Source organism: Nelumbo lutea, chromosome 1, assembly GCF_056320005.1.
Source record: "Nelumbo lutea isolate HS-2025 chromosome 1, American lotus-T2T, whole genome shotgun sequence".
NCBI classification, from domain to species: domain Eukaryota; kingdom Viridiplantae; phylum Streptophyta; class Magnoliopsida; order Proteales; family Nelumbonaceae; genus Nelumbo; species Nelumbo lutea.
Window position 1 is genome coordinate 40,968,346 of NC_142684.1, and position 72,089 is coordinate 41,040,434.

Consider the following 72,089-nt stretch of genomic DNA (forward strand, 5'->3'; position numbering starts at 1 on the left):
AATTCTTCTTCTGGGGGTTTTATATTTTTAAATTGTTTTTGTTGTATAAACCAATTCCAAAAAGGAATATTTTCCTTAGCTTCTATCATATCTTCATACCAGAGTTCTCTAGTATGATCTCTCTTAAATTTAGAGAAATTTTCAAACAACCATTTCTTTCTTATTGGTTGGGAATTAAAGTCTAACCTAATAAGGTCTTTATCTATTTGGAATTCTTCCCCAATTTCTAAAATAATAACTTCAAATTCTGCCTTTGTTGGTTCGTAGGACTTTATAGAGGGGCCTTGAATCTGGGTTGTGTGATAAGCTGAGGATGATGATTCAACTATTGGTGTTTCATATGTGGCATATATTATACCTAGAGGGGGCAATGTGATTCTATTAGATCCATCGACCTTTTAGAATAAGAAGATCTCACTTCTAATGGTTCTATATATGAATGTCTTGATGAAGTCGAGGCTCTTCTAAATCATAACTCTATAGATCCGTCTTGCTCATTGAATACCGAAGCTAATTCAGTGGATTCCATGGGTCTGGGAGGCTCTGAAGGGATGAGAGATCCATCATATGGATGGCCGAACCCTATAGGTAGGTTGGGCAAAATTTCAAAATTTTCTCTCTCTCCCATCTGGGAATCACATTCCCTATTTTAAAAAATCTACATTTTCAATGATCAATCTTGAACCTAAACTGAACCAGATCTAAAACCAAAAGGTAGGAGAGGGATATACCTGATACGGAGTAGCAGTAACTCCCAACGAATGTGTTCACACCCAAGGAAAACTCCAAAGACTTCCCACTGAAGATGACACAGCGTAGGGCAGAGCAGAATCAGTAGGTGGTTCTTCACAAGAACCGAAACATTTAGCAAGAATTCGATGGAGGGTATATGAGCACAACTTCATATCAGTTTTTCTCCGAAAACTGATATCAAGAACCCTTCTTGATCGTTCCTACAGTGGAGAACGAACTAGCAACGGCGGCAGCAAGAGGAGGGCACAAGAGCAGAAAATGGCGCAGTCTTACTGTTGTTGTCTTCTCTCTTTCTGTGATCTGAGATTTGATTGAGTTGTTGTGTCTGGAGGTTCGCCCTCCTCCTCCTTTTATAACCTTAAAGAGATCAACTCCTAATCCCATTAGGAGTTTCCTAATTCAAATCCTTATTTGAATCTGGACTCTCTTTAAGAGATAAGAATAAGCCCTTATCTTATATGTAGATTAGATCAGCCCTCCTAATCTTATTAGGAGTTTCCAAATCCAAATCTATATTTGGATCTGAACTCTCTGAGTGGATAAAAATAATCCCTTATCCTATTTGCTTATTCAAATCTCAGATATGCCCCTCTTTAATTAATCTAATTAAACCAGTTTGAATTGGGCTTTAGGCCCATTAAGTCCAAGTGCTCACTAACCTTCCAAACTGCTACCCAATTGGTTTTCCTTGTATGGTGTGGGACCCAAACATTGATCTACACATCAGTCACATGGGTTCAGCCTAGCCTATATTACAAAGCCTAGCCGAATTCACTGTAATGATAGTGAACCCCTGAGCCCATCATCATGGGCTCTTAATGGGCCCAACACTTACACTAAGTGGTCCCTGGGCCAAACCACCTTATAAAAACCCAGGGACTGTGGGTAGTGGCAAGATTAGCCCATCAGGTATTACCCTCAATGGTCTTACACTTAACCTCTCAGCCCATAATGATCAAACATTGTCCAACAAGAGAGGACCTCTCCCTCGATTGCAAGGAACAGTGATGCACTCTCTACTCACATGGATCCCAGGAATTAAAACCTTTTGCAAACAATTTGAAACCATAATATATATATATATATATATATATATATATATATATATATATATATATAATACATAAATATATTTTGCAAAAATAAATTTCAACGATTGATATCAACTGCCAGCAATTTTGGTTTCCATCAGAGAGAGTGCATCCCCGATCATTAATTTTGTCCGACAAAGGGGCTGATCCGGTCACTATGATCACCCACTTAGATGAATTCTCGAACTATCCCAACATACCCAAGTTTTGACCCCCTCTAAGGATATCACTGATTAGCATATCAAAGACAACCCAATCCGACACCTAATGCAGTATCATAATCGAGTCTAGGGGTCAGGTGTAACATTCCAGTTTTGCCCATCTATCTCCAAGGTCCAGGGCAATAATGGAATTCTGGTCCGGTTCAAGGTTTCAAGAAAACACACACTGCATGTACCTCAAGTCTCACCCTAGCAGCTGAGACAAGCTACCCCAACCAACTTGGCGGCACATCAGTATCAGCCTTGGCAGGATAAATCTCCCCAGATCTATCCAACGGCTGTGAAGATTCTAAACTAACACGAGTCTCATATGTGTCCAGTTTAAGGGTATTATACAGAAACACACCATAATAACATGAATCAAATATGTACTTTATTAATTTACAATAAATGTCATAATGTACATCATTCTGATTGGAGCTAAGGGCATACACTGTCTAACAGGCTCAGCATTGGCTATTAGCCACCTGTCTAGTAATGTTACATCTTTCCACATAATTTGTTCAGGGATTGTGATGTTATTTCTAGCATTTGTTTGGAACAAAGTTGTCATTCCCCTTGTTCCTGTTATCCTAGTATTAGGACAAATGGTATTCAAGGTCTTGAAGTAAATTTTATAAACTAATACCACATTTCCTGATCCTGATTTCATTTCGAAACCTTGGGTTTGAAGCCTCAAGATTAAGGCTTTCCATATCCCTGGGTCCATTAGAGACATAATGAAATTAGGGAAGACATTGAAATATATGGATCCTTAATTAAGTCTACCCTCAATTACTCCTATTAAGGAATTGTTGGATTTATTATGTTTAGAATCTCTTAGCATACTAAAGTAGTTGTTTGAAGTCGTAAGCATGTCAAGGGTTTGATGACTACTTGTACTAGGCCAAAATGAATGAAATGACATTCAACTTTTCTCTCATAATTCTCTATTGTTTTTCAGTCTATAAGGTGGAAGTCTTCTGATTCATGGCCTAGTGCTATAGTTCTTTCTATGGTTCTAATATTGAAGTTTGCTTTTTAGACTAAAAACTCCCTTTCTATAGATATCTGAAGGTGCTATCTTGGATATGGTTGATGAGACCAAAAAGAACCCTATTTTTATCTTCTAATATTCACTCTTTTATATTTATTTATCACTTAAATGAACTCATTACTCTTGTCTTTCGATCTAGGGCAATAAAGAAGGCAATTGGAAGAAAACAGGGCAAATCGGGTGATTTTGCACAGTTTCGGCGACAGTCAGTAATCTGGGCCTAACTCTCAATTCCAGACACCGAATTGGAAATTCAAGAAGCATTAGAAAGATGAAAGGAAGGCCCACAACTTTTATGTTTTGGGTTTTGACAGATTCAGTCCGCATCGAGTACGAAAGTGAGCCCAAAGTCGGAGCAAGTTCATAGCCAGGCCCATTTCACAACTTAAGCCCAACTCGCAGAAGTACCTTAAAGCAGCCCAACTCGAATTCAAGAGTTAAGAGTTCGAATTTCAAATGTAATCTCCAAAGAGAGAGTTTTATCAGATCTAAAGTCTTGAATGTAATCCTAGAGAGATAAGAAGATTGAGATTAGAGCATTAGATAAGAGATAGGATAGGATTAGTTCAAGATAAGATCAAAACTCCCTAAGGATAAGATGATCTCCTAGAAGGATTTGGAAAACAGCCCTCTCCTTTGGCTATATAAAGAGGGGGGCGAACCAGCTCTAAAAATCACTCATTCCAAGATCCAAGAGATCATCAAGAAGACCAAGAAGCAAGAAGGTAGTTCGGCTATGGAGAAGAAGAGCATGGAAATTGCGCAGATCATGAGTAGCTAAGCTTCTTTTTCTGGTACAAGGGGGGAGGTTCGATTGTGTCATTGTGAGGTTCTGTAGTTACTTTATTTTCTTTCTTTTTAATTCAAGTATTCATTGGTTCTTGTGCACATTTTTATTGGATGTTAATGTTAATTAGTCTGACAAACTGAATTAATGTTGATTTTCCTACTGCTATCCATGATTTCGGTGATCCGTAATTGTCACGAATAATAGTACAAGTAGCAATTAGGTTGATATCTTTTTTGGGTCAATTGTTCGTGACAGCCTTTGACCAATGTTTTAACATGGTTCAACCTAAAAGAATCGATGAAACAAAATTCAGTAATTGTAGCTATCTCAATTATTGTTATTTTGGTTTAACTGTTTTCACAAATCTTAATGCTATCATTGTTTAACATGGAACGCTATCGTACCCAGTTGAGTGGTGATAAGTATTGATCGAATGCTGGGTTTGGTCAACTGAATTAGGAAAACACAAGATTTATTATGGCTATCCTAATAAATCTAAGGTTAAATGCTTGAATTGCAAGAATGCTGAATTGTACCTATGATCGATGGCCAATCGATTCAACCTGAACCCTTGAACCAGAATTCGGTAAGACTGATTTTCTCTTGTTTGCTTAGTTTGTTATTCTTTCAATTTTAGTTATTTAATTTTCCCACACAATTACTTTACCCATTCGGCTAAGAGATTACTGATTTGCTCCCTATGGGATTCGAACTAGAACCACTTTTACTGCAAATATTTTATTGTGGGACTAGTAATAATTTTGAGGGCTTCGACAAACCCGTCAATGGTCCAATTCTGAAGGGATTTTTCTATATTGCTAAAGTTTATCTCTTCCATATCTTTTATGGACAAGGACTTGGTTAGGGAAGAACTGGTGCTACATTCTTCAAAACTATCTTCTGAGTTAGATACTGACCTAAACAAATCACCTCATCTTATCTTGCCACTTCACTTTCAACAGTCAGTCAACTTCAGTGGCATTTCAACAATTCTTCATGGCCTAACGTGACTTTGACTTTGGTTCAAGGGTCCTAGCCTTGGTAGCACTAGTAGATGTCTAGTCTATCCAACTTGGGTTCTAGCCAAGTGATTTCTCTAAGGAAATTGTGGGTTCTAGCCAAAGCCTCTAGGTAGTATTTAGTCAAAAGATATCTCTAAAGGTTATAGGTTCAAACTCTAGGCCTATTGTGTTGGGACATAAAAGATTATGGAAGAAATATGGACCAAGATCTCAAGAACAATAAGTCATGGCAATGGCTTAATGGCTTAATGGCTCAATGGCTCTGATACCAAATGGAGTAGGGAGTGAGTAATAAAATTGGGCAATATACCAAATGGAGTGGGGAGTGAGCAATAAAATTGGGCAACAATTGCAATTGACTAAGGGTTATGATAGAGAGTAGTATAATAACATAGATTAAACTAAGGGAAGCAATATGTTATGCATGAAAACAACAAAGTGGTATAATTCGATTTAAAGAAAGAACATATTACAAAAGAGGTTTACAGAAATAGTCAACTTACAAAATGAAACCACACTAGAAGCACGTTGGAAACACAACTTAACAATTACACTCGACAATCCTCACAAAAACTTTTGGATTAAATACACTTAGAAAAGAAAATGCTCACAAACATTCAGAACAAGAAGACTAAGAAAGAAAACACTCTTAGACGTAATTCTCAGCCATGATCTAGAATGAGAAGGCAATCCTTATTTATAGGTAGGAAAGTAGCTTCAAGAAATCTCTTTTCAGATTCGATCTTAGGGGCATCTTTAATTGAGATGCTTGACTTTTCTGCTTTTGTCTTTTTAGATAGGGATATGATCTAGAGATGCTTCTTTATCTTTTTACTATGGGAAGATGCTCCTTTGTTTTCGACTTTCGAGGTGGCAAATCTTACTATTGAAGATAAGGTCAAACCTTTTTAAAGTGGACAAATATCAATCAATAGTTAGATTCCTTCTTAATCGATACCCTTAGTGGGGACTGAGAGACCGAACACTTTATGTCTCGATATCTTTAGAGATTCCTTTGATTTTCTCTTTCATCTTTTCTACGAACTGAAGGGACATCTCTTCGAGCTCAATGGGATCCAAGTCAGGAAACTTGCTTTTTAGTTTTTCCATATATGACTCAAACAGGGTCTGAAAAACTTTGTCTTCTTCTACTAACTTAAGAGCTGGCGCGAGATCAAACTTATCCCACCACTTAATTTCAATGATTCTATCAATGAATGAAGGCATCCATAAAACATCTAGATGATAACTCCATTTCAAGATCCAAGGGAGGCAATATGTTTTAAAGAATTCAAATTGTTTTACATGTTTAAACTCTAAGTAGCTTCTTCCTTGCCCAAAATTTGAATATTTATCTAATAATTATTTTTTAGGGAAGATATCGTCTGATGCTCCCCACATAGTCCACCAAACATAGATCCAATCTAGATATGGGCCCTGAAACACTTTAGAGAATCAGATGAACCATGGTTGTTTGAATATAGAATTTTGAACCAAAAATACCTTATACTAAGCACCTTGATAATCCCAGTAATTGAACATTCTATGTCTCCTATCTATTGACTTGGTGATGAATCTTGGTTTATTGGAGTCACCCCATGATGCCTTCAACATAAATTTAACTATTACTAGCTTTGAGTAAGTTGTTTCTGATTTACTAGGGTCCTTGTAGTAGTGTTGAATTCTAGCAAAACCCATATGAAGGAGAATTTCTTCATAGTAGTTTTGGACTTTATTCATATTACACACTGTGAAATGATTACCATCAAGGTATTCTAAGGCGAGACATTGAAGGGCACCTTCTAGATTTACATGAGAGGAAACCACAGTCGCTTCTTCATGAGATATTGTTACCACAATGTCTGAAGAGTTGGTTATGTACTAGCTGAAATTAGCTTCATCAATTGTTAGAAAGGTCTCTCTAATTAAGGGAGAAGTAGTGGGGGACTGATAAGTCCTAGAAGAGCTTGACTCAAACTGATAAGTTTGAGGGCTAGACTAATTAGTCCTTCTTTGATGCCTTTGATTAGGACTTGGAGGGAGATCTTGTCTCTTGTTAGCCATTTTTAATTAGATGTCCTTGGAGGAATTCCCTAGTCAAGAAGTCTGGCAAAGCATTATCAGATCCTTTAATATACTTAATTTTAAAATTGAAAAATAATAAAATAGCTTGCCATCTGGCAAAAATCTGTTATGAAACCAATTTTTTAACACCTTTTTCAAGAATTTCTTTTACAGATTTACAATCAATTTGCAAAGTAAAATGTTGATTTATCAAACCTCTTTGAAATTTTGAAATGTACAATTTAATGCTTAGCATCTCCTTTTTGACAGTAAAATATTTTTTTTGGGTTTCATTCCAGGTACCAGAGGTGAAACAGATGATTTCATCTATTTCCATTCCTGTGTTGCTTTAGGATTCCTCCATATCCAATTTCATTAACATCAGTTTCTATGATCTTGGGGATCTCTGGATGAGGGATATTGAGACATGGAAGGGTTTTTACCCTCTACTTTATTCTTCTCATTGTTTGAGTGAACTAATCATTCTACTCCAAAGGACTTTTCTTTAGTCTTTTTTTGGAGTAGTTTCTAGTCTCTAGCTATGTCTTTGTAGTAGTATACTACAAAGTTAAGACTACCTAAAAATCTTTGGAGTTGGGTTCTATCCTTAATTTTATCGGGAAATTTATCTACAAATTCTATCACTCTCTGAATAGGGGCTATTTTTGCTTTGGATATTTGATATCCCAAAAATCTTACTTTTATTTGAAATAGTTTCATCTTCTTAGCTGATGCAGATAAGCCATTTTCTCTCATGATGTTTAGAAATATATTCAAATGTTTCCAATGGGATTTCAAAGATTGAGAGTATACTAATACTTTGTCTATATAGACTATGATGAATTGAGTATAAGGAATAAAAATCTCATTCATAATTCTCTAGAATTTAAAGGATCATTTTTTCATTTGGAGGGCATAACATTCAATTCGTAGTGCCCAAAAGGAACTGTGAAAGTTGTTTTATATATGTCCTTTTCATTTATTTGGATTTGTTGATAACCTGATTTTAGGTCGAATTTGGAAAATGTTTCTACATCATATAACCTGTTTATTAGGTCTTTCTTATTAGGAATGGGATATCTAATCCATCTCAAAGCTTTATTGAGTGGCTTATAATTAATCACTAGCCTTGGTACCCATCTTTCTATCTACTGTGTTTCCACATAGAATGTTGGGTAGCTCCAAGGGACTGACTTGGTCTAATTAGACCTTTTGCTAATAATTCTTGAATTACTTTTTTGCAAATCTCTAATAATCTACTATTCATTTGGTTTGGTCTGACTTTAATGGGAATTTTTGTTTCATTAAACTCTTTCTCATAAGGAAGGCTTACTACATGCCTTTTCATATGCCAAAATGCACTGGGAATCTCAGGGCATATTTCTTTTTCCAATTTTGTTTGGAACTTTGCTATTTCCAGTTGAGTTTTTGGATCTTCCAAGGATTTAACCAGTTGCTTTTCTTTTATTTCTAACTGAAATTTAGAAATAAATTTGACTTTATTTTCCAAACCTTCCCTTAAGATTGCATTTAGAAACGATGCAAATGGAGTGTAAATAATGGTTCAGGGTAAATTTTCACTTTGGTTCACTTTTGCCTGTGCTTGGCAACATTACATTTATGCATTGACAAATGACAGACCAATGCATATTTACATTGATAATAAGATGTAAAAGTACATCAATAAAAAAGAAGTAAATTTGCATTCAAGTGGGCTTTTGATAAAAAAAGGCATATGCTTTATTGGAATTCATGTTTACATCCATTACATCTAAAAGTCTATTTGGTAAGAAGGTAAAATTGCCAGTGCAAAACTAACCCAATTTTGCAATTTATATGAACCATTTTACACTCTACATATTTGCATTCACACTTATTTGCATCATTTCCAAATGCAATCTAAATTATTTATAGTTGTTGTTTTTGGCTTTTGGCAGAACTTATAGTTGATGGTTATTTCACCTATAGTGGTAGTAATTCATTGGTGCATCATAGATTTCTAATATAAGACCAATGTTAAATCTCTAATTTCTTGTATCGATTTTTCAATTTCTTCATTGGAGTTGCATTTTTTGCTATTACAACTTAAAAAAAAAAACACAAAAATGAGAAAACTCAAAATCAAAATGGAAAAACTAAAAACCCTAACTAATTTTGGCCATTGGGTATAACCAAACAAGATAATGAAATATGAAAGCTTTTTTTCATTTTTTTTAATTTTTATTTTAAAATAAATAAAAATTTGGAATTAGTTTGAAAGCAACCCATGAACCGTTAACTAGGTTGAACATTTTAACAGTTAAATTGTCTAGGTCATCCATTCTTTGACCATTTCAATAGTTTTTTTTGGTGAATTAACGGTTCAAGGCCAAAATGGAACCGATTACCTGATTAGTTCCCAGGTTAAATGGTTCAATTGTTTGGTCTAGTCTGGTTTTTAAAATAGTGACTAAAATACTCATTTTTGAATTTAGTCCCTATTTAATTCTAAGGTTTATCAGATCAGATAGGTGTAGATTCATATTTAATCCAATTATAAATGGATCAAATTCAGAACACTCTTAATAGGACCAAATTCGAATTCAGATAATTGGATACTATTTGCAGCCCTAAATAGGGAGAGTTGCAAGGAATAATGATTCTTACTTAGAACCTTAAGGCTATGTCTGGTTTGAAGGAAAAGTTATGAAAAGGAAGGGAAAGAGAAGGAAACCTATACAAGGTTTGTAAAGGTTTCGCTACCTTTCCCTTCCTTTCCCTACATTTTCCTTCAAATTAAACATAGCCTAAGTGTATGTATCATTTTATAAAGATCGTTATTGTTTGTTTCTTTGTGGTGTAAACTTATAGTGATACGTGGATGAATTAATTCTAAGTCAATTACCTACCCAAGAAAAGAAATAAAAGCTTATGATTTTGTAATTATCAAGGAGTAAATGGTACAACCGAGATATGAGTCCATAGGATGTGAAAAACATTGTCACATTCCTCTTAGTTTTTGATAATTAGAAAATTGAGGGAAGCATATGTAAGTGATATTTTAATATCAATTTTAAGTTAATAGATATCTCTAAGATGGTAGGTCATTGCATAAAAGACCATCTACATGCAACACCTATAAAAAAAAAGAAGTTATATATTACAAGTTAAAGGGGCTAGAAGGGCCAGGGGAAGATGAAAGACGACATTGGCTAAAATAGTAAGAAATATTTTTAAGTGATTATAATCCAACAATAGATATGGCTCCAAATAGAATAGAATAGTAAAATAGGATTCGTGTATCTGAACCCATATAGTTGGGATAAGGCTCCAATGATGATGATGATGATGATGATATTAAATAACAAAAATAATTCTTTAAAATATAATTAAAATAGCCAATATCAAAATAATGTAAATCAAAATTAAATAAAGAATTATTATTAAAATTTTAAATTTAAATATAATTAATTGATATTATAATATCATAAATATCAAAAGTAATTAAAAATTGAGAATATAACAATGTCCATTTTGCCTCAATTATGATTAACAAAGTCAGTGCATCACAAGGTTCCCAACTAGTATATAATATAATATAGGGTAAATTACAGATAGGTACCTGAACTTTCAATTGCAACAATTGAATACCCTGAACTCTCAAAAATAGACACTTAGGTTCATATGTTAGTATTCCGTCAATTAAACATTACATAATCTAAAAAATACCATTTTCATGTATTTTTTAGATCATTCTACGAAGTAAAATCATCACTAGAGAATGTCGTTGTCAGAAAATTTGAATATGTTATTTGTTGTTCATGTGAGAATGTCATCATGGGGAGACGTTCGGTTACCTGAGAATGATCTTAAAAATACACAAGAAGGGTATTTTTGGCACTATGTAATGTTTAACTGACAGAATACTAACAGATGAATCCAAGTGTCTACTTTTGAGAGTTTAGGGTAACTATCTATCAGGGTTCATCTGACAGAATACTAATAGATGAACCCTAAACTTTCAATTCAGGGTAACTATCTATCACTACCCCAAAGTACATAGTACCTATCTATAATTTACCCTATATAAAATCTATACTACATATATAAAGCAAAACAATCCACATGTCATCCCCTTTCCATAAAAAATTGCTCCAAAATCCCCATTTTATATTTATCTTTTTTTTTATTTTTTTATTTTTTAATGCCACTTTTTTTTTCAAGTAGATCAATGAACATTTGCCAACTCAACCTCAACATGGTCCTCTCCCTTTATTAGGAACCTATCCCTTTTGTTAAGGTAAATTATCTAGAGAAAATCACAGACAATTTATCAACTCTCCCTCTCCCTTCTTAATGATTTTTTGTGAGACGTTTGTATTCTTTATCCCACTTTTATTGTTGCTTCTTCCATTAAATCCCTAATTAAGGTTTAATCCGAGTTAATACAAAAAAAGGCTAAGGAGTATGGTCACCGTGATGGTAGCATTTCCATGAGAGAAGAGAAACAACATTTCCTTTGAGGTTCTTAACATTCAATTATTCTATCTAGATGCTTTGCTCCATCTCATTGGAAGAGCTTCTACTATTGTCTCCAAAACAACATTTGCTCCAATTTAGCTTATGAAGGCCTTGGCAAAATGGTTTGATGAACTACAATCTAAAGCTAATAATGAGTAGTTGAATAGTCTTTGTGAGTTCAATTATGGATTGGTTTTTGCTTGATAAATAAAAAAAAAAAAATTATTTGTTAAGAGGATTGTCATCATGGACCAAAGCTAAGACTTGAAATAATTTGGGGGAGGAGTGAAAAGACAAAACAATTTGTGAATGAAGCCGGAACTTGAACTAATAAGGCTCCTTTTGCTTCAATTTTGTTTAACAAAATCCATGCATCGCATAAATACTGACTAGATTCTATAATAATAAAGTAGGAGGCTAAGAGAAAAGCACACAATCACTTTTGAGTTTTTTTTTTTTTCAAATTCTTTTTAGTATGATTAGAATAGGTTCAAGCTAGGCACAAGATAATCCCAATCAAGGGTATTTGAGTTGTGAAGGGGCCCATGCCATATAAACATCAAAGGCCTAATTATGGGAGATTAAGAAAAGAAAAGGCAACTTAAACATTAAAGAATAAGGTGATAATTGATTCTAGCAATTTTATGTCCATAGTTCAATTTGAAACATGATGATGATGATGATGATGATGATGATGATGACGACGGCAACGACGACGATGATGATGATGATGATGATGACAACGACAACAACGACGGTGATGGTGATAATAACAACTACAATGACAATGATAATGACAATGGCGATGATGGTGACAACAACAACAATAATAATAATTGTGGGAGATGAATGCTATGAGAATTTCAAGTTGACATGTTAGAAGCTATCAAAATAAGAAGTTATTAGAAGTTTAAAAACTGTACTAAAATATGCTAATTAAATGGGAATGTTTTTGTGACCAGTACCCCTGGTTTGTAATTTTACATACTATGAACATAAATAAAATTAATTAAAAATTAAAAATATCCAATAAAAATTATTTATGATTACATTTATTAGTGAGTAAATGAAAAAAATTCAATAAATCAAAAGTACTAAAAACTAATTTCATTAAAAATGAAATTAAAAAAATTATTCAAATTAATTAATAGCAACAAAATCTATTCTATATTACTAAAATGCAATTATCCATATCAACAACATTCCCTCTCCATTGTTTGAAGTTTTTTTTTCTATTTTTACAATCTTTTAACATAATCTCTATCATCTCACATTCCACTATGTATTCTATTTAAATTTCAAACAAAAAATTTAAAAGGTAAGATGGAGAGGGGATATTAAAGGACAACTGTGTTTAGGTATATAGAATTTTACTAATTTAAAATCCAGCGGAATTTTATTTAAAAATAATAAAGTGATGCTTAAATTGGACTTGGATGATTCAATTCAATTGAGAAAGTCCTAGCTACTACTACTTTAATTCCTCTTAAAAAGAATCTATGCATTGCATTGATCCCAACTAGTAACATATATACACATGTATAAATTATGTACAAAATATATATTTTAAATTTATGCAGGTTGGCCAGGTCTAGTCCATGCTTAAAGTATTAGGCCCATGCACAACCTTAAAATGTGTGGACCTGATCTTGGGTTAGGGGTAATTTGGTTATAAAAGTATTTAATAACGTTGATTGGGCATTCAATGGTAGTTTGGTCATGTAAAATACTTGATGCTTTATGTGGACAATAAAACTCACTAATGGGCTCTTTGGAGGTTTTGAAAAATCATGGTGAGTTTAAGATAACACCCCATTTATTAATTATTATTTTCAAGGGTCAATGACAAAGACACTACCACCCACTATCTAGGGCTGGTGACAATTAGCTCTCTAACTTTGTTTTTTTTTTTTTATTATTTGGATTGTTAGTAGATATGAAATTACAAACTACCCATTTCAAAATTTATGGATCAAAAGAAAAACTATCAAACATAAATGTGGGCATTGCTAATGTAAGAGGGCGACATTGCATAAATATGTGGACTTGGTTGACTCGGGGCTGAACCTGGGTCAAATCGGTGCATTAATTAAAAGCCTAGGTACTAGACAATCCAAGACAACAATAAATCAGTTAGAGAACTAAACATTATAGTAGTGAAAGTGTATCCAATTAAGTTGTGAACATTCTAGAAAGGAAATAAACATATGTTATAAATGAATAAATAAAGAACATTCCATATTAAAGGGTAAACCTGGAATTAATAATTAATAATAAAATTTTGTAATATGAAAAGTCTAGATTTCAACTCATCAAAGCTTTATAATTAGGGTTTCCATGCCCATTTTGGGAACCTTTTGGCCCACCTTTGATCCTTCATCCCTCTATTGACCCATTTCATCTCTTCTCCTCCCTTCTCATTCCCCTCCCATTTCCCCTATAATCAATATCTTTTATTTTTCTCCACTACTGGAATTCTCTCCCCATTTCTTCCCCTTCTCGTAGAAGTCATTACCCAACTCATTATTTCAGGGTATACGCCACTTCCATGTCACTACAATATCTACACCTTGTTGAAGAAAGAAACAAAATTCATCATCAAGGTTTTGAAAGTATAATAACCAAGCCCGGAAAGAGGTATTGTGATTTGATTTGCCTATTTTTGTAAATTTGATAGTTTTTTCCTCTTAGTCCATCACATTTAGGTAGAGGTGTAAATCAGGCATGTTGCTTGTGGCTTGGCATGACGGCACGTGGGCCGTGCCGGGCATGGTATGATGAGTTTGGTCATGCTGGGCTTGGGTTTCCAGGCCCATGGGCCGACATGGCACAACATGACCTAGCGGGCCGTGCCACCCGCATGCTGACCCATATATATTATATAGTAATATAAAATATAAAATATATTAATATAGATATAAAATTTTATTATACTATTTCATTTTATTATTACATATATAAACAATTGTATACATCAAGTTCATATAAAATAAAAAAATTTAAGAGTTTTTTTTTAATTTTTTTGTCTATTTTATTAATTTACTTTATTTTTTTATTATTTTTTCATTTTTTAAATAATATATACCTCTCATGACTTGGCCCAATCCATGTTCTGGCTTGGGCCATGGCATGACACAACATGGCAAGGGCCCGTGTGGGCTTTAGCCATGGGTCGTGCTAGGCTGACCCCCAAAATATCACAGTGGAGGAAAGCACGGCTCGGCTTAGCTCGCGAGCCAACACCAAATGGCCCGCCAAAAGCACACGCCATCCACGACCTGATCCAATTTACACCTTTAAGAGTAGGGGTGCTAATGGACCGGTTTTGGGTTGGACTCCATCCAAATCAAAATCCATTTGGACGGATTAGACAAACCAATAATATATATTGAATTTGGATTGATAGAATGGACCAATATGACATATTGGATTGGACCCGGTCTATCCATAATGAATTTATATTGGATTGAGCCAGTATCTAGTCCATTGATAGAAAATAAGAACATAGGTGTCAATGAACCAAGTTTGAGTTGAAACCAATCTAAATTAACAAGAATTTGAACAGATTGGACAGTCTTGGACCGGTCCAAAATATTCATTGGACTAGACCCATTTGTAATGGACTCACATTGGACTAGACCGGATTGGACCAAATCCAGTCCAATTGACACCCTTATGACTAGACCTGCTCATGGGCCAGGCCGGGCTTTCACTCTATATTAATAGAATTTTCTAAGGCCCGAGCTCGAGCTCGGCCTGATCATTGGGCCTACAACTTGGGCCCGAGCCCGACCCTCATAAAAAGCCTGAAGCCTAGGTCTGGGCCCAAGCCTGAAATTTAGCCCATACTGTTAGTGGCTGAATAGATAGATAGATAGATAGATAGATAGATAGATAGATAGAGAGAGAGATGAGAGAGAGAGAGAGAGAGAAAAAAAGAGAGAGAGAGAGAGAGAGAGAGAGAGAGAGAGATTATAAAGAAAAGAATAAAAAATGTATATATTAAATTATAAATATATATTTTAATAAATATTATATTATTTATATATTTTATATAATATATAAAATACATATTATATATTTTATAAAATATATAATGTTGAATCGGGTCGGGCCGGGCTTTTTTGACAAATCTCGAACCCGGCCCAAAACATAGTCGGGCTTACCGTGTTAGGCCCGAGTTTAAGCCCGCGGGCCTAATTACATGACCAAGCCCGACCAGAATGCGAGCCGAGCCGGGCCGATCCATTGGGCTACCCGACCCATGAACAGGTCTACCTATGACTAAGAGTAGGGATGAAGCGATAAAATCCAAAAATTTAGGGGCCTTTATGGCTAAACAATAAGGTGTCAAACTGTCATCACTCCCTAAGTAGAGAGTGGTAATCTGTAATTTATTTTTTGTTTTCAATTATTGAATTTTATAAATGTTCTCTTTTTCTTCCAAGAAGGAGGGACGAGCGAAGCCGCGCAGAGAGGAGCAAAAACTTCACTCGGAAAGAAAGACGAGAAGAGAGGGAGAGAGAGCGAGAGACCTCGAAAGGGGAGCAGTTCGTCTTAATTTGCCACGCTTTTTATTCAGGAATTTTCAGGTTAACTCTATTTTTCTTCTCATTTGTTAATTCTACATGGATCTTTGACGCAAGAGCTCTCGTTTGGAAGTTTTCTGACGAAAAGCTATGCAGATTTCAGCGAATTCTAGGTCAAAATGAGTGTCTCCTGTTGAAACATTGGATGTTTCTGTCGTTTTCTTTCTTTCTTGTTTGGAGTGGTTTCTGCATTCTTTGATGGAGTTCAAGTTTCTGTCGATTTATACTTCACAAGAGTTCTGCTCTGAATGTATAGGAGGTGAAAGTGGGGAAGTTTGTGGTGGTTGTGTAAGGGTTTAATAAGTTTTGTTCACTGGGTCTTTTATAGGCGTCTTCTCCTGATTTCTTCTGGGTGCTCGTGGAATTTGAACATCTTGTTCATGAGGTTGGATTTCAGGCGGGAAAGAATTTTTATTTTCAGTTGCGCTATTTTGATCTAGGGTTTGTTTTCCTCCACTGAATATGGGTGTTGCTGATGTGATTTTGTTCGTTTGGATTTCTTTTTTGAAAATGCAGGTTTTAATTCTAGGGGGTGATTTATTTGTATAATTCATATTTGATTAATTGGATTCTAGGGCTTCCTTCTTATGAGAAGCAGAATAAAGATTTTATTTATTTATTTGTATATGAAGCATTTCTTACAATTTCTGAATCTAAACTAGAAATTCTGTTACTAAATCTGAATGGTAGAAGCTGGAATGATTTTTTAATGGCTTTTTTCCCAAAGTTTTTTTTTTTTTCCTATGAAAAAGGATAGCGTTTTCTTGTTTCTCCTTGATTTAGAAAGTTAACAAAGTTGTTACACTCACTGGTCTTTAATATTGGAACAAAGGTTTGTCTTCTACAGTGCCATGATTGTATTGGAACTGACATTTTGTGGGTTTTACAGGAAGTACATATCCTAAATCAAGTATATCCATCCTTTTGGACTTCTTTTATTCGCAGTAGACTGAATTCCTATGCCTCTTTTCAAAAGAAAAGCTTTTCCTCTGGAGGAGCCACCCCGGGATTTGGAGCCTCACGAGATTATTTTCCAAGTTCGCTTCACAAAAGAGATATTTCGTGATTATCAGTATCCTCTATGTCTTTAGGGATAATGACATGAACTCTCAAGAAAGTTATTATTTTATGCATTTGAATTGTTACATTTTCTTTCTTATCCATAAATATTGTGACAAAGGTTTGGTCTTCCAAGTCTTGTTTACCAAGGAGAAATTGACACCGCCATTATTTTGCAACCTAAGATATCAGACCATTTTATTTATCTGGATCTTTCCTTAACCTAAATCAGAGAATATCTGAAGCGGATAAATCTATATCGTAGAAGAGTATGGACATGTAAAGTTACTGGGAAGCAAAACTTAACATATGAGGAGGCTTTGGTTTCAGAGCGTCGTGCAACTGAGAAGGTTCAACAGTTCCCTAATGAGCTAATGGCACCTGTGCTTCGTATGATCCAATTCAGTAAGGACTCATCATTAGGAAGAAGCGATATTTAAATTTGTTCACCTTGAAACATTCTCTCTCTCTCTCTTGATCTGCAACACGGAAAAAATATTTCATTAGTTAGAAGAAAATAGGATTACAACAAGAAGTTGTGAAAGAAAACCAGCTTTAGAAGCTGTCCCAAACAAATTACATTTGGGCCCAAAACATATATGTTCTATGTGCCCCTTGCTTGGCCAGGCTATCTGCCAAGCTATTGGTGGTTTTCCTCACCCATCTCACTTGAATTGACATGTCCTGTGACAGCCATTTGTAATCTCTTTTTTCTTTAATAATTTTTTTTTTTATTTACAACAAGAAGTTGTGAAAGAAAACTACCTTTATAAGCTGTTCCAAACAAATTACGTTTGGGCCCAAAACATATATGTTCTATGTACCCCTTGCTTGGCTAGGCTATCTGCCAAGCCATTGGCGGTTCTCCTCACCCATCTCACTTGGATTGACATGTCCTGTGACAGCCATTTGTAATCTCTTTTTTCTTTAATAAAATTTTTTATTTACTTATCATCTTCAAGCTTTAGTTACAATATTTTTATTGATATCAACAAAAAAAATTTCTTGAAATAAGGCAATGTGAAGATTCTCATGACTAGGGGGGCAACCTTCTAATGCTTGTTGTTTTACTTGGTTCACTCTTTAGGCTTTGCTTGTACAAAGAGTGATAGATTTTTGAAGTACATTGTTGAACTTAAGAATGCGTTTTTTTTTTCTTTTATTAAGAGGATTGCTAATGAAGGGCTGAAGGGCAATGGCTAAAGAATTACTAATGTCGATTGGTCATTGCTAGGCTCTTAAGGAAGTATTTCAAGGGTTGAAGTTGCACGGGGTGGTTGAAGATCAGCTGGACTTGTTGGGGCTATCAATGAAAAGGGTGGAAGAATTGGGTTCAGTTTGGATTTTTGAGAAGAAGTTGGTTTTGGAATTGGAAAGGATTAATGAGAAGTCTAAGGATCTCAAGGATTTTAGGAAGGCTCCTCTTGCAGTAAGAAGATTCAGAAGTCAGAGAAAGCATTGAAATGTCTTGGTGTCAAAAGACCTTGCTAAATTAAAAGGAGGTCTATTTGGGATTGTGCCAAACAAGAAGGTGATGAAATCAAGTCTTAAAAAAATAGAGATGTCTTATCCTAGATTTTTTTCATAGGTTGCTAGGTTTTTGGCATGCGTTCAGGTTTTGTTTTCTTTGTTTTTTTCTAAGTAGGGTTGGTTAATTTGTTTTTGTTGTTTGGAAGATATATTTGTGGGGTTTAGGTTGCCTGGTTTTGATTGTTTGTTGGACTGACTGTCTTTCTTTGGTTGAAGAGGTATCTAGTGTGTTTTTTCTTGTTTGGTTGGGAGTAGGTTTATTTTTTCTTCTTCTCTCTCATGTGACTTCTGGTCACCTTTCTTGTAATATTCCTTTTTTTCTTTTAATAAATTTTATTTTATTACCATTTACCAAACAAATAGAGGTGTTAGAATGTGGGTAATTTAGGAATTGATGGAGAAAGTGGACAAATGAATGTATCCAATTATTTTTGATTGGTGTGAATGTATCAAATTGTTCATTACTCAGTCTTGGTGAATTATGAGGTTATGCATTTTTTCCTAATCTAACAAGGATTGAGGCAAAGAGACCCACTTTCTCCTTTTCTCTATGTGTCACATAAATTGCCTAATCACCAAACGAGACAAATTGGGTCTTTTTAGAGGTTGGAGAATGGGTAGATGTTATGTTGTGGTGACACACCTTCAGTTTGCAGATGATCATCTAATGGGAAAAGTGCAGCTGTCATATTCCCTGGACACTTAGGCATGCTTTTAGGGAAGTGGAAAGTTTCTCAAAGGATTTAAATGTTGCATTTAAGTGGGTGTGAAGAACAGCAAATGGATGGTTGATACCCTAGCAAAACAGGGGTCATGAAACAACAGCTTTTTGGGTATCTTTGTAAACTGTTACGTTCTTGGGTTGTTGTTTTTTCCATCTTGTTGTATTAATCTTAAGTTTCTGTTAATAAACTTTTCCTTGCTGATCAAAAAAGAAAAAAACATTGGAGATATTCAAGGACTTCACAGAGGATAATTTTGTAAGAGCTCGGGGAGTGATAACTGTTTCTTCAATCAGTAAGCAAGTCCATGTAGAATTGAAGCCTCCTTCTAACAGCAGGGTAAAGCTGAATTTTGATGGGAGTTTACAGGGAAACCCAGGTCCATCTGGGATTGGAGGGACAGTGAGGGATGGAAATGGATCTATCTTGGCTTTCTTCTCGGGTCCTGTAGGGATACTCCTGAAATGCAGAAATTATGGCTCTGTTGTATGGTGTGAGATTGTAAAACAGCTAACATCAGAGGAGTGGAGGTTGAAGGGGATTCAAAGCTTGTAATAACTTGGTTACAGGTTGGTAATTAAGGAGTTTGGATGTAGGGGTGTCCACGGTTTGGTTAACTGAACCATGAACAGTTTTTGTAAACCAAACCGGTACCACCGGTTTTTCCATTTCCCCGAAGCGAAACCGAACCGGTACTCCGTCGGTTTCAGATTTTGACTGGTTTGGTTCTTCGGTTTTTCGGTTTTTTATATTTATAATATATATTATATAAATATATGTATAATATTATGTTATAAATAATAAATGATATATAATATATTATAAATATTATAAAAATATACAATATATATAGTATATTTATAAATATAATATATATATATTTATATATATAATGTATATTATATTTATATATAATATATAGAAAATGTGACATATATTAAAAATATATATAAAATATACATTTAAATATATATACCGGTCGGTTTGGTTAACTGCTGGTTTTTTTGTAGGTTAACCGAAAACCGCACCGGTCCTTCGGTTCTTCAAAAATACCAAACCGATTGGTGTGGTTAACAGCATTTTCTGGTTTGGTTTTCTTGGTTCGGTTCAGTTTTCGGTTTTTCGGTTTTTCATGGACACCCCTATTTGGATGCACAGACAAACCCTAAGGGAAACAAAGAGCATAGCCAGTGAGGATGATGCTACCTTCTTTTGGGTAAAACAGTCTGCAAATAACTTGGCAGATTACTTTGCCAGGCAAGGTGTTTCAAGGGATCATATATTCTGGGCTATATTGTAATACCGTGGGGGTTCCATGTTAATATGACCTGGATTGTAATCTGGTTTGCTTTCAAAGGTTAATGAAACCTGTGTTATTGATAACAAAGTAGGGAGATCTTACACTCTCTGGGAACTGGAAATATTCTTTATTTAGCAAACAGTGATCTGTAACTTCAACTATACTTGTAATAGAGGAAGCTTGCAACTTTTCTTCATTAGCTCAGTAGGAAGTTGATGAGTAATACTTTTCATATTCAAGCTAGACATTATTGCTAGATAAGCTAACTCTTTTATCATTATTTTGTACATGAAAAGCCTACATCTATTTTCTTGAAGATTGAAATGCTTATGGTTCTATGCCCGAGATCTGCTATTTTCAATACAACATGCATCCTTACTACAAATTACTGGCCTTTGGCTTACCTGTAAATTATATTAGCTTATAATTTGAACTTCACCATTCTCATACACTATACTCCTAAAATGGTATGTTGTTCACTCTTTAATCAAAGTGCATTGCTTTTGCAGGCACCCTCAGGTTAAAAGAGCTTATCAACAAAATATGTACAAAGTTGCAGGAACATTTATCAGAAGGTTCGGAGTTGTATGGAAGGAAAGAAAATTGTATTTATCCATGCAAAATACTGAAAGTTCTGGAGGATGATATTGACAATTTGTGTTATGAAGTGGGATGGCTTGATAAAGATAAGAAGTTAACTGATACTTCAGTAGTTAACGCAGATGTACTGTTTCGGAAGAAGCTGCCTTTCAGTAGAGGTGTGCTGAAGTCTTTTATTCGGGAATCTACCTCTCAAAGTTGTCCTTGGGTGATTCATGATAAATTAGCAAAGAAACATGGAATCTCGATTGAACCTCCACAGGAATTGTGGGATATTATCATGCAGAGTGGAAGTCTTGGTGGCAATAAACAAAAAAAGAAAAACAAGGAAGTAAAAGAGACCTTGGTAAATTTCTAATCTAACGTGTGCTTGGTTTTCTAGTGGAGTTCACAGGTATCTTGATTGTTGTGATGTTCTTGATATCAGGATGCTGAAAAAAGAGAGACTAATAAAAATAAAAGGAAAAAACTGGAATGTAAGAACTCTGAAGTTGTGACCATGACAAAAAAAGCAAAGAAAGGTAACTTGACCATGGCAATTATGTTATTCTTGCGCCTAATTTGCATCACCCTTGAATTTGAATACTCCAGCTAGTTTATATTATATGATCTTAGCTTTAGTGAATTTATTTACGAACCTATGTACAAGAGGTCCTGGTAATGAGTTGTCAAGTCAGACAATGAATCAGCACATTAGCATTGGAGTTATCTATATTTATCTTAAAATGTTGTGCAGTTTATATTTTCAAGTCACTCTTGTATTTTAAAAATGATTGGTTCTCTGGTTTATGCAGAAAATGGAAAACCAAAGGAAGAACCCATTAAATACCCAATTGATGATCTCTTAGTGCAGCCTGCTACTGATGATCCAGTTTTTACTGATCGTCCTTCTCCATCAAGGGATTTTGGTGTTCCAATGGATTGTGTTGGGGATCTTTTAATGGTTTGGGACTTTTGCTCTTCTTTTAGCAGGCTGTTGCATTTGTGGCCATTTTCTCTTGAGGATTTTGAAAATGCAATTTGTCACAAGGATAGCAATCTGATTCTTATTGTGGAATCACATTTGTCACTTCTCAATTTGCTTATAAAAAACAAAGGCAACTATTTCATGGCTATACAAAATAAAAAGCGGAAAGCAAAGGTGATATTCCTACTGAAATTTAAATTATTACTTGATATTTTCGTGGTTGTACACAGTTCCTTTTATCTTATAAATGTTGGTTTCCCTAGTACTGATTGATTGGAGATGTAACCAAGAAAATTTCTTATTCTGGGCAAATTTATATGTTTCTTTCCTTTTCAGATTACGTTAATGAATTGGACAGAGTATTTGTGTGACTTCTTGGAGATGGTTGATATACCTGAACTATCCAGTCAGATACCAACAATAAAACGTGGTCATTATGGCCTTTTGGATATTCATGTTAAACTGGGCATCTTCCAGGAACTAGTTGCTGAGTCTCTTGAAACCGATGCTGTTAGAAAAAAGTTGGAAGAGTATATTGAGCAACAGCAGGCACTTGCTGCCACAAAAAGGGGTGAAGCACTGGAGGAGGCCCGAAAGAGGAGAGAAGAGAAGGTACTTCTGAAAGCAGGGTGTAACATCAAGGAAGTAAAACAAGGACGTGATTTGGAGAATGGAGGGGGTAACTTGCAAGCTTCTGAAAATGGTTTTGGTCCTCGACAGAATGGAGATGTTCTAGAGGAAAGAAATGGAAATGTTTTATCTAAAGGGAACCACGTTTCAGAAAACATGTAAGGAAGTGTAATTTTTGTATCTTAATTAAGACTTTGCTGTTATTAACTTATTAAATTAAAGTGTTTTGTATTTATATAGAAAATATTTCTTGAAGTCCAGAATGTTGATATAGCAAGTATAAGGTCAAAAGTCAATATTCACCCATAAATCAACTAACCAGTCCTTCGAAGAGAGGAAAGGACAAAAAGAAAGAAGAAAAGATTTATGATGGCTTTGATTTTTCTGCAGTGAGTGCAGTCATATAAATGTGACATCAAGAAAAATTACAAAGAAGCAGAAGACAGATGTTGTTAATGCTACGGGGAAAAGCAAAGAGCAATCTAAGATCGAGGAAGATCGAAAGGAACTGAAACGGATGAAGGATAAAGAAAAGGAAGCTCAGGAAAAGAAATGTAGAGAACAAAGGGTAAGATGCCACCAAGTTTCCGTGTGTGTGGAGTGGGTATATATACTTGTGTTTTGACTTCTGTCTTGCAAACAGAAAGAGCATCTTGAGCGGGAGATTGAGAAACGTTTTATACGCACCAGCCCATTGGGAAAGGATAGAAACTATAACAGGTATTGGTATTTTCGGCGTGATGGAAGAATATTTGTTGAGAATTCAGTTTCCAAGCTATGGGGCTACTACAGTTCAAAGGAGGAGGTAACTAAGCTACACGTTCACACAAAAATCAAACTTTTCATGATTCCTTTCTTATTCCAGTGGTTCCGACTTGCAATGTTTAAGCAGCTTGATGCATTGATGGGTTCACTGAACTGCAAAGGGGAGAGAGAGAAAGCTCTTAAAAAACAGCTGGAGAAGTACTATCAGAGGATATGGTGAGTTTAGTCCCTGGCTTTTCTTGAATCAATCGGTGAATGGATGCTTTAAAGTTTCATGAAGTCACAGTCACCACTACTGCATTTGACATATGCAACATATATCTCTAACCCATAGTTGTTAGTGTCAATGTTCTGAGTCATAATCATATTGTAATCATAGTGAAAGTTGAATTTAATCGAATCATGAATCATAGTTGTCAAGGCGATGCTTAGATGACAAGGCTCCCATAGGGGTCACCTCACTTAAATGCCGAGTTATTTTGTACATGGTGCTGTGAAATATTTTGCATATTCTTTATGATGTGGTATTTGTTTTTGTTTTCATAAACAAAACCAACCATATTGTTGAACACCCCCTATTTTTTCATTTTGTGGATTTAGATGACAAGGCTCCCATAGGGGTCACCTCACTTAAATGCCGAGTTATTTTGTACATGGTGCTGTGAAATATTTTGCATATTCTTTATGATGTGGTATTTGTTTTTGTTTTCATAAACAAAACCAACCATATTGTTGAACACCCCCTATTTTTTCATTTTGTGGATTTATAAACTATTTTCTAATTATTTTCTTCTTTGTTTGGGTTCGATCAACATAAACATCAAAACTTCACAAGGAAGAACTTAGAATTCTGTCAATCAACAGTTAACACATTCTTAATGATAAAAAAAAAGTTAACACATTCTTTTGTTCTGTTATTACAACAAAAATAGGGGCTAAGCCCTTATTTTTTTTTCTGAAATTTTCTTTTCTTCTTTTTCTTCTCATGAATATGCTGATTTTCTATGTTTTGTTATGATTTTTATGAAGGTTAGAGATAATTAAGTAGTCGAATCGGACTGCAATCAGTCCTAGGTTCAATGTGAAATAAACAAGGGAAAGATTGAGAAGAGAGGAGGAGATGAAGAGAAGAGAAGAGGAGAAGAAGAACTTGAAGAGGAGAAATCAGAAAAGAGAGAGAGTTGACAATAATTGTCACCCCACTATAATTTATATTAATTATTCAAATAAAGGTAAAAGGGCTGAATTACCCTTACTGCTTACATGGCAAAAGAAATAAAAGAACTAACAGAAATAACTGAAATAACTGCTAACAGAAAACTACTATAAACAATTATAAACTAACTAACACATGTGGGGACCACATCAATGTTCTCTACAATTTATAAGTGAAAGATGGTTGCTGGTTGCTATGGGATCTAGGGAATTTAACCAGGATCCATGATTTTTATTTAAAAAAGCCCCTTCACCTAGGCAATGTCTAGGTGCCCGCCTAGGTGACTAGGTAACAAGGTGACGAGAGAGGAAGTGAAAGGTAAAGACTGGATAAAAAAGGGATGGGTTAAGGTGTTCCATTTAATCAGAAGGAAGTAAGTTCAAGGATGGGGGCTTTGACACTTAAATTCTACCTAAGGATGCAAATTTTGAACATGAAGGAAAAGGGATAGAGCAGGAGGAAGGATTGAAGGATCAAGAAAGTGAAGATGAGCATATTCTTAATCAAGTGGCAGAAAAGAAAATTGAATTGAAGATAATTATGGATGCTGAAGTTTGAGTGAGTAAAATTATGGATCTTTTTCTCTTGGATGGGGAGCAGTTTGAAAGGAAGATCTTTGTAGAATTGGAAGTTAAGGATCATAAAAGGGGTTCTGGATGTGGAGTGGTTGCTAATTAGGTTAATGTTGTCGGTTGGGGTGTGGTTTCCTTATTTGTATGTGTTGTAGTTTTGTTTGTTGGGTTGGTCTTGGGGGCAGTGTGTTAAGTTTCTTGTGGGGTGGGTTTGTCTTGGTGCTCTTTGTTTTGATTATCTTTTTTGTCATTAGGTGATTCCTCATCACTTGGAGCTGTATGTTTAGTATTTGAGTTTTAATGAATTTTCTTTTTTATTTATCTTCAAAGAAGGTGCCCCCTTGTCGCCTTGCCTGACCTTGATGCCTTGAAAGTCAAAACTATATCATGAATTGTATCGTAAAAGACTATTCTTGCTTTTTCTAAACTTGTCAAGAAATTAAAAATAGATATACTAAAAACTTTATATATAAAGTGATTTTGCTCAATTTTTAATCCATATCTACCATATGTGTATCTAAAATAATAGGACACGCCACTTGGTACACTAGATGCCTAAAGATGATATATGCAAGTTTGACTTTAAAGTAAAGTAGTTGACATACAGTAGCTCTTTAGCCTACATATTTTTTTTTGATAGGAAATGGTAACTTTCATTAGATAATTAAAAAGATTACAGGCTTACCACCCACAAAAAGGATGGAAAAAGAAAATCAAAAACTTACAAACAGGCCCAAATCAATGCCCCCCTCGTAACTCCTTGCTTAGCTAAAGTGTCAGCCATTCCATTTGCTGACCTTCTTACCCAATTTAAGTGCACCCCAATCTCCCTTGCTAAGCTAATAATCTCTCTTAGTGGCTGTCTAAGAGATCACACTCCCGGTTTTCCAGTTTGCGTCCACTCTATATGATGGAAAGTACACTCTATATCTAGTCTTAAATAACCTAATTAAAGCATTTTCTAGTAAGGGCTTTAAAATAAGTCTCCCATGACAAAACAAAAAAGAAACAAGGACAAAGTAGAGAAAACTGATTAAGGACCATCAACATCCACTACAAAACCATCTCTACAAGAGATATACCAAAATATAAAGAAATGAATGATGTTTTTTTTCAAAAGAAAAGTTGTAGAGAAATATGCGCAGAAAGTTTAACTCACTCACATTGTACAATGTGAAGTGGAATTTATTATGAGGTGAAATTTTGATCAAGAATAGTCAAGCAAAATATAAAGAAATGAATGATGTTTTTTTTTTTCAAAAGAAAAGTTGTAGAGAAATATGCACAGAAAGTTTAACTCACTCACATTGTACAATGTGAAGTAGAATTTATTATGAGGTGGAATTTTGATCAAGAATAGTCAAGCAAAAGCACAAAGAAAAGAATTACAGGCCCCAATATGCAAGTTAGCACCATTTCTGAACCCACTATTGTACAATGTCTATTACTGGCCAGTGGAAACCATGGAAGGACAGAGGAATTTGAAAAATATCCACTACCAGAGTCTCACCATAGGGCAGAGGAGGCAGCTGGCTAATATTGGGAGGTATCTAGGCTCTGCCCTTTGCCCACCATGATCACGGGTGCCATTTTTTTTCACATTGCATACCATTTCCCACATCTGAGAACTAATGGTTGCACGCTTTTAGCAGCAGCACAGCCACCATGAATATGTGTTGTTAATTGATAAAATGTGTACACATAATATTGTATAATATTGCTTATCAATCAGATGTGAATTGTCCCATCCGAATCCAATCCATTTATCTATATACCCTATCCAAATCTGAAATAATTGAATCAGGGTTCAAATTGGGCTGCAGATTTTTGGGTACTGTTGACAGTCATACAAGGTATTGTGTATCGCCTATGTGGACATCTAATCACCTAGATGGGTGCTATTTTGATATAAGTCAATGGTGTTCAGTCTTTGTTTCCCATAAAGGGTGCCTTGTCACCTGGGCACCTGCTTAGGTGATGCCTTGACAACTATTTCTGGACAAGTTCTCAGGTTGACAAGCATGAGAATGCTGGTTTGAGTATGAGAGCAGTCACTTTGTGTAAAAAATGCAAAAGGTTCTGACCATATGTAATCTACCTTATATGGCTTGGACCAACATTATGTAATGGCCTGTCTTAGATATTTTTCCTTGTCACCTATTTGTTCCAATAGCAAATCTTAAGAAAGAAGAACAAAGTAGATTGAGATGTAAGAAGAAGAAAGAAGAAGAAAGAAGAAGAAAGAAGAGGATGAATAAGAAATAGAATGAGAGGCAAAAGGTGTGGCAGCAACCTTCTAATAGGTTTTAAACTTGTCACTTATACATGCATAATTACAATCTGTAACAACTGAAAATGGAAAAAAAATGCCCTTAAATGGGTAGGTGCCTTTCAAAAACTCAAAGCTAGGCATTATATGTTATGCACGCCAAGCTTGAATAAGTTATCCTCCATCTATGGCCTAGGACTGAGGTTACACCCTTTGTCAAACAATCAGCTAGTTGGTTGCTTGACTCACAAAAGGTAGATAGAGTTAGGCAGCAGGCACAACATCTTGGTTCAGTGCTCCCATCCTAATTTCTCCTGAGCAGCAGTGGCCAGCGGGGTGGGGACGTGGGGTGCAGTATAATTGTCCCCACTGATTTTGGCCCAATAGAACTTTTTTCTCATGTTCCAGTGTCTATTTTGTGGACCATTTGAGGAGCAAGAATTTCAATTTCTGTGCTGTATACTTGATTCACAGGTCAGTGCTGAAGAAGTTGAATCTATTCTTCCTACTATTGCTTGTGCCCTTGCCAAGATACATATGCATCTGGGTAGTTAGTGGATTTTGTTATACTGGAGGATTTTTCTCCATTTCTCATCTTAGGGGTCTGTATTTTGATGTTACCTTCTATTGTTGAGGGGATGAGGAAGTTTGTGAAAGCGCTGAGGGTAGAAGCTAAGGATTTCTTGTTCGAAGAGATGGGATTGAAAGGTATGCTAAGTTTGAAGATTAGGGCAGCAAAGAAAGGGATGGTGCTGCTAGGTCTGGGAGTGATAGTGTTTTAAAAGTGCAAGGTGAAAAAATACAAAAAATTGCTACAAATAAAAAAAGTTAGAAAATTCAAAAAAAAGCCAAAAAATGCAAAAAAATAAAAATAAAAATATTAAACATAATATTAATAAGAAATATAGAATTACATTTTAAAATTAATGGTTTAAAAAACCTATTATCTAAAATTAAAATACATAAACATAACATGTAAAGCATATTCAAATGAAAATTTAAAAATAAAATCAAACATATAAAACATTTTCAAGCATGTAAAGCCCACAATCTCTTTTTTTCCTCTATTGCATTACTTCAAGTAGCTAATGTGATGTAAAACATATTACATTCCTGATTCTACGAATTGCCTTTGTGCCACACCCCTCGAGGCAAGCCTAAAGAAGAAGTCCAGTTAAGGTCTTAAATTCTTAATTCTCATACGAAATTAATGATTTAATAATTTTAATTGCCTTTTAAGAAGAGGCATGCAATTTTCAAAAGGTGTATGCTTGGGTCAAGGCACAAGGCACAAGGCGCATCAGGCGCACGCCTAGGTGCACCAGGCATGTGCCTTTTGAAAGTGCTGTGCCTAGGACCTGGGCGAGGTGCCTACCCTAAAATGCGCCTAGGTGCGCCTAAGGCACATCTTTTAAATCACTGGGGAGTGATTGAATGGTTAAAGGACTTTGTGGAGGAAGCGGGTTACAAGGGCAAGCAAACCAACTGTAAGGAACGTCTTTCTGATGCTGGAAGGAAATATGTAGTAGAAAGCAAGAAAAACTCTAAAGGATCTTTTATATCACTGACTAAATACTTTGGTAAGGGTAGGAAGCAGATTGTTTGCTTTCCAAAGGGAAGGAAAAGTCATGAATGGAAGGAGGTAAGTGGGGTTTTAAGTGAGCTGTTGCAATGGAAGGTTGCTAAACAAGCAGAAAATACAACAGAGAAGGCAACAGATATTATTACTACAAGCCAGGATGTGGTTGACAATCAAGAGCTTCTAATAATGGCGAACAATGCAGGGAGACACAGGAATGGGAGTTAATTTAAAGAAAGAAGATTGGGGAAATAAACTTGTAGTTGAAGCAAAAATCCTGGGTTTAAGACCAGAAGGAAGTTGCAGATTTATTAACAGTAAGGTTGAAGTTGAAGAGGACATTCATTTTAACCCCCTTTGAGAAGTGTAAGGCAGTGCTGGATCTGCTTGAAGACAGAGTAGACCGGTGATTTAAAAGGCGTGCCTCAGGCAGAATTACTAGGTGTGGGGGATTCCTCTAGGGCAGAATTACTATCTGCCCTCCAAGGAGTACAGTTTGCAGTACAACTAGGAATGCAATAGCTACTAATAGAGGGCGACTCAAAGGTAGTGGTAGGGTGCTATAGAACCCAGAGAATGTGGTCTGGTGCTTCAAAAATGAACTGAAAAAATTCAAGTAGCTGACAAGGAATATGAGTGCAAGGTTACAATGGGTGGGCAGATAATGCTATGGTTGACAGTTTAGCCAAGCAAGGGGTTGCAGCTCGTGCCTCTTGCTGAACACTTGCAACTTTTTCTCTCCATTCTCTTAATAAAATCTTATTACTTATAAAAAAAAAGGTAGATAGATTTCATCATTTGTTGCTCCTTCCTAGATATAATATCTTTCGACTTCTATATTTTTTCATACGTGTTTAGATCTTATTAAATATAAACAAGATATATACCAATTTCATACACCCCTTAGAGAAGTACTCTGACTTTACAATTGAGCCCCAAGAAATTGATCCCTAGAGACACCTTACCAGCCAATATATCATCCATACCATTTCCTGTCCTTTTATATCCATTGAACTTTTATTTGCATGTTCCTTGAAAGCCATTTAAACATACCCAGTTCATTTTTCTAGGACCACACCAGTTTCTTACTATTCATCGGCCATTCAATGACTATTGTGCCACATTCATTGATTAGTTTGTTAAGGTTCATATTTCTTTCCTATTGTATTTCACAGAGAACAGCAAGGATTTCAGTCCATGCAGAGTCCCCAATTCCAATTGGGCCCAAAAACATTGTTTTCACATGTCCTTTGTCCCTGAATGCTCCTCTCATAGAAGGACCTGAATTGTCTTTTAACTTCTATATGTTTAGTATGATCGTGCATTCATGCTAGATTGGCTTATTGGCAATATTGATAGTGACCTGGTTGTCACAAAATAATTTCATGGGCCCTTAAAAAGAAACTCCAAACTTGGACATGAGAGTCCTCAACCATAGTACAAACAAATGTACAATAGCCTGAAATAGATCGTCTATCATCTATAGATTCAGCCCAATCTATATGAATGCAAGCCTCTAGCTTTTGGTTACCATTATAACCCAAGGGTTAAAATATCAATAAATCCCTTACCCAAACGTGGATATCAGTACCTATAGATATGGCTGATACTTACCTTTTTTTATTTTGTTTCCTTTTTTCTTTTTCATTTTATAATGATCAGGGGGTTGGGGAAGAGGACTGAGATGTTTTAAATGTTTAAGAAAAAATCTGTGTAAATACTGAAATGATATGTAGGGGTGCAACTTGGGCAGGCCCAGCCCAAAAATTTACATGGGTTGGGCTTGGATTTTTGGTTGTCGGGCCCAAGAAGTCATGCTTTTTTATTTTTTGGGCCGGGCCCGGGCCTAGCTGTTAGGTAGCTCAAACTCGGCCCAACTATACACATTCATATATACATATCTCTCTATATATATATGTTAATTTTGCTTACATATTTACATATATAATATATATGCATATTTGTATAAATATACATTTGTATACATATTTGCATACGTATACATACATACATACATACATACAAAATATAAAATATATATATATATATATATATATATATATATATATATATATATATATAATGGTCTATAATGGTCTCCTTTTAATAGATCAAGAACTACTTCGATAAATGAAGAGGATGCCCTTCATTGGTCTTGCCACTTATATTCCCAAGTACTTAAGTTCACCAAAATCTTTTATTTATTTATTTTTGATTAATAGAATTTCATTAAGATTAAACTTAAAAAAGTACAATGTGAAGTTGTAGCAGTATAAATAGACATACATAAAGTAGTAGTCAGAATGGATTGGAAACCACCAGAGGTAAATAAGCTGAAGTTAAACTTTGATGGCATCTCCTTTGGCAATCTGGGGAGGGCAGGCATAGGGGGAGTTTTTAGAAACTATCAAGGAGTGGTTATGGCTTTGTTCTTAGGACCAGTAGGAAGAGGAGATTCAGTTCAGGCTGAAGTTATGGTTATTTTGCAAGGCTTGAAACTAGCATTACAACTAGGAGTTAAAGAGTTGGAAGTTGAAGGACACTCACTCTTGGTCATTTCCTAGGCAAAGAAAATCCACTCAGTACCCTGGAAGTATAGATTTGTTTTCAGGGGAATTGATTGTCTTGCAAATTTTGGCTGGGTAAAAAGGACAGCAAATGGATTGGCAGATGTTCTAGCTAAACAGGGGGCTGTTAGACCGACCTTATTTTGGGCAAAGTTATAACCTGCTCTAGTAAAAAGGAAACCGGATGACCTATATATTTGGGATTTCTTATTTCTTTTGTAACTTGGGCTGCTAAGTATCTAAAACACCTGTAATCTTGTTTCAGTTTAATAAATGAATTTTATTTGCTGATAAAAAAGTTGTAGCAGTACATTACAATTATAAAGTGAGGGCATAGCCCAACTCTCCCCCCCTTCCCCCAAATCAAATCTGTTACAACTGACCCCAGAAAAGTTGCTGTCGATTGACCCGTTGTTTGGCCAAAGTATCTGTCAAATTATTTGCTGATTTTTGTACCCATTGAACTGTTAATAGCATATCCCTTGTGAACCACAACCACCTGAACTGCTTAATTTCTTTTTTATAAATCCATAGAGCTTTGTCCCCCTCCATGTCTCCATCAACCAACTGATCAGTACCTTAAACTCTCCTTCCACTATCAGTCTTTCCACTCCCATCTCCATAGCTTTCTGCACTTAATGCAGTGCAGCCATAAGTTCTGTGCCCTGATTGCATTTGCTTCACCTATTGGTCCCGACATGCAACAGTAGAAACATTTTCATCCCTGATTTCTCCCCCAATTCCAACTGGTCCTAGATTACCCAAACTGCTCACCAAGATTTTTTATTTCAAACCAAGGTTTTAAAACCATCATTGACCCGGACGGTTGAACTGTTCAGCCTGGAAACCAGTCAGGTCACCGGTTCTGTTTAAGGCCCAACCCGTTACTTTTATAAAAATCACTGATTTAGTCAAAGAATTGCTGACCCGGATGGTTAAACCATTAAACCATTCGACCCAGGTAACGGTTCACAGTTTGCATAAGTGAAAATTGAAACAAATAAAAGAAATTATAAAAAGACATTCGTATCCCCATTTGTCTTATTCGACAAATCAAATAGCAAACCTAGGGTCTTATTTCTGCCATAGGTTTTTCCTTTTCTCTTTCTTTCTACCTCCATCCTACTACTGGCAACTCTCTTACCCTTTTTCTTTTTTCTCCAATCTCATCGATAGTCCAAACCCCAAAAAGATTCGTTCATAGTTTTTGGATGGGATCATGAGAGAATACTTTCATTGTTATGGTTCATCAATCTGCTGCAGAGAGTGAAACCAGTTTTCACAGTTTCACCAGTTTGTTGCAAAGAAAGAAATCAGTTACTTTCATAGTTTCACCAATCTGTTGCAGAGAGAGAGAGAGAGAGAGAACCAATTTGTTGCAGAGAAAAAAATCAGCTGCCTTCACAGTTTGCAGAGAGGGAGGGAGGGAGGAAGAACACCTACTTTTTTAAAAGTTCAAAGCTTATAATCCATTTCAACCTTTCTTCAAAAATGGCTTGTAAGCTCTTCCAGCTTTGGGCAACTACCTCATTCAGCAAGACTCAAGACAAGAGATGAAGCGTTCATACCTAGAGAGTTTAGGCATCTATTTTACATTGGAAATTAAAATCTGACTCCACATTTCTGATGGTTACCAGTGAGGGACCATATACCTATGACAGAAAAGCACAAACATTGAAACCTAAGTCAATACAACCGTTTTGACCCACTCGACCTGGATGGTCAAACCACTAACCCAGGAACCAGAGGGAAAAGCAGTTCTGTTTCTGAGTCAGTTTTTAAAACCTTGTTTCAAATTATGTAACTAGATATTATTTCAACTTCAAGAGTTCATTGTCATCAATCATTCCTCCAGAAAAAGAATGTGATAGCATGCAGCTGACTGTATCCCACTTGAATTATTCCTCTTATTCTATCAAATAAAGTCTCAGATACTGTTTTGATCCATGATTGACTTCTTGAGCCTGCATACCTTACCTTTCACTATCAAGAATGACCATCTCCGGTGGTAACATTCTTTGTCATCCACTTGATACAAGGCTATGAGAAATGCACAGGTATTGAGGTCAATAACTGATCTGTATTCAATTATTCATCGAAACAGGTGCAAAAGTCTTCTAATAATCAACTCCTTATGTCTAAGTGTATTATTTTGCAACTAACTGTGCCTTGCACCTTTCAATTAACCCATCAACCTAGTACTTCACATTATCCACCCATCTACAACCAACAGACTCTTTGCTTAGGAAGCTTCACTAATTGCCAAGCATGATTTCTTCAAGGCTTTCATCTCCTGGTCCTTGTCTTCTCTCCATCGGGGTTGTTTTATGGCCTCTACAACATCTTTGGGAATAGAAGTAGATGATGGAGCAAAGACAGGCAAAGTATGATAAAGATGGAACAGCTAAACTAACACGAGTTTCATATGTGTCCAGTTTAAGGGTATTACATAGAAACACACCCCAATAACATGAATCAAATATGTACTTTATTCGTTTACAATAAATGTCATAAGGTAACGATTGTTAATTTGAAATTCTGTCACCAACAATATCAAATAAGTAATGAGATATTATATATATTTTAGAATAAAGAAAAGGTGTAGAAAGAGAACTAGAGATTGCAATTGCACAGCTAGAAAATTCGGGGATTATTTGACTTACATACACACTCCTGAGTTGGCCAGCTGCTACAGATATGGCGCAGACCACAGTCAAAGAAAGGCATGGACGTCACTTGTTTCTCTATTCTGCTACTATTTCTGTTTTTGCCACTTCTACACTAGCAAGTGGTGCTACTGCTAAACTGCTACTACTTGACTTTTTGAAGATTCCCACTCATATACATGGTACTGTGAGTCTATGGCCCCAACATTTGAATTAGTTAACTCACCATTGATCATTCTCTCTCTCTCTCTCTCTCACTCTCTCTCTCTCTCACACACACACATTTGTTAATCTTGGTTTCCTCTAGAGAATCAAACCACCTTTAATCATATTCGCAGGACTGTGCAGCATTGCCAATTCCTTTTTTTATGTTCATATGGTCCTTCTCCCCACTCCCTCTATCTCTTTGGTGCCAAAGAGTCAATATCATAAAATTTTATAGTCTTGAAAAAGAACTATTATTTTCTGGTTTTGTTCCTTTAGGCTCCGTTTGGTTTTTGGGATGGGGATGAGGAAAAGAGAATATTCCTTTTTCTCTCATTTGTTTCAAGGGAAATAGGGGGATGGGATGAGAAAAAAGTGGAATGCGAGATCCCAAAATTGTGGAATCGGGGTCGCACCAAAACCGTGCGACCCAGGTGGAAAAACTCGAGAAAACTTGAGTTTCTTCATCTTCATCCTTTGCCCCATCGTTGCTGTACCACTGCCGCTGCTGGTAACCACCACCGTTGTTGGTAACCACCGTTGAAGATGTTTCTGCCATGGTAGAACCCAGATCGACGCAAACATAGATCGAAGGTTTTCTGCCATGCTAGAATTTAGATCTGGGTTCGCAGACACAAATCAGAGCTTTAGTCATGGAATTCTCTATCTCTCCCTCCATCTTCCTCTTTTCTCTTCTCCTTCACCTTCTTCTCTCTTCTCCCTCATAATAGTGTTTTCCTATTATTTTCCCATATATAAAACCAAACAACGGAAAGGTAATTTTTTACACTTTCCCACCCCATCCCATCCCACCCAAATCTTCCCGCAAACAAAACGGAGCCTTATATTTTGCATTTTTCTAGCTAGTTTTTTTTTTCCTTTTCCTTTTTTTTTGTGTTTCAAAAACCAGAAATCAATGTCACAAGTTCACTTTAAAAATATTGCTACTGTTTTGCAAGTTTTTTTTTTTTTTTTTAATTCAGCACAAAGTGAAGCTTATAGTTTTGTTTGAAAGAATGGTAGGATCCATCGTATGGATGTCAAAAAGGTTGCGGAATGGGTGGGCGAATTTCAAAGTTTTCTACATTTCTTCCAACTGGGAATCATATTCCCTAAATTTAGAATACAATATTCAAGGATCCCACTTGAACTATAACCGAACCAGATCTAAACCAAAAGACAATGGAGGGATTATACCTAATCCAGAGAAATAATATCTCCCAAAGTTGGTGTTCATGACCAGAGAAGACACCAAGATCCGCTCCTGCTGAAGATGACACAACAACTGTGGAATGGAACCAGCAGAGTGCGTCCTACACACCGAATTCTTTAGAAGAATCCTCTGGAAACAATGAGCACCAAATCCTTTCAGTTCTTTTTGCAAAACTGATATCAAGAATTGATTTCTTGATTTCTTTTCTCAAAGATCGAATCTTTTCAAAGAATGGCGGCAGCTGGAGGAGAACTCCTGAGATGAAGATGGCAGATGCTGCTTCTCTTCTCTCTGGAGTGTATGAGATCCTATCTCAATTCGCAGGAAGATTTTCTTGCTCAAAAACCCTAGGTTCGAATTCTGTTAATCATCCTTAGGGTTTCTCCTCTATTTTCTTGATTAAGAAATCTCCTAATCCTATTAGGAGTTATCCCAATCCAAATCAACATCTGGATAGGGGATGATCTTAATCCTATTTGTAGATTTGGTTAGTTTACTCCTGATCTTATCAAGAGATTACCAGTTTCAAATCTGATTTGAATTTGGTTTCCAAGAGTGGATTAGGTTAAAAGCCCAATTCTTTTGCTAACCCTAATCTCAGATCCGCCCCATAAGTGGGTGATCACATCAGCCCAGTTCGAAATGGGCTTTTGGCCCATTAAGTAATCAATGCTCAATTAATTTCCAATCTGCTGCCCAGTTGGGCTTCTTTGTATGGCGTGGAACCCAAGCATTGATCTACACGCCAGCCACATGGGTTCGGCCCAGCCTTTATTGCAAGGCCTAGCCGAATTCACTGGAAAGCCCAGTGAACCCCTGAGCCCATCACATGGTTCAATGGTTCAATTAATCCTACACTGCATGTGCCTTGGGTCTCACCCTGGCGGCTGAGACAAGCCACCCCAACACCTGGCAGCACACCGGTGTCAGCCTTGGCAGGATAAATCTCCCCAGACTTATCCAACGGCTGTGAACATTCAAAACCAGCACAAGCCTCATTAAGTGTCTAGTTTTAGGGTCTTACACAGAATCATACCACTGAACATGAATCAAACATGTACTTCATTTATTTACATTAAATATCAGGAGTACATCAGAATTGATTGAAGCTAAGGGCACACAAAAACTATCCAACATTGTTTACCAAAAAAAATACTTGTGGTTTTAAAGCATTTCTATTAAATACTGGTTTTGTCTTTTAACTGAGAGCATCGTTTGAATTTGGGCTGGAATAATATACACCATCTGTTAAAAAAGGAAAGATAGCAAAAATGATAGATTTGTTGTGTGTCTTAAAAACATGACAAACAAAGATTCATCCCTGATGATACACTTGAGAAGATCATGGTATTAGCAAGGTGCCAACCAACTGGTTGGTAAGGTCTCCTGCTGGTTGTATCAAAGACTTGGGATCGAATTCCACCTGCACCCAGGGGTACTTAAGTATTTAACCCTATAGATTATTTACAAATTACAACCGCCCATGTTGGCTATATAGTATATGTGGCCCACAATCAATATGCATGACATGGAAAGGAAAAGGATTTTTTATTAATGATAAATATTATACAATGTTTTGAGAATTGAAAAGTTTCACACTGAAGGTGAGACAATGACACTTTATTTGACTGAAAAAACAAGGAAACAATAACTTACAAGGCTCAAAAGGCACATGACCCAGATGATTGTGCATCAACTTAATTTGATTGATAGACTTAGGACTATCAACACTTTAAGGACAAGCAAAGGGTTGTTGTGATGCCAAGTTCAGGATGTAGATCCCATTAGCTTCACTCCCACTTCCAATCATCCTCTCAATTATGAGGTCATAATAAAGATAACAACAGTATAAAAAGTTATGTAAAATTGCATGGAATTTGTAAGAGAATTCACAAATATTGAGTTAGTCCATAACTGAAGAGCATGCAGGATAGATCCAAGAAAGAGATTATCAATTAACTTGACTTCAGGGGAGGTTTCAGCCATTTACCGCAATTTTTTTTTGCAATTTTTTGTGCCTTACACGTGTGCCTCACCTTGTGCCTGGTGATTTTAAAACACAAATCACGGCCGGCCTCATTTTGGTAACAAGTTATTTTTATATAGCTTAGGTTGGTTTTTAGAATTGGGCAATGTAGAGGATTCATGATTGGTTTTCATTTCCTTTGTTTTGGGTCATGATTCATTTTCGTTAGTAGGTCTATAATTTTGACCACTCCGGATCTGCTACCCACAAAATGTTCCTACATCTATACCCATGCAGCACCATTTGCATGTATTGGGAACAATGAAAAAGGAGATATACCTAATGCACAATTGCAATATACTGTGGGTAGCAGATCCGAGCCCAATTTTAACTATGGGTTTGGGATTTGAACAGGTTCAAATGGTATAACAGGATTCATGTAGCCGACCCCTTATAGTTGGGCAAGGCTTAGTTGAGATGAATTGAGCATTTTTTTTTGTTATCTTTTAGTAAAGCTTAGGTTGTTTTGGGGATTGGAGTGAACTCATAGCTAGTCTTTTTCTGCACACTGTTAAGTTTTATGCATCTTTTTTTTTTTTTTGCATTTTGATTTGAATGACATGATTTAAGTTGAAAATTAATTTGTCTTGATTCAGCATTTGCATGTGTGAAAATGTTTATTGCGTTGTCTTTGTTTATCTATGAATTTGTATAAATTGATTATTTGTTTTTTATATTTTTATGATTTTTTCGCAATATTTTAACAATTCTTTAGGGGTTTCAGATTTAACCTTACAATTTACAATTTGAATCCCACCCTTGAGAATTTTCTGATTTCTTTTGCTTTGGCAACATTGTATTTGAATCTTAGTGTGTCATTAACAAAGAGATTGAAAGATATTGCCCAAAAGATTGCACTGGAAGAGGCTGTGCTCAGGCGTTCAACAAGGGTACGGGCTCCACCAAGGGACAGTCCAGCATTGGCTTTCCTGAGGTATGTCAACAAGTGGAAGGAGGACTACACCAAGTTTTGATTGGATATCTAGCTTGTCTCTATAAGATTGATTCCAATGCCATTACCATTTTTTACAAGGGAAGGTGTAGGAATTTTCTACCTTATCTTGCTAATTATTTTTGTTGGTGGTACTTTTGGGTGGCGTCTGCTAATTTTCTGCCATGATGGACCAACGTCTTAATGTATTCATTTTGGGAGGAATTTTCCCTGCATCAGGCACAATCAAGCACTTGCAAACCAACTCCATGACAAGGACAAGGGAATGGAATTTCCATTTCCATCATAGTTTTAGAATTTGGCCAGCATGATACTTATTTTTCTTTTTATTTTTTGAAGAATATCTGTTCCAATTTTGTAAATGATGATGTGCAGCACAGGTAAATTATTTCAATGAGATCAATTACACTTATAGCTTCGAAATTATGCATTGCTGTTCAAATTTCTATTCTTTTGATTTGATATCTTGAATTCAGTGATGACCATTATTAGATGACATATTTTGATTTTCAGTTACAAAATGCTGATGGAATGACTGTTTAGGGTTCCACAAAATGTGTGCTAGGCCCATGTTCCCTGAAGTTTGTGACCAAGGTTCGAAGTATCAGGACACTCACCATTAAAAAATTGAGTATCGAGTGTCTAATCAGTACATTTTTTGTTTTTGTTTTTTGAGTTTTACAACTCTTGTCGAAGCCTAACCAGGCGAACCTCATTGAGATGCTCAGTGAAATATCATTTACAATACAATGAGATATAAAGGCCAAATTGGTCAAGAAGAAATCAACAGTGCTAACGGGCAGCAGCATTAGTAGACCTGGGTGAGTAATATACAACTGAGCAACGGAAAAATCTGCAAATTTCTGCAAAAGGCGACTGGGTGATGTGCGTGGGTGAGTCTTATCCTTGGAGAGAGTTTGAATCACCACCAAAGCATCTTGCTCCATTGGACTTGGGCTAAGTGTGGGAGTGCTTATTTGAAAAATAATTGCTTATGAATAAGTTTTTATTCTAATAAGTTTTTTTGAGTGTTTGGTGAAAAAGAATTTATTTCAAATAGGGGTATTATAGGTATTTTAAAATGACATGGTGGGCCAAGACAGGCCAGAAAAGAAATAAGCACTTATTTGGGCTTATTTTCCAAATACAAATAAGTGCTTATTAGCGTGGTTTTGAGTCAAATTTAGCCTTACTAAGGGGGTCTGATGTTGCAGGGGCCATGGGCTTATGGAGACAGAAGTCTTTAAATAAACAATTCTTAGAAAAGGAAATTATCTTCATTTAAATAAAAATATTTTAAAAACAAAATACTGTGGAACCTCCAGCTCAGGAACTGAAGATTGTTAAACAAATCTATTAGTTGGTTGGTATTTCGACTCCTTCGAAACCCCAAGAGGATGTTATTGTGGAACCAGCCCAAGTGGTTTCAGACCAAGAAGATTGAGGGGACCTTACCCTAGTCCAGGTTTAATTAGATGACGTAGGGAATTGATCATGTAGAAATCCTTCAAAATAAGATCTTCTCTCAGATCTTGTGGTGCTAAACAGGTTCGCTGTGAAGAATTTAAGCTTCTGTCTTCTCTAAAGCCAAAGAAGATGAGTATTGCGGACTTGAGTGAGCAATAGGTGCTCTCGATAAAAGGCTCAAACAATGGGGAAAGGATAAAGTTGCTCCCTTTGATGAGGAATTGTTGAACAACCTTCAAATGAACATTATGGAGCCATCATGTTCTGCCATAGATGGGGAAAGTGATTCCGAGGGCTCTTGAGTGGATGAGGGTTGGGATACCCGTTTTTACCACGAAAAAGTGACCATGAAAGGTGTACACTAGTGGTGACCTCAAACCCTGTTACCAAATTGCTGTTAGACAGAGATGTGAACCAGTCCTCCAAAACTGATATAAATTTGGTTAAAATTAGAGAGAAAAGAAGAAAAGTAGAGAACAACAATACAAAGGAAGAAGAAGAAGAGTTCAAATTATCTCTTCCTTCCCTTCTCCAATCCTTTTGTTAAACTTCATTCTTTAGGCTAATTACAAGTATGCCCTTAAGTGGGTGGCCAGCTAGGCAGTAACAAAAAGAGAACTTACAAAAAGAAATAACAAGCCCATAATGATAGGCCCATTAACAAACAAATAAATAAAAACACACTACAAGAAAAGATACTAGGGCCCATTCGGCCCAATCTCTCTACATTTCCCCTCAAGCTAAGCATAGATGTAAATCATGCCCAGCTTGCTTATATAGTGTGTCAGCTTCCCTCTTGGAACTCCCTTGGTCAAAACATCAACCAACTGTTCTTCTGAGGCAATAAATGGCAAGCAAACTTCTCATGAGGAAACTCTTTCTCATATAAAATGTCTATCAACCTCAATATGCTTAATTCTATCATGTTGAACAGGATTATGTGCAATATTGATAGTTGCTTGGTTGTCACAGTAGAGCACCATTGGCTTCTCATAGTCAACCCCCAATTTTTCTAAAAATGATCGCAGTCACAGTAATTTTGACACACCATGTGCCATTGCCCTATATTCTACTTCAGTAGAGGATTTGGCAACTATAGATTGTTTCTTACTCCTCCATGATACAACGTTCCCTGCCACCAAAGCACAATAACCCAAAGTGGATCTCCTATCATCAATACATCCTACCCAATTAGCATCAGTGTATGCTTCTAGTTTCATGTGTTCATGTTTATCAAATAGAATGCCTTTCCCTAGAGTATCTTTCAAGTAACATAGAATTCTTTCTATAGCAGCTAAATGTGTATCTCTTAGAGAATGAATAAACTAACTAATAACATTCAGTGCATGGGAAATATTTGGCCGAGTTTTACAAAGATATAACAACTTCCCAAGCAGTCTCTAAAGCACTCCCTTATCAGATAAAAAAGTTCACAATCTGTAGTAGAAAGCTTATGTTTGGGATCAATAGAAGTAGAGGTTGGTTTAGCACCAAGTTTACTAATCTCCGCAAGGAGGTCAAGGATATACCTGCGTTGAGAAATGAAAATACCATCCTTAGATTTAGCAACTTCAATGCCTAAAAAATACCTGAGATCTCCTAAATCCTTGATCTCAAATTCAGAGTCAAGAAACTTTTTGAGTTTACTGACCTCCTAGGTGTCATTACCTGTGACCACAATATCATCAACATAAACTATCAGAAAGGTCACTAGAGAGCCACTTCTTTTCAAGAAGAAGGTATGGCCAGATTGAGTGTGTATGTAACCAAATGAGACAAGAATAGTCCTGAACCTCTCAAACCAGGCCCGAGGAGACTATTTGAGACCGTAAATGGATTTCTGCAGTTTACACATCTCCCATTGCGTTTCCTTTCCATATACTCCCGGAGGCAAAGACATATAGACCTCTTCATGTAGATTTCCATTCAAGAAGGCATTTTTAACATCAAACTAGTGGAGAGGCCATTCAAAAGTAGCATCTAGGGACAACAAAACCCGGACTGAGGTCATCTTAGCCATAAGAGCAAAGGTCTCAAGATAGTCAATACCATACATCTGAGTGTAGCTTTTAGCAATTAGCCTGGCATTAAACCTCTCAATAGAGCCATCTGAATGATATTTAATGACAAATACTCATTTACAATCCATTGGTTCCTTCTTTTCTAGCAAATCCACAATACCACAGGTATGGTTCTTATGCAAAGCATCCAGTTCAACCATCATAACATCCCTCCATTCAGATTTAGATAGGGCTTCTGGTACAGACTTGAGTGTCACATGGGAAGAAATAGAAGCAAGAAAATAGTAGTAGGTAGGGGATAGAAGGCTATAGGATAGGTGTTTAGAGATACAATGGGATGTACAATTCTGCTTGCCCTTGCGAAGAGCAATAGGAAGATCAAGGTTTGGGAAAGAAATAGATGGGCCAGAGGAAGGTTGACCTATTACCTCATTAATGATGGGAGAAGCAGGAGGCTCTTTTGTAGAAGTGGAAACAACTTGCCCAGGTCTGAATCTGTCTTTAGTAACACTTTTGGATAACAAGATGATGAGGAATTACAAGAGGATGAGGTGGAAGAGGAGGAATAGGAATACTGGAGGTAGGCCCAGTGGGAGAAGTGGACACCTCATCAGATTACTCAAAAGTAACATGAAGAAGAATTTATGGAGACATAGCAAAGGGTTCCTCAGATTGCTCCCCCTAGGAAGAACACTAAAGAAAGGAGTAGACTCAGCAAATGTGACATCCCAAGATACAAAGCGGGTGACACTAACTAGATCAAAACATCAATATCCCTTTTGTGTGGAGGCATATCCCAGAAAAACACATTTACGATCCTTAGGTTCAAATTTGTGCCTTTGATAGTTGTGAACATGTACATAGCAGGTGCACCCAAAAACACAGAGAGGAAAAGAGAAGAGATCCCCATCCAGAAAGAGAAGGCTAAAGGGGTTTTGAAGCCAAGAACTCGGGAAGGCATACGGTTAATCAAAAAGGTAGCAGTAAGTGAAAGGATGGGAGATCTATCATATGGATGACCGAACCCTGCAGGAAGGTTGGGTGAAATTCCAAAAATTTCTTTCTCCCATCCGGGAATCGTATTCCCTAATTTAGAAAACTGCATTTTCAATGGTCATTCTTGAATCAAAATCGAACCAGATCTCAAACCAAAAGGGAAGAGAGGGATATACCTGATACGAAATAACAGCAACTCCCAACATAGGTGTTCATGCCTAAAGAGAAGATCAAAACCTGCCTCCATTGAAGACGACACAGCATATGGTGAGACAGGATCAGTAGGATGGTTCTTCAGCAAGAACCTAAATTCTTCAACAAGAATCGAACAAGGGCTGGTGAGCATGACTTTGAATTGTTTCTTCTAGCAAGAAACAATATCAATAACCTTTCTTGATGAGCTCCAAGGTGGAAATCGAATTAGGTAGGGGCGGAAAGAACTGGGGAAGAATTCTGTAGGTTGTTGAGTGTGTAAACTGAGGAATTCACCCTTATTTATAGCTTACTTTGGATTAGCCTCCTAATCCAATTAGGAGAGAGTTTCTTGATCCAAATCTGATGTTGGATCTAGACTCTTAAATAGATAAGACTTATTTTATCTTTCAACTAATCTTGATCAGGTTATAAATCAGATTTTTCCCCCTTTTAATTAATTGACTTAAGCCTAGTTCGAAAGGGGTTTTAGGCCCATTAAGTCACATAACTCACTTACCCATTAATATGTTGGCTATTTGGCTCTCTATGTATGGCGTGAGACCCTAGCATTGTGTTAGACAGTTTTGTATGCCCTTAGCTTCAATCAAGATGATGTACTTTATGAGTTTATTGTAAATGGATAAAAGTGCATATTTGATTCATGTTCCCTTGGTATGTTTCTGTGTTGATTGGATTGTCTTTGATGTACCAATCAGTGAGATCCTTAGCGGGGATCAAAACCTGGGTATGTTGGGACAGTGTGAGAATTCATCTGAGTGGGTGATCATAGTGACAGGATCAGCCCCTTTGTCGATCAAAGGTAATGATCGAGGATGCACTCTCACTGATGGAAACCAAGACTATTGGCAGTCGATTTCAATCGTTGAGATTTGTTTTGCAAAATATATTTTATATGAGATATAAAAGTATATATATTATGGTTTCGAAAAAGGTTTGCAAAAGGTTTTAATTCTCGGGATCCACATAAGCAGAGAGTGCAACATTGTTCCTTGCAGCCGAGGGAGAGGTCCTCTCTTGTCGCATAGTGTATGATCATTATGGGTTGAGAGGTTAAGTGTAAGACAATTTAGAATAATACCTGATGGGCTAATCTTGCATCTGCCTACAGTCCCTGGGTGTTACAAGGTGGCTTGGCCCAGGGACCACTTAGGGTAAGTGTTGGGCCCATAGAGCCCATCTGATGGGTTTCAGGGGGTGCACTGTCCATAACAATGTATTCGTCCAGGCTTTGTAACAAAGGCTGGGCCGAACCCATGTGGCTGATGTGTAGATCAATGTTAGGGTCTCACGCCATACACGGAAGTCCAACTGGGCAGCAATTTGGAAGGCTAAATGAATACAAAACTTTAATGGGCCTTAATCCCATTTCAAATTGGGCTAATTTGATTAGTCACTCAAGGGGCAAATTCTGAGATGGATCAGCTAATAGGATTTGGCCTAGACCTTATCCACTTAGAGAGTCCAAGATCTAAATAAGATTTAGATCTGGAAACCTCATAATTAGATTAGGAGATGGCTGGTTTGATTTGCAGATAAGATAATGGTTATCCCTTCTTACTTAAAGGGACTTCTTATCCAAATATGATTTGTATTAGCAACTCCTAATAGGATTAGGAGCTGATCCCTTTAATAAAAGAGATGAGAGATCCATCACATGGATGCCCAAAGATTGCGGAATAAGGGGTGAATTTCAAAAATTTTTCTCTCCCTTCAACTAAGAATCACATTCCCTATTTAGAAAATCATATTTTCAAGGATACATCTTGAACCTTAAACTTAACCAGATCTGAACCAAAAGGAATGAGAGAGAATAATACCTGATACGGAGAAGTAATATCTCCCAACGAAGGTGTTCACGCCCAAGGAAGGATCCAAAGACTACTCTCACTGAAGATGACGCAGTGTAGGATGGAGTAGAATCAGTAGTGTTCTTCCCCAAGAACTCTGTCCTTCGCAAGAAACAGTAGAATGGGACGTGAGCACAGCTTCCTTTTCAATCCTTTCTCTCTTCTTGATTTCAGCACTAAAGAGGATCTGATGTGTTTCTTGTTGGTCTCTCTCAAGGCTGCCGCCCCCTCATTCTTTTTGTTAACTTAAAAGATCAGCTCCTAATCCCATTAGGAGGTGCTTATCCAAATCATATTTGGATCAGCCTTCTCTTCTAGTGATAAGGATAAACCTTTATCTTATCTGCAGATTAGATTAGCTTTATCATAATCCCATTAGGAGGTTTCTAGATCTGAATCACATTCAGATCTGGACTCTCTGAGTGGATAGGATTAAGACCCTATCCTATCTGCTAATCTATCTCAGAATTCGCCCCCTTAATTAACTAAATAGATAGCCCAGTTCGAAATGGGCTTTAGGCCCATTAAGCTTATGTGCTCACTCAACCTTCCTAACTGCTGCCCAGTTGGGCTTCCTTGTATGGTGTGGGACCCAAGCATTGATCTACACATCAGCCACATGGGTTCGGCCCAGCCTTTGTTACAAGGCCTGGTCGAATACACTATTAAAGATAGTGCACCCCCTGAAACCCATCAAATCGGCTCTATGGGCCCAACACTTATCCTAAGTGGTCCCTGGGCCAAGCCACCTTGTAACACCCAGGGACTGTGGGCAGATGCTAGATTAGCCCATCAGGTATTATCCTCAATGGTCTTACACTTAACCTCTCAGCCCATAATGATCATACACTGCCCGACAAGAGAGGACCTCTCCCTCGGCTGCAAGGAACAGTGTTGCACTCTCCACTTATATGGATCCCGGGAATTAAAACCCTTTTGCAAACATTTTAGAAACCATAATATATTTACTTTTATATCTCATATAAAATATACTTTGCAAAACAAATCTCAACGGTTGAAATTGGCTGCCGGCAGTCTTGGTTTCCAACAGTGAGAGCGCATCCCCGATCATTACCTTTGTCCGACAAAGGGGCTGATCCTGTCACTATGATCACCCACTCAGATGAATTCTCAGATTGTCCCAACATACCCAGGTTTTGACCCCCGCTAGGATCTCACTGATTGGTACATCAAAGACACCCCAATCCGACACCTAGTGCAGTATCATAATCGAGTCTAGGGTCGGGTGTAACTTTCCAGTTTTGCCCATCAATCTCCAAGGTCCAGGGCAATACTGAAAATCTGGTCAAGTTCAAAGATTCAATTAATCCCACACTGTATGTGCCTAGGGTCTCACCTTGGTAGCTGAGACAAGCCACCTCAACCGACTTGATGGCACCATAGTGTCAGCCTTGTCAGGATAGGTCTCCTTAGACCGACCCACTGGCTGTGAACTTTCTAAACTAACACGAGTCTCAATAAGTGTCCAGTTTAAGGGTATTACACAGAAACATACCAAGGGAACATGAATCAAATATGCACTTTTATTCATTTACAATAAACTCATAAAGTACATCAATTTTGATTGAAGTTAAGGGCATACAAAACTGTCTAACATTTAAGTCTATAAAAGGAGGAGGGGGCGGCAGCCTTTAGACTTGCAATTCACAGATCCTTGTCTTCAGAGCTGAGATTACTAGAAGAGAGAATTCTGCACCTTGCAAATACTCTCTTACTGCCTATTTCTTGCAATCGCCGCCTCTAGCAGTTCGATCTCCAGTTCTTTGGAGAAATCAAGATTTGATCTTGATACCAATCTTTTGGAGAAAATATTGGTGGGAGTTGTATTCACATGCCGTCCAGTTGATTCTTGCGAAGGGTCATGTTCTTTTGGAAGAACACTGCTGATTCTACTTCACCCTGCTCTGCACCATTTTCAGTGGGAGCATATTTTGGATCCTTCCTTGGGCGTGAACACCTCTATTGGGAGATACTGTTTCTCCGTATCAGGTATTAACTCTCCCTAGTCCTTTTCGTTCAGATTTGGTTCAGTTTATGGTTCAAGAATGATCATTGAAAATATGATTTTCTAAATAGGGAATTCGATTCCCAGTTGAAGGGAGAGAAAATTTTTTGAAATTCGCCCCCTTATTCTGTAATCTTTGGGCATCCACGTGATGAATATCCTATCCCTTCACATTGATCTACACATCAGCCACATGGGTTCAACCCAGTCTCTGTTACAAGGCCTGGTCGAATTCACTATAAGACACGATAAACCCCTGAGTCCATCACCATGGACTCTTAATGGGCCCAGCATTTACACTAAATGGTCATTGGGTCAACCATGTTATAAAAACCTAATGACTGTGGGCAGATGCAATATTAGCCCATTAAGTATTACTCTCAATGGCCTTACATTTAACCTCTTAGCCCTTAATGATCAAACACTGCCCAATAAGAGAGGACCTCTCCCTTGGTTGCAAGGTACAATGCTGCACTTTCGACTCACATGGATCTCGAGAATTGAAACCTTTTGCAAAAAATTTAAAACCATAATATATATGTATATCTCTATAAATATATTTTGTAAAACAAATTTCAAACACATTTGAAATCCACTGTCGTCAGTTTAGGTTTCCATCAAAGAGAGTGCATTCCCCGATCATTCACTTTGTCCGACAAAGGGGCTGATCCTGTCACCATGATCACCCACTCATGTGAATTCTCGGACTACCCCAACATACCCAGGTTTTGACTCGGTAAAGGATCACACTGACTGGAATATCAAAGACAACCCAATACGACACCTAGTGCATTACACAAAAATCCACTGTCGTCAGTTAAAGGGTATTACACAGAAACACACCATAGTAACATGAATTAATTATGCACTTTATTCATTTGCAATAAATGACAATAAGTACATTAATCTGATTAGAGCTAAGGGCATATATTGTCTAACAGCTCCCACTTGCACTTTGGTCCAATCGGGTAAAAGCCTGAGTCCCATACTTTTCACATGTTTCTCAGACACTTTTTGTGTTAATGGCTTAGTCAATGGGTCTATTACATTCTCCGTTGATGCTACTTTCTGAATCAAGACGTCCCCTCTACCAACTATCTCCCATAATACATGGTACTTCCTCTCAACGTGCTTTGACTTCGAGTGGGCTCGTGACTTCTTAGCCTGAGCAATGGCTATAGTGTTGTCACACAACATTGGAATGAGTGATTTGCTAGATGGAACTACTCCTAATTCTTGAATGAACTTCTTCATCCAAACGACTTCCTTGGCAGCTTCACTTGTGGCGATGTACTCGGCCTCAGTTGTGGAATCTGTTGTGGACCCCTGTTTGCTGCTTTTTCAACTGACTGCACAGGATCTCATTGTGAAGATGTAACCAAATGTTGAATTTCTATCATTTGGGTCTGATTAGAAATCAGCATCAGTATACCCCAAGATCTATAGTGAACTACCATCGAATACCAGACAAAACTCTTTTATCCTTTGAAGGTATTTTAGAATGTGTCTCACAGTTGTCCAATGCTCCTGACTTGGGTTAGACTAAAGGACTACTTACCACACTCACTGCCTTAGCAATGTCAGGTCGAGTGCATAGCATGACATACATGATGCTCTCTCTAGCTAAAGCGTAGAGAGCCTCTCTCGTGCCCTCAATCTCCTCAGGAGTCTTGGGAATCATGCCCTTGGAGAGAGTAACTCTGTGCTTGAAAGGAACATTTTTTTTCTTGGAGTTCTCCATACTGTATCTTTTGACAATCTTGTCAATGTAAGTAGACTGGGATAATCCTATTATCCTCTTCGATCTATCTCTATCTCTATAGAGTTGAAGACCAAAGGTGTAGGAGTTTTCTCTAAGATCTTTCATGGAGAATTGCTGTGAATGCCACACTTTCACCGTAGTTAACATCCCTACATCATTCCCAATGAGTAGGATGTCATCTACATACAGAACCAGGAATGTAACCTTATCTCCCACTGTCTTCCTGTAAGCACATGGCTCATTCGGATTCTGCTCAAAGTTAAACTATTTGACGGTAGAGTCAAATTGGATGTCCAACTCCTAAAAGTTTGCTTCAGTTCATATATGGAACGATTAACTTTACATACCATGTGTTATTGACTAGCAGCAATGAATCCTTATGGTTGCTACATGTAGATATCTTTAGTAAGATCTCCATTCAGGAGTGTTGTTTTGACATCCATTTGCCAAATCTCATAGTCATTGTATGTTACTACAGCTAGCAGGATCCTAATGAATTTAAGCATGGCCATGGGCGAAAAGATTTCCGCATAATCGATTCCCTCTTTCTAAGTGTACCCTTTCGCCACAAGATTGTCCCAAATTGGCCCAGAACTTTCATCTTTGATGATTAGTTACTTGAAAAGGGACAAAACATCTGAATGCATTAAATTGACTCATAAATACCCAAATTAACCATAGAATCTCAACAATTAAGCCTAAAACACCCCAAATTCTTATGAATAACTTAAGCTTATCAGGTAGAACCACATCGGATTTCAAATTTCAAACTTGAAAAAGAGGTGCCCAAAATTTTGAATTCAAAATTTCCCATGCATGGTGCCCTTGTTCCAACCGTTGATTTGCTATCAATGTATCTTAGTTGTTCGCCCTTCTGCCTAGTGGATTATAAGTATGGGGTCCCCATTAAGGTACCCACTTACACTGTTTTTGGAGTTTTCTGGGTTGGTGTCCGATCTGAGGAGGTTGCGGTCGAAGTGTTGTTCTCAGTTCGCTTATCAAGGTTTTGTCAGTTGTCAGTGATGATCTTCTCTGTTCTTTTTCCAGTGAGAAGTCTACTTTTACCAATGTGTTTCAATTCCTAAGGAAGTAGGTTACCCAATCATAGGTTGGGCAAGGAGGTGGTGTGTCTGGAAGCACGTCGTTAAACACTTCGGAACATAGTTTAAACATTTATAATTTTTTCGTTTTCACAACAACTATAAACGTAGTAAATGGTGAGAATGGGTCGTATCCACAGGGAAGCAAGGGAAAAATTATTATGTATCTCAGTTGTTCGCCCTTCTGCCTAGTGGATTATAAGTATGGGGTCCCCACTGAGGTCCCCACTTACACTATTTTTGGAGTTTTCTAGGGTGGTGTCCAATCTGAGGAGGTTGCGGTCGAAGTGTTGTTCTCAGTTCACCTGTCGAGGTTTTGTCAGTTGTCGGTGATGATCTTCTCAGTTCTTTTTCCAATAAGAAGTCTACTTTTACCGACGTGTTTCAATCCCTCAGGAAGTAAGTTACCCGATCATAGGTGGGGCGAGGAGGTGGTGTGTCCAGATGCACGTCGTTAAACACTTCGGAACATAGTTTAAACATTTATATTTTTTTCATTTTCACAACAACTATAAATGTAGTAAATGGTGAGAATGGGTCCTATCCACAGGGAAGCAAGGGAAAAATAATTACGTACTTAGATCCGGGAGAAGAGAACGCAAGTGGGAGTTGCAGAAATAAAAAATAATAATTAGTTAAAAGAATGGAATTCATTAAAACCAAATTTGAACAGTACTGAGAATAACAAGTGCAGAAAATTAAAAAAATAACATAAACAACTAAATAAAAGAAACAAAATAAAAATGTTTGAGAATCTGATCAGAGGTAGCGGTTTCCAGATCTCTCCTTCCACCCTTGAACTTCTCGATCTAGGCCTTCCGTCTTACTTGACCAAATTTCAGATCTACAGAAAATGAATAAAACACAAATTAAATCTAATAAAAGTAAATTTGTAGGAAGGAAAAATTAAACTAGAAATTAAAGAGCTGAAAGCAATTCTAAAACTGAAGAAAATATGGTTGGGATTCAAATCCAAATGTGGTAGTAGTGGTGTTGGTGAACTACAAGTAGGAACCCCTCCTCTTGCTTGGGCGTCCTCCTCTTCCTCTACCCTTGAACTTTTCAAGATTAGCCTTCCTTCTTACCTAGGTGAATTGACCAACCCCTTCTATAGGGCCATTAGGACCCTTTTTATAGAGAATGGTAGACACAACTGGAAATAGGGAGAAAGATGGGGGCGGTAGCTCGGTTTTAGCAAAGTTAGGGAAGCCCTAGGGTTTCTAATGATGGCTAAGATGGTTTTGGTGTGATTTTATGGATGAAAATAAAAGGAGAGGGTGCCCAATATTATGTAGGGCTGAGATTTGGGCACCCAGAAATGGAGGGTGTAGATTTGAACATCTAGGGTTAAAGGGTTAAGATTAAAAGAATAGGTGGTGCCCTAGATTGAATGGTTGGGATAGAAGATGGAGGGAGTGGCTGCGATTCAATAGTAGGGGAGCTGAATGGTGAGGACTAGTAGAATAGGTGGTGCCCTAGGGTTTAAAAACTATAAAGGAGAGCCCTAATATGAGTGGTTGAGATTAAAAGAGGTGGAGGGTGGAGATTAAACACCTAGGGTTGGCTAGGATTTTCTAAGAGTGAAAAGATTAGGTTAAAAAGGCTCCTTAGGGTTTGCTAAGGAGAGGGGAGCATGGTAATACAATAGGATGGGCCCCAACTGGTTTTAGCAGATAGGAGGTGCCCTATTGTCCTCAGTTCTTTACAAAAACACCCCCTCTCTCTGCTGGTCTTCACACCAGCTTCCCAAAAACTGCACTTCAGCCTAGAAAGCTTCCTAGTTTTCAACATAATTTGCACAGAGACCCTCAGAGGTCACATAATTGATTTTAACTGGGAAAATGGTACACTTTGACTATTCTACGGCCAAAAACACCCCTGAATTGATGCCCTTAAGGCATCAAAATGCAGGGTTATCAGGAGAAGAGTTCCTTAGGAGAGGATTCTCAAGGGGAGATCTATTTTGAATCTTTGATAGGGATGAGAGAAGAAGTCCAACTAGCAAAGTCCATTTTTGGTCCAACTGCTCTTTCTGGGTTGGCTGGAGCATGAGTATAGTTTGATAGAGTGAATGTCGAGTTTTCAATGTAGAGTTCGATGAAGAGACGGTAGCCGTGGTTAAGGATTTTGTTCGATGGAAGGCTAAAGTAGAAAACCTTTTGACTGAGCCTATGCTTATACCGGTCGACCTGGGTGACATAGGTACGTTGGCCTTCAAGTTCTTTGTATTTGCTTTTGGTACAGATAATTTCCTTTAGCTCGGCTAATCTCTATTTTCCCTTTTTCAAATATGGCGAGTATGGAGTCAATGTTGGTGACATCCAAGAAGAAGGCTTCATGGAAGAAGCAAGGGGCTGATCGTCACTCATCAATGGAGGCGACCTCGGCTAGTGTCGAGGTAATGTCATGGTCATATGCTCCTCTTGTCATTGAACTCAAGGGAGGTGGTGACCCAATGAGTACCGATCAGTACTCTATAGGTCCTGCCTTCTCTCAACCTCAAGTCAGCTAAGAGGAGCATGAGGCCGGCCCATACAGCTCGAATATTCCTTGCTTCATTCCTCGTGTTGATGTCTCTGTGCTCAACTATGTAACCAATCCCTACATAGCTCTTCAAGTAGTGAGGGGCATGCTGCTTCCCGAGGATGTGTTGTATATCTACAGTCTGAACCCAATTAACGCTAGAGCTCTGTTGGCTCATTGCATTGTTCAGGTTTGTTTTCTTTCAAAGTTTCTGTCTTTTTCTTTTGTGATTCACATTTTGATCACGCCTTTCTTCCTTTTGGTATGCGAACACCATTGGGAAGGTGTAATTGGATTAGGTCGTTGGGGCCAGAAGGAGAGGAGCGAGCTGCAAGCCATTGTTAACCCACTGCAAGCCCAGATGCGTGACATCCAGCTCAACGTGGAGGAAGACCTTTAGCAGTTCATCGAACTGAGTGGGAAAATGCAGCGTGAGCTGGCTGAGGCCTGAGAGACTATTGCCACCCAGGAGCGCCAACTAGAGGAGAGGTGGGCCAAATATACTGAAGACATCTGCCTAGCCGAGGTGGCAGCTATCAATCATTTCCGTGCATCTTCTGAGTACGGAAAGGAAAAGGTGAAGAATACTATCCCTTTGATGAAGAAGGGCTTTAAGCTCTACCACTGCTATTTAAAGATGTTGCACCCCAACTTCAACTTTGGCACCCTCTCTGTGAATGACATGCCAAATGAGCTCACTGTGCAAGTTGATAGGGAGCCCTTGATTCCCGAGGAGGGTGGAAAGGCAGATTGTAGAGAGGGTGAGGAGGGTGACGGAATCAATGATGAGCTGTAGGGTGGAGATGAGGTGTAGGTCGGCCTGTCTGATGAATTCTCTTTTTTTGGTGTTCCCGAGAGCCTACTTGCTCTTGTAAGTTGATCTCTTGGGCCTACATGCCCTAAATACTTGAACTTATTGATGCTAATTTTTTTTGCATACATGTATTTTGGCCATTGGCCTTTTTGTTGAATGGAACTTAGTTCTTCATATCTGGTACCTTCTTTTGGATGATACTCTTTTCATGTTTATCTATTTTTTAGCTTGGTCGAACTGTCTCTAAGTCAGTCAGGTGCCTTAGTGTTAGATTTCTCTTTAGATTTTCTTTTGGCCAACCTGTCGAGAGGTTGGCCTGAATGCCTTAGTAAATTTTGTGAATTCATAGTTATTGCTCAGAACTTATCTTCTTTGTCTCCTTCTAGCCGAGCTATTGTTGGGAGGTTGGCCTAGATGCCTTGGCGAAATTCACAAGTTTTTGGATGTAGCTCAGAACACCTCTTTTCAAAGGTAGTACCTTCTCAATTTGCCTATGCTCCACTTACGGGGTACCACCTTCCCCTCTAGTGTTTTGAGCTCGTATGCATTTCCACCTATTACTTTGGATACTCTATAAGGGCCTCCCCAGTTTAGGCTTAGCTTTCCCACACCGGGCTCAAGTACCCTAACTTTTCTGAGTACTAAGTCACCATTACTGAATTGACATTTCTTGACTTGGGCATTATAGTACCGAGCCACTCACTATTGGTATGCTGTAGTCCGAATGTAGGCCAGGTCTTTGACTTCTTTTATTAGGTCAAGGTTGGTCCGCAGGTCTTCCTCATTGAATGTCTTGGACCGTAAGGTCGACACTTCTATTTCTATCGGAATTGTGATTTCAGTCTTATATGTCAGGTTAAAGGGCGTTTCACCTATCGTCGTCTTAATGGTCATTTGGTAGGCCCATAACACACTGGGCAGCTCATCCACCCACAAACCTTTAGCTTGGGAAAGCTGAGCTTTAAAGCCACAAAGGATTGCCTTGTTAGTTACCTTAGCCTCACCGTTATCCTGGGGATGGGCGACTGAGGTGAAGTTCTACCTTTTACCCATTTTTGTGCACCGGTTTTGAAACTTAATGTCTTCATACTATTTTCCATTGTCTATGATCAAGACCTTAGGTAACCCAAGTCTACAAATGATTCTCTTCCAAAAGAAATTTTGTACGTTCCAAGTTATGATTGTAACTAATGGCTCGACCTCTACCTATTTCAAGAAGTAGTCAACTACGACCACTAAAAATCCCTTGTCCAGTTTCTGGTAGGAAGGGGCCCAGTATGTTGATACCCCACTATGCAAACAGGCACAAGTTGGTAAGGTACTTCAGGTCGGTCATTGGTTAGTGCAAGATGTTGGCATATCGCTGGCACTTGTCACATTTCTATACCATTTCGATCACAACTGCTTTCATTGTGGGCCAGTAGTACCCTTGTCGTAAAGCCTTTTGAGAGAGGACTTTGCCCCCAAGTGTCCTCAATAAAGTCCTTCATGAATTTCATGCAGTACTTGGTTTGCCTCAGCTTGGCGTAGGCAGCACAGGTATGGTAATGTAAAAGATCTTCTGTATAACTGCTCACCCATGATCACGTAGCGAGCTGCTTGTCGTTCTATTCTCTGAGTTGTGTTGTGTTCCTCTGGCAGTATTCATTAGCGTAGGTTGTTTACGAGTGGGTCTATCCAGCTCAGCTCTGCTGCCGTCACATGGACGACCTCTTCTATTGCCCTTTCTATGGATGGACCGGATAAGTCTTCAATGTAGACCATCCTCTTCCTCAAATCGATTGCACCGGCCAACCTAGAGAGAACGTTAGTCTCAGTGTTTTCCGATCTTGGAATCTATTGGAGGTACCAAGAGTGGAATCTAGGAAGGAGTTCCCTTACCATGGCCAGGTAGGCCAACATGGCAGGCTCCCGAGCCTGATATTTTCCATTCACTTGGTTTACTACAAGTTGTAAGTCGCTGCAAACCACGAGATGTTTGGCCCCGACTTCCTTTTCTAGTGACTGCCCAGTTATAAGTGCCTCGTACTTGGCCACGTTGTTTGAAGCTCAAAATAAAAGCCGGAGTGTGTATTCCAGTTTTACTTTGCTAGGTCCATAGAGGATTAACCCAGCTTTGCTTCCGCTTTGGTTGGACGAGTCATCCACATGGAGTATCCAAGGCTCCTTGTCCCAAGCTGGGGCAGGTTTCGCACTAGTTGAGGCCTTCGGTGTGGTTGCCGGTTCGAAAACATCAGGGGTTGGCGAGCTGAAGGTACACTCAGTGATGAAGTCGGCCAGGACAGTGCCTTTATTACTGGTCGTGACTCATATCGGATATCATATTCATTGAGCTCGATTGCCCACTTTGTAAGTTTCCCCGAGATGTTGAGCTTATGAAGGATTTGCCTCAGAGGTTGGTCGGTCAGGACAACGATAGTGTGAGCCTGGAAGTAGGGTCTTAGCTTTCGAGCTGCTAACACTAGGGAAAAAGCCAATTTTTCTATGTTGGGTACCTCGTCTCGACAACATGCAGGACTTTACTTACATAATAAATTGGGCTTTGTACTTTTCCTACTTCTCTAACTAGGACCAAGCTGACTACTTCATCACTCGCAGAGAGGTAGAGCTTAAGCTCACCCCCAATCTCAGGTGTGGTCAATAAGGGTGGTGAACTTAGATACCTTTTTTAGCTCATCAAAAGTGAGCTGACACTCTTTGGTCCATTTAATGTCTTGCTTCTTTTTCATTTCTTTAAAAAATGATAAACACTTCCTAGCTGATTTAGACATAAATAGCTTCTGGGTGGCTATTCGGCCAGCCAACTTTTGGACTTCTTTAACTGAGCTAGGAGGTTGCATGTCTAGTACTACCTAGATTTTTTCCAGGTTTGCTTCGATGCCACATCGACAAACAATGTATCCAAGGAACTTACCCGATGTCACCCCAATGACACACTTGCTCAGGTTGAGTTTTAAGTTGTATTTTCTCAAAACATTAAAAATGTGGTCCAGGTTGGCAATAAAATCATTTCAAAACTAAGTCCTAACAACCATATCATCTACGTAACATTCAACTTTATTTCCGATTAAATCTGAAAAAACATTGTCTACAAGTCGCTGGAAAGTTGCTCAAGCGTTTATTAATCCGATGGGTATGAGTTTATAGCAGTACAAGCCCATCTCGGTTACAACAACAGTTTTTTCTTCCTCATCTGGATACATTGAAATCTGGTTGTAGCCGGAGTAAGCATCCATGAACCTCAACAGCTTGAACCCTGAGGTTGCATCTACTAGGCGGTCAATCCTGGGGAGAGGGAAGTTGTCTTTCAGGTAGGCTCGATTCAAATCAGTATAGTTGATGGACATGCAACACTTGCCGTTGGCCTTTTTTACTAACACTAGATTTTGGGTCCAGCTCGAGTACTAGACTTCTTTCACGAATTCCATGGTGAGCAGCTTCCCTACTTCTTCATCAACTACTTTCCATCTCTCCTGAATGGATGAGAGATCCATCCCATGGACGCCCAAAGATTGCGGAATAAGGGGCGAATTTCAAATTTTTTTTTCTCTCCCTTCAACTGGGAATCACATTCCCTATTTAGAAAATCATATTTTCATGGATCATTCTTGAACCTTAAACTGAACCAGATCTGAACCAAAAGGAATAGGAGAGAATTATACCTGATACGGAGAAGTAATATCTCCCAACAAAGGTGTTCACGCCCAAGGAAGGATCCAAAGACTGCTCCCACTGAAGATGGCGCAGTGCAGGATGTAGCAGAATCAGCAGTGTTCTTCCCCAAGAACTTTGTCCTTCACAAGAATCAGTAGAATGGTACGTGAGCACAGCTTCCTTTCAATCCTTTCACAAAGAACTAATGTCAAGATCCAATCTTGACTTCTCCCACAACTGGAGATCGAACTGGCAAACAGGGCGGCAAGAACAGGGAGGCGGCAAGAGAGTATTCGCAGGGTGCAGAATTCTCTCTTCTTGATTTCAGCACTAAAAAGGATCTGATGTAATCCTCCTAAAGGTTGCCACCCCCTCCTTCATGAAAATATATCCAGATGTAGACTTTCTATCTGTAGACTTTCTATCATCTGGGTCTGACTGGAAATCAACATTTATATACCCTTGGATCTATAGTGAGCTACCGTCGAATACTAGACAAAACTCTTTTGTCCTTCGAAGGTACTTAAGTATGTTTTTCACAGCAGTCCAATGCTCCTATCGTGGGTTGGCCTAAAATCTACTTACTAGACTCACTGCCTGAGCTATGTCAGGACGAGTGCACAGCATGGCATACATGATGCTCCCTACAACTGAGGCATAAGGAACATCTTTCATGCCATCAATCTCCTCAGAAGTCTTGGGAGACATCTTCTTGGAGAGAGTGACTCCGTGCCTAAAAGGAACATTTCCTTTCTTGGAGTTTTCCATGCTGTATCTCTTGACTATTTTGTCAATATAAGCAAATTGGGATAATCCTATTATCCGCTTCGATATAACTCTATAGAGTCGAAGACCCAGTATATAGGAGGCTGCTTGATGAACTTACAATTTATCTATAATTTTTGAGGACTTTAGCATGGATTTTTATGCCGGTTTTATTAATTTTTGCTTTAATTTAGCTTAATGCTAAGAATAAGTTCAGGGATAATTAATCCAAGAAAAGGAAGGAAAAAGGCAAGAAAAGAAGGTTCAAAAAGATCAATTTCAGTCCAGCCCGGTCGTGGAAGCAAGAGAGAGCACTTCGGCCCAAGAAGAGCAAGTGAATTTCTTGAGAAAACCCAAGAAAAGAAAGCCTAGCTATGAGTAGAATTCGGCCCAGCAAGGAAGGCCCATTCTCAGCCCAAAAGAGCAGCTCAATGTATAGCTATCATGTGCTATAGGATGAACATGCGCTTGAGAGAGGCTGTTCATGACCTTGGGGTTTCACCAACCCAAGGCTCAATCATGATTTATTCGAATGATTCAAATTGATAGATTGCTGAATTCTGAGATTGACATTTACTGTTTACTCTTCTTACCTGATTTGAAGGCAATTGGGCTAATGATTTAGATAGATTTTAATTTAGGATTTTTTTAGCTTTCATTAAAGTTTTGATTTATTTGTTGATCAGATAAGAAGTGCTCAATTAAGTATTGGTAATTGTTTCTTAAATCCTCGTGGGAACGATACTTCACTCACTACTTTATTACTTGAACGGCTAGTGCACTTGCTAGTGTCACAATGAGCCACACATCATGTTTTTGGCGCCGTTGCCGGGGATTTAGGGAAACAATATTAGGAAACATAGAGCATTCTTAATCTGATCTCATTCAGCATTGCATTCATAGTTGGGTTAATTTGCTAACTTTTTCATTTCAGCTTGGATTGCAACTGCTGTACTACTGTAGTTATGTTTCTTCTTTCTTAAGTAGATTACTTTCTTTTTCTGGTTTCAGTTTCATTTTAATAAAGGTATATTTCATTTTCTTTAAATCTTGGTGTTGTTACATTCAAAAAGAAGAAAAAAAGAAAAAAAATTCACAAAAACATGAGTGTTGCAGATCTGAGTTGCATTCGGCACTCAGATCAGCAGAATTCAGATCTGCAGCACTCAGCCGAAAAGAATTGCTTGTGTTTCAGACTTTTATTTATTTTTTCCATTACAAAAAGAAAAAAATATATAAAATGAAAAAAAAAAGAGATCTTTTGAACATCAAGAGGAGCAATTGAGAATTTGGATCAGAACTCAGATTTGAGTTCCTATTGCAGATCTGCAACAGTTCAGATCTGAGTTCCTCTGAACTTAGACCTGAACTGATGCAATTTTGAGGGGAATTGGGTGTCATCACCACCCCAATTCACCCTAGGGCACTTATGCTATTCTCCAAAAACAATTTGGTAGAAATAACTGAAGGTAAGGCAATTGAGATTTCAGATCCGAACTCAGACTTGAGTTCAAACTTGAATTCTGCTATTGTAGAACTGCTCAGTTCAGATCTGAGTTCAGATGAACTCAGACCTGAACTGATACAAGTTTAAGGTGAATTGGGTGCCATCATCACCCCAATTCACCCTATGATAAATCCGACATACCTCAAAGGTAATTGGATAGCAAAGAATGAAAAAGAAAATTCAGATCTGAACTGATACAGATCTGAATTATAGTTGAGGACTGAACTGATACAGAGCACATTTTGGATTTTGGGTGAACTGAACATTTGCTTTATCCACTTGTAACCGAGCTACATTATCAGCTATACAGGTTTGAGCTTCAATTGTAGAGCTTAAAATCCTTAAACCAAGCCTAACTCAGGACTGGTTTTAGTTTATTTCAGATCCTTTTAATATATTTTTCAGATCAGATCTGATTTCCGCCCTAAAGCATCACAGATTTGATTCCAACCTTAATGGATGTATATTGTAGTGTATACCAATGAGTGTGTATGAGTATACAGCTCAGATCTGAATTATTATTTGTTAATTTCTCTAGACTAACAATACCAAAGACTTGTAGATCTGAACTCAACTAAATTGTGTCTGAATTCAGATGTTGCAATCGATGGATGTAGATAAAGGAACCTTGAATAAGATGATTGGTTTACATCTGCTTTTAGTATAATCGGCTTCATTTATTAATGATAGGATGTAGGTTTTTGTATTCCAATAATTCACTTTACATTTTCAGTGTGATAGGATTAGTTATTTATTTTCTTTTGTGAATATCGGCCTTTTTATTGCTTTGACCTTAACAGTTTATGACAAGCAGACCTGAACTGGAAGAGATCCTTTACGACCCGGAGATTGAACGGACTCTCCGTGTCCGTTTAAGAGCTGCTAGGCAAGTCAGACAAGAAGCACAAGAAGCTCAAGAAGCTCAAGAAATGGCTGAGCAGAGGACTATGATGGACTATGCCAAACCCACTCTCACTGGAGCTGCCTCCAGCATTATCAGGCCCAATATTGCTGCTAACAACTTTGAGATCAAACCTGCCATCATACAAATGATTCAAAACACGGTGCAATTCTGTGGATTGGCCCACGAAAATCCCAAAGCACACATTTCTAACTTTTTAGAAATTTGTGACATCTTCGAACACAATGGGGTAAGTGATGACGCCATTAGGTTGAGGTTATTCCCATTTTCTTTGAAGGATAAAGCCAAAGCATGGCTGAATTCATTACCGGCAGGATCAATAGCTACGAGGGACGAAATGGCCAGCCGTTTTCTCTCTAAATATTTTCCCCCTTCTAAAACTGCTAAAATGAGGAATGACATCACTACTTTTTTCCAGCAAGAGGGGGAATCTTTATATGAGTCATGGGAACGATACAAGTGCAGACTTTCTATAATGGTCTTACTGACTCAAATAAGACCATATTAGATGCTGCAGCCAGAGGATCCATAAATAATAAAACTCCTGAGGTTGCCCATGCACTTATTGAGGAAATGGCAGCCAACAATTATAAATGGCATTCAGAAAGAACTCAAACTAGGAAGCAGCAAGGCTTGCATAATGTTGACACTTATACAGCACTATCTGCACAAATAGGAGCACTTAGTAAGAAAATAGATGAAATGCAGATAGCTGCCATGCATGTGCAGCCTCTTAATTGTGAATTGTGTGGGGGAGGCCACATCAGTACAGACTGCCAAGTTGGCAATCAATTCAGACCATCTACTGAACAAGTTGACTATGTCAGCAATTCGTCAAGACAGCAGGGTTACCAGAGTCACCATACTTTTCATCCAGGATGGAGGGGACATTCAAACCAGTTCTGGCCAAATCAACATATTTCCAAGCCGTTCCACTAGACTTATCATCAGCCTGAACCAAAATCCAATTTGGAGGAACTGATGACAAAATTTATAGCAGGTGCAGAAACTAGGTTCCAGAACCAGGAAGCCTCAATCAAAAACCTGGAAAACCAAGTGGGGCAATTGGCACAATTAATCTCTTCCAGACTGCCGGGAACTCTTCCAAGCAACACTGAAGTGAATCCACGGGAGCAGGTGCAAGCTATTACTTTAAGGAGTGGAAAAGAGTTGCCTAAGGTAGAAAAGAAGAATTGGGCTGAACCCTAGGCAGAAACAAGCCTTGGGACCAGACAACAGAAGACGGAACAACCAGAAGCACAACAAGGGATGCACCAACAACCACAAGTTCCTTTCCCTAACAGGCTGAAGCAACAAAAATTGGAGAAGGAATTTGGTAAGTTTCTTGAAATATTTAAAAGTTTACATATTAATATTCCTTTTGCTGATGCTTTAGCCCAGATGCCACACTATGCAAGGTTTTTGAAGGAATTATTGACAAACAAAAGGAAACTGGGAGATGTGGCTACAGTTGCATTAGATGAGGAATGCTCTGCTATCCTTCTGAACAATTTGCCTCAGAAACTCAAAAATCCAGGGAATTTCACTATTCCTTGTACCATTGGCAGTTTAAAATTTGAAAAAGCTTTATGTGACTTGGGAGCTAGCATCAATTTAATGCCATATTCTATCTTCAAGAAATTGGGGTTGAATGAACCCCAACCCACTAGAGTGGCATTACAATTGGCTGATAGATCCATTAGACATCCTAGGGGGATCATAGAAGATGTGTTAGTTAAAGTTGACAAATTCATTTTTCCAGTTGATTTCATTGTGTTAGACATGCAAAAAGATGTGGAGGTCCCGCTTATCCTAGGGAGACCTTTCCTGGCTACCGGGAAAGCAATGATTGATGTCCAACAAGGACAACTCAGCCTTAGGATACAAGATGAGGACATAATTTTTAAAATGTCTAATGCTATGAAACATGCACCCTCTAGTGATGATTCTTGTTTTATAATTGATGCCATTGAATTGACAATTGATGAATGCTTCCAGGTAAGTAGAATAACTGATCCTCTTGAACTCTGCCTCCAGTAGGGAGAACTTGAAGAAGGAGAAAATGAAAAAATAAACCTCATGATAGTATACCTGAACGATAAGCCTCAATTCAAGGGAAAGGGGTTTCTTAAATTAGAGAACTTAGGCAAATTGCCTGGACCATCTGGTAAGCCATCACCCCAAGAACCCCCCACCCTTGAACTGAAGCAATTACCATCCCATTTAGAGTATGCTTTCTTTGAGGAACCATCAGATCTCCCCGTGATAATTTCTGCAATGCTGAATCCCTTACAAAGAGAAAAATTATTAAGAGTGCTGCGGGAACACAAAAATGCTATAGCTTGGAAGGTAGAAGATATCAAAGGCATTAATCCATCAATCTGCACTCACAGAATTTTGATGGAAGAGGACAGCAAGCCTTCCGTTCAACCCCAAAGGCGCCTGAACCCCAACATGAAAGAAGTGGTAAAGGCTGAAATAATTAAGTTGTTAGATGTTGGGATCATTTATCGTATTTCTGATAGTTCTTGGGTAAGCCCTGTGCAAGTTGTGCCCAAGAAAGGGGGTACGACTGTTGTTCCAAATGAGAAAAATGAACTCATCCCTACTAGAACCATTACCGGATGGCGTGTGTGTATTGACTATAGAAAATTAAATGAATCCACCCGGAAGGACCATTTCCCTCTCCCATTTATGGATCAAATGTTGGAGAGGCTAGCCGGGCATGAGTATTATTGTTTATTGGATGGATATTCAGGGTATAACCAGATACCAATTGCACCAAAAGATCAAGAAATGACCACTTTTACTTGCCCATATGGAACCTTTGCATACCGAAGGATGCCCTTTGGGTTATGCAATGCCCAAGCAACCTTTCAGCGATGTATGATGTCTATATTTTCTGATATGGTTGAAAATTTTATTGAGATCTTCATGGATGATTTTTCAGTTTTTGGCTCTTCGTTTGATGCATGTTTGAATAATCTGGAACAGGTGCTTACTAGATGTAAAGAAACACATCTTGTGTTGAATTGGGAGAAATGTCATTTTATGGTGCAGGAAGGCATAGTGCTTGGACACAAGATCTCTCAAAGAGGTATAGAAGTCGACAAGGCCAAGGTGGAGGCAATTGAAAATTTTCCAACCTCAACATCTGTTTGTTCTTTGAGAAGTTTCTTAGGACATGTCGGATTCTATAGGAGGTTTATTAAAGATTTCTCAAAAATTTCCAAGCCATTATCTACCTTGCTTTAGAAAGAAGTGCCTTTTGAATTTTCAACTGAATGCCTTCATGCGTTCAACATCTTGAAAAACAAATTGATCCATGCACCTATCATGGTAGCACCAGATTGGACCCTCCCATTTGAATTAATGTGTGATGCGAGTGATTTTGCTATAGGAGCTGTTTTAGGACAAAGAATAAACAAACATTTTCAGCCAATTTACTATGCTAGCAGAACCTTGACTGGACCCCAATTCAATTACACCACCATAGAAAAGGAGCAACTAGCAGTAATATTTGCACTTGATAAGTTTCGTTCATATCTGATATTATCCAAGGTTGTTGTCTACACAGATCACTCGGCATTAAGACACTTGCTTACCAAGCAAAACTCAAAACCAAGACTGATCAGGTGGATCCTTTTATTGCAAGAGTTTGACATTGAGATTAGAGACATGAAGGGTGCTGCAAACCTGGCTGCTGACCATCTCTCCCGGTTGGACACGGTAAGCTCAAAAGAGGAGATAACCAGCAACATTCGAGAAGAATTTCCAGATGAGCAGTTGTACTCAATACAGAAATACTCATATCCTTGTTATGCTGATTTTGCTAATTATCTAGCTGCACAAGTCCTTCCTCCTAACCTTTCATATCAACAGAAAAAGAAATTCCTTTCTGATGTAAAATACTATCTGTGGGAGGAACCCTTTTTGTATAAATTGTGTGCAGATCAGATCATAAGGAGATGTGTCCCCGAGGAGGAGATGGAGTCGGTACTCCAATTTTGCCATGATAAAGAAGCAGGAGGTCATTTTGGAGCTAGTCGCACTGCAGCCAAGGTTTTGCAATCAGGTTTTTATTGGCCCACACTTTTCAAAGATGCCCATAGGTATGTGTCCACATGTGACAAATGCCAAAGATCGGGAAACATTTCCCGACGGAATGAAATGCCCCTTTCCAATATTTTAATCTGTGAAATCTTTGATGTTTGGGGTATAGATTTCATGGGACCTTTCCCGAATTCTTTTGGGAATAAGTACATCCTCGTTGCAGTTGACTATGTATCCAAATGGGTAGAAGCCATGGCTTTACCCACAAATGACTCAAGAAGGGTGGTACACTTCCTAAAGAAGCTATTCTCCCGATTTGGCACTCCACGAGCTATAATTAGTGATAGGGGAACTCACTTCTGCAATAGCCAATTTGAGAGGTTAATGCAGAAATATGGAATTACACATAAATTAGCTACCCCTTATCACCCTCAAACCAGTGGCCAAGTGGAGTTGGCTAACAGGGAACTCAAAAGAATTCTGGAAAAGACCGTAGCATCTGCCAGAAAAGATTGGTCCATCAAATTAGATGATGCATTATGGACATACAGAACTGCATTTAAGACACCCATTGGCATGTCCCCCTACAGATTGGTCTTTGGTAAAGCATGCCATTTACCAGTTGAGTTAGAACACAAGGCCTATTCGGCTCTTAAATTCTTAAATTTTGACATTCAGGCCACAGGGGCTAAAAGGCGGTTGCAATTGAATGAATTGGATGAATTCAGACTTACCACCTATGAGAATGCCAAAGTTTATAAAGAAAGAATAAAAAACTAGCATGATAAGAACTTGTTGAGACGGGACTTTTATGTAGCCCAACAGGTATTGTTATATAATTCCCGTCTCCGCTTGTTTCCAGGTAAGCTGAGATCCAGGTGGTCTGGACCCTTTACCATTTCACAGATTTTTCCCCATGGGGCTATAGAACTCACCCACCCGGTTCAGGGCACGTTTAAAGTAAATGGTCAGCGCCTGAAACCATATTTAATGGGCGGTACCGTACCCCCTCCATCCACTATTTATCTTGATAACCAATAATCTTTTATGCTTGCTCATGAATAGGTTAAGGAATCTTTTTGTCATTTATCTTTTTAGAATATTAGTTAGTAAAATAAAGATCTTTTTCTCAAAATTCCAATTCTTTAAGGACTCAGTTCATCATTTTCTTTTCTTCAGTTTACTCTAGCAAGTGCGATCCCCTAACACTACGAACATTGAGGACAATGTTCATCTTAAGTGTGGGGGAATGAGCCCGAGGATAGGGTATGAGGGCTGAAACCATGCACCCCAACACACATATGCAGGCAATGACAACCAAAAAAAGACTGGAACCCCTCAAGTTCATTACTATTTATTTGATGATTTTTTTTAAGAAGGAATTCAATGAGTTGAGGGAGACTGATGTACTTGTTAAGTTTTTATTCTTGTGAATGACCCAATTTGATATATGCATGAGAAAAGGGGAGCTGAATATGCCTTTCAGCATGACTAGCCCTAACTTCCTTCATGTGTATGGAAGCCCTTGATTTCATTGTTAATGGTCAAGAAAGCTAGTGCACATCTGAAGTGTTGATTCTTGAGGTTCAATAATTGCAAAGAAGGACAAAAGCCCAAATTGACTCCGCTATTTTGAGCTGAATAGTAAAACTAGCAGCTCAGAACATGAGTCCTATTTACCTACCTCAAGTAAGTGACCAGTGTGAGATGGAGCATAAGATGCACTCACACCAAAAAAAAAAAAAAGTAAAAGAGAGAGAAAAGTGTGTGAGATGGAGCATAAAATGCACTCACACCGAAAAAAAAAAAGAAGAAAAGGGTTTGATTTTTAATTAAATCCTTAATTCAAGAAAATAATATAAAATTAAATACTGATAAAAGAAAAAAACAAGAATCAGTCAATCAGGGCTGTTCGCACAATCCATCCTGCAAAACAGAGGTTAGATCACAAAATGTAGTTTCACAAACTGCAAATCGCAGATAGCGTTTCTCCCATCTGCGAAATCTCCTTATCTGCGAAATCCTATTTCTATTAATAATTACATCAGATCGAATACCTATACATTGAGTCTAGAAAATAAAAAAAAAAATATTTACAGACCCAAAAATAATTCAAGAACAGCAAAATCGCAGGTTCCCTGCGCAAATCAAGAATTTGATCTCCTCTTGTACGAACAACCCATAAATCAAGAAAATTATAAAGAACTGATGTGTGGCTCATTGTGACACTAGCAAGTGCACTAGCCGTTCAAGTAATAAAGTAGTGAGTGAAGTATCGTTCCCACGAGGATTTAGGAAACAATTACCAATACTAAATTGAACATTTCTTATCTGATCAACAAATAAATCAAAACTCTAATGAAAGCTAAGAAATCCTAAATTAAAATCTATCTAAATCATTGGTCCAATTGCCTTCAATTCAGGTTAGAAGAGTAAGCAGTAAATGTCAATCTCAGAATTCAGCAATCTATCAATTTGGATCATTCGAATGAATCATGATTGAGCCTTGGTTTGGTGAAACCCCAAGGTCATGAACAGCCTCTCTCAAGTGCATGTTCATCCTATGCATGAGTGACGGTTCTTCTATCTCTAGCAAGAATCTAATCCCCATGCATGCATTTCTTCAAACACTTCTAAGGCATCAATTCAAATCTGAATTGATCACCAACTGAATTGTGCAAGTTATCTCTAACCTTGCACTCAATTCAGTTCTTGAATAGTAGATCTGAATTCCTAGAGTCTCTCTCAAGCACTCTAGGAATTCCAAGCTGTAAATTAATTCGCCCAATCTGAAAATTGCAGATCTGAATTCTCTTTCAAGCAATTCAGATCTTGCAATCTCAGATCTGAGAATTCAGATCTGAGTTTTGAAGGTTAGTTGGCCGAATTAATCTACAATCACACCCTTATTCAAGAAACTTCAAATACAATGCATGACCATTTGAATGAATCAAAAAGAATTAGATTGCTGAACTGAAATTTTACAAGCTGAAATACATCAAGGAAGAATGGAAACAAGGAGAAAGAAGAAAGAACATATAACTAAGAAACTGAATTCAAATCAAAAGAGAATTAAACTACAAATGATTTATTACAGAAGATCTTTGAATCACAAACTCTCAATTCGAACTCACCTTCTTCTTCTAGCTTGCTTGTCTTGAACTTCCTTCAGCCCTTCTTCTTCTTCTTGCTTGCGCCTAGCCTTCTTCTCTTCTCTTCTCTCAAGGTGGCCGAACCTCTAAGAGTGGGAGAGCCTTCCTCTCAAGCAATTGAACAACTTTCTCCCCTCCTAGAGGCCTCCTTATATAGTTTTTCAAGGGGGCTCTTGCCCCTTCTTGAAGCCTCTAGAATGGGGTGTATTACACCCCTCATGAACCTTCTAGAGTGCTCCCTCCTTCTCTTCAAGAAACTCCTAGAAGTTGCCGCCCCTAGCTCCCTTTGGGCTGCTATTTGGGCTACAACTTAGCTTGCTTTTGAGCTCATGTGGGCTACACTCTAGGCTGTTATTTGGGCTAAAAATGGGCCTTCCTTGCTGGGCCGAATTCTCTTCATAGCTAGGCTTTATTTTCTTGGGTTTTCTCAAGGAATTCACTTGCTCTTTTTGGGCCGAAGTGCTCTCTCTTGCTTCCATGACCGGGCTGGACTGAAATTGGTCTTTTTGAACCTTCTTTTCTTGCCTTTTTCCTTCCTTTTCTTGGATTGATTATCCCTGAACTTATTCTTAGCATTAAGCTAAATTAAGGCAAAAATTAATAAAACCGGCATAAAAATCCATGCTAAAGTCCTCAAAAATTATAGATAAATTGTAAGTTCATCAAATACCCCCACACTTAAGCTTTTGCTTGTCCTCAAGCAAAGACATCAGCCATAAACTTAACATTCCCCCCTTCTGTTCTCACCATTTACCTGGTGAACTTTTTTAGATAGAAATGCATTGAGTAGTCGGGGAACTTTTGTAAGTGCTCAACTCTTATTCTTGTAAATTACCATTTAAGATATGTATCAGATCCGAGGAAAGGAGAATATGAATTTCATCATAGTCTAGCCTTCACTCCTAATTCATATATAAATCAGCTCCTTAATTGTCAAGGTTAATAATCAAATTTCACTAAGTTTCACATCTGTAACTAAATCTCTATGAGAGTTCAACTTTAGAGTACCCCTTTGAACCTCGGTTGTCACCACAATTACTTATTTCTAAGGGTGAGTGCATCTTATGCTCCATCTCACACTGGTCACTTGTTTGAGGTAGGTAAATAGGACTCATGTTCTAAGCTGCTAGTTTTACTATTCAGCTCAGAATAGCGGAGTCAATTTGGGCTTTTGTCCTTCTTTGCAATTATTGAACCTCAAGAATTAGCACTTCAGATGTGCACTAGCTCTCTTGACCATTAACAATGAAATCAAGGGCTTCCATACACATGAAGGAAGTTAGGGCTAGTCATGCTGAAAGGCATATTCAGCTCCCCTTTTCTCCTGCATAAATCAAATTGGGTCATTCACAAGAATAAAAACTTAACAAGTACATCAGTCTCCCTCAACTCATTGAATTCCTTCTTAAAAAATCATCAAATAAATAGTAATGAACTTGAGGGGTTCCAGTCTTTTTTTTTTTTTTTTTTTTTTTTTTTTTTTTTTGTGATGTCATTGCTTGCATATGTGTGTTGGGGTGCATGAGGTGCATGGTTTCAACCCCCATACCCTAGCCTCGGGCTCACTCCCCCACACTTGAGATGAACATTGTCCTCAATGTTCGTAGTGTTAGGGAGTCACACTTGCTAGAGCAAACTGAAGAAAAGAAAATGATGAACTGAGTCCTTAAAGAATTGGAATTTTGAGAAAAAGATCTTTATTTTACTAACTAATATTCTAAAAAGATAAATGACAAAAAGATTCCTTAACTTGTTCATGAGCAAGCATAAGAGATTATTGGTTATCTAGATAAACAGTGGATGGAGGGGGTACAGTACTGCCCATTAAATATGGTTTTAGGCGCTGACCATTTACTTTAAACGTGCCCTGAACCGGGTGGGTGAGTTCTATAGCCCCATGGGGAAAAACCTGTGAAATGGTAAAGGGTCCAGACCACCTGGATCTCAGCTTACCTGGAAACAAGCGGAGACGGGAATTATATAACAATACCTGTTGGCCTACATAAAAGTCCCGTCTCAGCAAGTTCTTATCATGCCAGTTTTTTATTCTTTCTTTATAAACTTTGGCATTCTCATAGGTGGTAAGTCTGAATTCATCCAATTCATTCAATTGCAACCGCCTTTTAGCCCCTGTGGCCTGAATGTCAAAATTTAAGAATTTAAGAGCCCAATAGGCCTTGTGTTCCAATTCAACTGGTAAATGGCATGCTTTACCAAAGACCAATCTGTAGGGGGACATGCCAATAGGTGTCTTAAATGCAGTTCTGTATGCCCATAATGCATCATCTAATTTGATGGACCAATCTTTTCTGGTGGATGCTACGGTCTTTTTCAGAATTCTTTTGAGTTCCCTGTTAGCCAACTCCACTTGGCCACTGGTTTGAGGGTGATAAGGGGTAGCTAATTTATGTGTAATTCCATATTTCAGCATTAACCTCTCAAATTGGCTATTGCAGAAGTGAGTTCCCCTATCACTAATTATAGCTCGCGGAGTGCCAAATCGGGAGAATAGCTTCTTTAGGAAGTGTACTACCCTTCTTGAGTCATTTGTGGGTAAAGCCATGGCTTCTACCCATTTGGATACATAGTCAACTGCAACGAGGATGTACTTATTCCCAAAAGAATTCGGGAAAGGTCCCATGAAATCTATACCCCAAACATCAAAGATTTCACAGATTAAAATATTGGAAAGGGGCATTTCATTCCGTCGGGAAATGTTTTCCGATCTTTGGCATTTGTCACATGTGGACACATACCGATGGGCATCTTTGAAGAGTGTGGGCCAATAAAAACCTGATTGCAAAACCTTGGCTGCCGTGCGATTAGCTCCAAAATGACCTCCTGCTTCTTTATCATGGCAAAATTGGAGTACCAACTCCATCTACTCCTCGGGGACACATCTCCTTATGATCTGATCTGCACACAATTTATACAAAAAGGGTTCCTCCCACAGATAGTATTTTACATCAGAAAAGAATTTCTTTTTCTGTTGATATGAAAGGTTAGGAGGAAGGACTTGTGCAGCTTGATAATTAGCAAAATCAGCATACCAAGGATATGAGTATTTCTGTATTGAGTACAACTGCTCATCCGGAAATTCTTCTCGAATGTTGCTGGTTATCTCCTCTTTTGAGCTTACCGTGTCCAACCGGGAGAGATGGTCAGCAGCCAGGTTTGCAGCACCCTTCAGGTCTCTAATCTCAATGTCAAACTCTTGCAATAAAAGGATCCACCTGATCAGTCTTGGTTTTGAGTTTTGCTTGGTAAGCAAGTGCCTTAATACCGAGTGATCTGTGTGGACAACAACCTTGGATAATATCAGATATGAACGAAACTTATCAAGTGCAAATATTACTGCTAACAGCTCCTTTTCTGTGGTGGTGTAATTGAGTTGGGGTCCAGTCAAGGTTCTGCTAGCATAGTAAATTGGCTGAAAATGTTTGTTCATTCTTTGTCCTAAAACAGCTCCTATAGCAAAATCACTCGCATCACACATCAATTCAAATGGGAGGGTCCAATCTGGTGCTATCATGATAGGTGCATGGATCAATTTGTCTTTCAAGATGTTGAAAGCATGGAGACATTCAGTTGAAAATTCAAAAGGCACTTCTTTCTGAAGCAAGGTAGATAATGGCTTGGAAATTTTTGAGAAATCTTTAATAAACCTTCTATAGAAACCGACATGTCCTAAGAAACTTCTCAAAGAACGAATAGATGTTGGGGTTGGTAATTTTTCAATTGCCTCCACCTTGGCCTTGTCGACTTCTATACCTCTTTGAGAGATCTTGTGTCCAAGCACTATGCCTTCTTGCACCATAAAATGACATTTCTCCCAATTCAACACAAGATGTGTTTCTTTACATCTAGTAAGCACCTGTTCCAGATTATTCAAACATGCATCAAATGAAGAGCCAAAAACTGAAAAATCATCCATGAAGATCTCAATAAATTTTTCAACCATATCAGAAAATATAGACATCATACATCGCTGAAAGGTTGCTGGGGCATTGCATAACCCAAAGGGCATCCTTCGGTATGCAAAGGTTCCATATGGGCAAGTAAAAGTGGTCCTTTCTTGATCTTCTGGTGCAATTGGTATCTGGTTATACCCTGAATATCCATCCAAGAAACAATAATACTCATGCCCGGCTAGCCTCTCCAACATTTGATCCATAAATGGGAGAGGAAAATGGTCCTTCCGGGTGGCTTCATTTAATTTTCTATAGTCAATACACACACGCCATCCGGTAATGGTTCTAGTAGGGATGAGTTCATTTTTCTCATTTGGAACAACAGTCGTACCCCCTTTTTTGGGCACAACTTGCACAGGGCTTACCCAAGAACTATCAGAAATAGGATAA

At 37.9% G+C, this 72,089-nt stretch overlaps 1 protein-coding gene across 1 annotated transcript; it reads left to right on the forward strand.

Annotated features, from left to right (window-relative positions):
* The first annotated feature begins 15,909 nt into the window (after positions 1-15,909).
* On the forward strand, positions 15,910-39,329 carry LOC148874379 (DDT domain-containing protein). The gene is made up of 11 exons (XM_088965843.1): positions 15,910-16,069; positions 16,956-17,138; positions 17,358-17,530; positions 21,187-21,623; positions 21,705-21,798; positions 22,072-22,418; positions 22,581-23,032; positions 23,265-23,442; positions 23,518-23,679; positions 23,767-23,855; positions 38,763-39,329. The coding sequence occupies exons 2-11, from the start codon at positions 17,026-17,028 to the stop codon at positions 38,923-38,925; spliced, it is 2,208 nt and encodes a 735-aa protein (XP_088821969.1). The 5' UTR covers positions 15,910-16,069; positions 16,956-17,025; the 3' UTR covers positions 38,926-39,329.
* The last annotated feature ends 32,760 nt before the right edge of the window (positions 39,330-72,089 follow it).

What these genes read in the sequence shown, in the direction of transcription:
- LOC148874379 (XM_088965843.1), top strand. Translation starts at nt 17,026, where the DNA reads ATGCCTCTTTTCAAAAGAAAAGCTTTTCCTCTGGAGGAGCCACCCCGG. An exon ending in GCTTCGTATGATCCAATTCA is followed by an intron (nt 17,531 to 21,186) that starts GTAAGGACTCAT and finishes TTGCTTTTGCAG; the next exon opens with GCACCCTCAGGTTAAAAGAG. An exon ending in ACTACAGTTCAAAGGAGGAG is followed by an intron (nt 23,680 to 23,766) that starts GTAACTAAGCTA and finishes ATGTTTAAGCAG; the next exon opens with CTTGATGCATTGATGGGTTC.